Source organism: Amblyomma americanum, chromosome 6, assembly GCF_052857255.1.
Source record: "Amblyomma americanum isolate KBUSLIRL-KWMA chromosome 6, ASM5285725v1, whole genome shotgun sequence".
Classification (NCBI taxonomy): domain Eukaryota; kingdom Metazoa; phylum Arthropoda; class Arachnida; order Ixodida; family Ixodidae; genus Amblyomma; species Amblyomma americanum.
In genome coordinates, this window is record NC_135502.1 from 115,482,905 (window position 1) to 115,554,993 (window position 72,089).

At 48.1% G+C, this 72,089-nt stretch overlaps 1 protein-coding gene across 1 annotated transcript; it reads right to left on the minus strand.

The window, feature by feature from the left end:
- Positions 1 to 5,799: 5,799 nt before the first annotated feature.
- On the minus strand, positions 5,800 to 36,987 carry LOC144095474 (uncharacterized). The gene is made up of 3 exons (XM_077629203.1): positions 36,591 to 36,987; positions 22,064 to 23,508; positions 5,800 to 5,967 (listed from the first exon to the last, which is right to left on the minus strand). The coding sequence occupies exons 1-3, from the start codon at positions 36,868 to 36,870 to the stop codon at positions 5,800 to 5,802; spliced, it is 1,893 nt and encodes a 630-aa protein (XP_077485329.1). The 5' UTR covers positions 36,871 to 36,987.
- Between the last annotated feature and the right edge of the window lie 35,102 nt (positions 36,988 to 72,089).

Sequence of the window (72,089 nt, forward strand, 5' to 3'; positions counted from 1 at the left end):
GATTCCAGCTAAGTATCATAGCATGGCAAAACGCAAGCTGTTGTGTGTCTGTGTGTCCTGATCCAAAGCTAATTTCAGAATAATAATAATAATAATTGGTTTTGGGGGAAAGGAAATGGCGCAGTATCGGTCTCATATATCAGAGCACACCTTAACCGCCCAGCGCTGTAAGGGAAGGGATAAAGGAGGGAGTGAAAGAGGAAAGGAAGAAAGAGGTGCCGTAGTGGAGGGCTATGGAATAATTTCGACCACCTGGGGATCTTTAACGTGCACTGACATTGCACAGCACACCGGCGCCTTAGCGTTTTGCCTCCATAAAAACGCAGCCGCCGCGGTCGGGTTCGAACCCGGGAACTCCAGATCAGTAGCCTAGCGCCCTAACCACTGAGACACCGCGGTAGGTGGCTCAGAATAAAAATTTCAGAAAAATAACACTTTGCGTGTGCCTTGGCCACGGTTTTGTAAGTTCTAACATCAGCGCACACTTGCAAGAAATGCGACATCTTTTTTTTAAGGAGAAATACCATGATCAAAGGAATGAACAGAAGTGAGTGAGTGACCTTCTAGACCACCAAAATCATACCTGTCATTCACACCAAGAGCAAAGTCTGTGGCACTGAATGTGACAACTCGTGCAAACAGAGGAGAAAAGACATCCAAACACCATGGTGTGTGCTCCTGGGAAATTATACACGTTAATGAAAGCAGCAAAGAGCGAGTTACAAAATATGCGGGGTTGCATGTGCTAGTGACATAGTTTTTTTTCCTTCGCAAAGTCAAGGTGGCAATGACTGATGCACTGGCAGACAGAGCAGACTGATCATGATGAGAGTGAATGTTTATGGTGCAAGGGCATCTGCGGCCAAAGAGCGCCATGGCACAAGGTATTTTCGTTTGCTCAATGTGGAGTCAAAGACCCATTTCCCAAGCATTTCACCATGAATAAGCCGAGCACCAAGCAGGGGAACGCTTGTACCCATTGTATCACCGGTGGGTACCCGCCGACACTGGGGATCGAGCCCCGTTCCTCGCGCATGCGAGGTGGATGCTCAGCCACTAGGCCGCCGCTGCGGTCCAGAGCAGTATAGCTCGGACCAAAGGAAACAAAAATCTCTTAAGCAAGCAGCAAAGTGACATTCCAACCACATTGCTTATCAATTTGAAATTGGTTGCCTATACACTATTTACAGTGCCATGTCATGGAGGCTGCCACCTTTGATCACGTGGTCACGCTGCCATTGCATGCCTCCTGACCGCTGAGCTCCTGTCCCAACGGCTGCTGCTTCTGGGGCTTTGGATCAGATAGCCAGTGTTTCGGCTGATATGGTTATAAAGGAGTGGGAAGGTGACACTAGCATAAGGCTAAAGGTTCAAATAACATTTTAAAACCACAATTTGATCACTTCAGGCGTGAAAACGTGATCGGGCTGCATGTCGTGGAGATACACTCAGCTCTCAGCCTCCCCGAACCGATGAAGGCATCGCTTGAATGCTACACTGTTCAACACCGCAAGCTAGCAGGTCACTGCTCTTATGTTCTGAAGAGATATGCAAAAATCTCGGCATATTAGACTCGCTACCCGGCATTGCTCAAAGACGAGACGCACTTCCTGCATGGTACAATTTGCCAGCAATCTGCGATTTCACGCTAACTTCTGTAAGAAGCACACTCTACAACAGATTATAGAAGAATTTCTTGTACTCAAAGAAAAATACAGTGGTTCACGGACTTTTATATGGATGGCTGGAAAACTTGTTTATGTTGGAAGCGCAGTGGTGAAAGTGTACTGAGTGTACTTTCGGCTCTTTAATTTAAAAATGTAATCTCTCCGGTTCTTAGCGACATCATACACAACATAAAATAGCCACAGCTCAAGGCAGGGAAATGCTCGTGACAGGGAAATAAAAACGCACATATCCCCTTTAATGAAAATTGAAGCAAATAACAAACTTCACTTTGCTATGCCAATTTTAGATGAATGGAAGTCTTGCACCTGCCTGAAAGGTTTTGCGGAAGTGGCTATCTGCCGTCATTCGTATAAGACATGCACATCTCACACATAACTTCCTACTGCCGAGCGAAGAGAAACCTGTTTGCAGAAAATGCGGAGATGAGCTTACAGCAAACCACATTTTATTTTAGTTCACACAACTTTAATGACTGGGAAAAAATATTTTACCACATTTTATAAAGAACACATTCCTTTTCCTCCAGCCGTGATTTTAGGTGCAGATACACTGGTCGATATGCCAGATGTTTTTAGCTTTTTAAGGGAAGCAAACATGCTTCATAAACTCTAAATGTTGGCCCTATGCTTCGCTACATACACTGAAACCTCAGCCACTTTCGCAGTCCTGAGAAGATGGCGTAGGCCTTTATCTGAGTTGTGGGAACATCCAGAGCCTTGCCCACGTTGTGGAGGTTACCCGATTTTTTCTGATTTAAAAGCCGGGTCCTGCCTTAAGGTCCCTTACTGCGTAGAAGGTGCGGTGTGTTGTAAACCTTTCTTTTGCAGCAATTAGTGTGTTAGACAGGCTGGGTGGCGTCATAATGAAAGACTCGCGTGGCATGCTAGCAGGATAAAAACTGGCCATGTAGGACTTGGTTGCACATTGTAGCTCCAGTGGGTTCATGCCTTGGCTCAGACTCATTCGCAAAAACATAAGTAGGAAACTATAGAAGCTGAGAAGACTGCAGTAGGAGGCGATAAAGGTATCAATATATGTCAGTGTTTTGCCAGAAAGCACTCCTAGCACAGGGGGACATCCGGGTCTGTCCTTATCCTTGTGTGTGTGCCTGGTTACCTGCCATAGATTAATTACGGCATTGTATTTTGGTTCTCATTGAGCACTGCATTTGTGTGGATGCATTCTTTCTGCCTTCTTTATGTATTGTTTACAGGAAGGCTGTGCCAGAAAGCCGAAATACTTATTGTAGCTCTATGCTGTTAGGATGTCATGCTTGCTCAAGCTGCCTTATTTATCAACGTATCTCATTTTGTTTTCAGCATCGCTTCCTGGATGCAATGCAGGCACCCAAGAGGCACCTTTTCGCCGCTGATGGCTATCGTCTGTAAGCTGGCGAAGGTATCGAGGAGCTGGCGGAGGTCTTCGTCAGGGCCTCGCAAAATTCTATGGAGCGGGCATCCTGGCACCGTTCTCAGGTGCACCTGCCAGGTATATCATCCACCAGTGGCATCAGTGCGGATCCAAGGGCCACCGGCATGGGGACTGCTATGAGTACTGCAGGCCATAGGACCTGCACTACAGCCTGCAGTACTTACAGCAATGGGCAGTGCATGATTGCAAGGTTTTGATGAGTAACTTGGTGGCAGTGAGACCTGTTCCTGATGTGTTTCTGAGCTGCATCTGCTCTGTGGAGTTTGCAGCATCAAGTGGGTGCTCACTGACATTAGCCAGCACTGAGGCATTTTTCCATTTAGACTTCATTGAATTTGCCATTGGTGTGGCTTAAATTAATTGAAAGCTTTCCTCGTTGGCATCACTTATATCCAATGTGTACCTTCGTGACAAACCCCTCGTGGCAAGCATTATTCACATCCATTAAACTGTTGGCCTACTTCATTATGCCAGGCATTGGTGAGCCAGAACTATATGAAAGGAAAAAATAGTTGGTAATGATATGAAGAATCTGTGAAACCTCTATGCTGTGTCCCTGTAAAGGACAAACTGGCTTTTAAATGTGTAGTGCGGCCACATCGTTATCTAAAATAGCAGTGCCTCACAACCGTGTAATGCTGTGTGTTAGCACAAGGTGAATCTTTTCATGCAGCCATAGCATGCGCAGAACTTTGCAATACGCTTTCACAAATGTCGTTGCCACTATACCAGGTTCCGTATGTATTACAAATGCTTTTCAACACAATGTGCAATGGTTTGGTTTGCTGTGGGTTTGTCCCAAAGCGACTAAGGCTATGAGGGCTGTCATCGTGAAGGTGTCCGGAAATTTCTACCGCCTGGGCTTTATTAACGTGCACTGACATCGCACAGCACACGAACCTCTAGAATTTCGCCTCCATCGAAATTCGACCGTTGCGACCGGGGTCGAACCCACGCCTTTCGAGTCGGCAGCCGAGCACCATAACTGCTAGGCAACCGCAATGGACTACAGTGTGCAATGGTAGGAAAAGTTCACTTAGTAAAAGAATTGGCGCCAGATACGTGGATTCCTATGGCTGGTTCAAAGAGGGTTCAACGCCATGGCTATATTAAATCCATCATTTCATCATAAACCATTTTGTTCTAGCAAGGCTTGACTGCATTTCTTGCTATCTGAAGGATGAAGCAGACATCCAGTTCCTCTCTAGTGGTTGAATGAGTGTCCGGACGAATTTTTGGATGCAGTGACGCTGTGACTCAGCTTCATTGCTTTGCCTGCCCCCTGTGTGACTGGAGCACTTGTGTTTTCGCTCTTCTGCATCTTCTGATGTGACTGTAGGGGATGTGCTTCCACAAGCATGAACCACGCACCGTGCTGGTTAGCGGGGAAATGGCCCAAAGCTTTATTGCACATGGCATATGTAGCCGAGAAAGCAGTGAGGCCACCTAGTGCAACACACACTACATCCCCCTTGTTTAAGAAAGGAACAAAAATGCACTCTATGCTCAACACTACACAAGCAAAAGTTCAGTCTTATAGGCCTCCAAATCAGTTGTCTAAACCCTGACACTCAAAAGGGTGAACTTGAAGGTTGTGACGGGGGTGAAGCCATGAAGTTGGGCCAAGAACTACTTGCATCCCTGCTGTATTAGTCTCACTCCTTGATGGCTTCCTCTCGGGTTCATTCCAGTAACACGTTTGGCAGGACCCTCGGACATTGGGACATTGAACAGTGGGATGAGGAATAACCTGTAGCATTGAAGAACTTTATTCAGGTCCTCCACTACATACGGCTCTTGGATGTTGAACTAGTCCCAGAACCATCGCAGGGTTATCTGCCATGCACCCGAACTTGCCCACTCGTATGAAGTGGGCACTGTACCTGAGGTGAATTCCTTTTCCTATTAGCTTGATCGCTCAGATTAAAAGCCTTAGACAATGGCCAGCCTGGTTCAAGCTGCTTGATGTCTTAGGAACTCTGGTGTGCGTCTGCCTATGAGAAGTTGTGCTGTGCTTAGTTCACTGACGCCAGGAATTTTATGGTAGACAAGCAGTGCGAGGAAGGCATTGTCCGCCTTGACGGTCCACGCCATCCTGTCCACCTCAGCTTTTGACTGTGAGAATCTTGGGCTGCTGGTGATATGCCTAAAGCCTTAAAGGATGTGCAAAGGTAAAGACGACGTCGGATGAGGATTATGGACCATTGTCGCTGTGGGCCACCTCTGGGATCCCATGGCCGGCAAACGCTCTTGATGGCTGCGATAACTGCCGGTGTTGTAGTAGAGTGCTGACTAGTGACTTCAGGGAAGATTGGAAGAGGTCAACTCCCACCTCCAGCTGGGGAAGGCTTGGAGTCTAAGGCATTGTTGGTTCTATGCTCTTGCCACAGTTAGTCTTGGTGTGCCTCTTGACTATAGGTCACCACACTGAATCTTGAGCAATGGCTTTGCATTGGTTAATACCTTGATGCTCGTCATGAATGAGATCTGTATGGAATGATGAAGGGCCATTGACATTGCAATGAGGGCTCCTTTGAGAAGTGGCCGTCGAAAACACTGAGGTTTCCATAATGTGTCCAGTACTTCTTAAATGTGAAGCAGTATCGTCTGCTAGTCCAACCTTTGGTGCAATACTCGAGCAGAAGATTGCACGCTCGTCTTAGCGAGTGGAGGAAAAACCTACGAGTGTGCAAAGAGTCCGTTCATGAGCTCAACAAGATCAGCTTGCCTGGCCAGTGTGCCATCCGGTAGCGCACATCGGAGCATGTCCACAGTGGCTAACAGCTTGCTGGCTACATATGGCACCTGGCACTGGAAGTGCATCAGCTTCAGACAGAACCGCTGAATCTGGGGAGGTAACAAGCAGACATCCATGCTCCCATTATTGCCAGTTGTAGCTGGTGGTCCATCTCAAGGAAGAAATGTAGACCAGAGACATACTCATCAATGCGAAGCACTGGCTAGCCTGCTGCCGAAGCCTCCGTCTCTGTCTGATTGTGCCAACGTTTTGCTGTTGTGAGTGATGGAAAAACTGGTTGACACTCACGGGAAGGCTGCTTCAGTTACAGGATGGCACCAAGACCGAAGGAGCTGCCTTCGGCTGATACTTTCGTATTGATCCCAGTGTAGTACCAAGTACGAGCAGAGCAGTTTCTTAAGCTTGGCAACGGCAGATTGTTGAGCGTGGTTTTTAGTCCACTGCAAAGGCATTGTTGGTTCTATGCTCTTGCCACAGTTAGTCTTGGTGTGCCTCTTGACTTTAGTCCAGCAGCAAAGCGCCCGTCCTTGTCGCCTCGTCTCTGTCCTCGTCTGTTTAGCGCTGCTTTTCCAGAAAACTCGGATCTGTGCTTTTGATTTTGATATACGAGGTAGGAAGCATCCAGTGCTGTTAACGAGGCCCAGAAGTCGACGAATGCCTGCGGCACCTTGAGACACTGGCATGACTTTCATTGAGGCGACGTTGTCTGGGTCATGAACGCCTTCGTTTGTATGTCATCGCATGACATCTGGAGACCCTTCACACGCTCCTCTTCCACATAAAGCCTCAGCTCCTTTTCTTGATCTTCATACCTCCCGGTTGCTGGCCCGCGAAAAGCACAACGCCGCCCATTGCAAACAAACTGTCGGTCCCGCTGTTTCCGCCATCCTCTAATCAACTTTTCATTTATGTCGAATTCACGCTGAGTGGAACTGTTCGAGTTCTCTGCAAGAAAGAATCGCTTGTCACTTGAAGTTGGCAGTGTATCATTGTTGATGTGACATGTCGCTCAAGTGCACAACTGCGAATGCGGTGGCAAAACGGAGGTGCAGAGGGAAACAACAGACACAAAGACGGGCATTCCGAGTGACTGGTATACGAGCCCTGTACGAAGCCAGCAAAGTACACAACCTGAAAGCGGACGTCACCGCCACCTTTATGAATTAGTTAAACCAGTGATTCTTTTAATTGCACTAGTGCTTTTGCTGGATTTTAACTGTCGCAAATTTTCCATTTTTAATATTTGTGCTATGCCCGACTGCGGCTTCGACATGTCGGAGCGTTTGTTTTGATCACGACCTCTTCTATAAACTACAATACACTGGCTTTAGTACCTATTTAAACGCCAAAATAGACCGCTTTCTAAGCTGTATACCACAATAAGACCACAAAAATAAGTGAAAGAGCGATGCGGGTCCACACTGCAATTCGCTGTTATTTTCGACTGAGAGGCCACAGCTCCACAGCTCTATCGTTTGCTCGTCGGCATGGCCATCTCGAATACAGTCGACAGCATTCAAAGTAGTTCCAAACGTTTTCATTAGACTTGGCAACGCTGATTTTTTCTTCATTTTTTGTGTGTGTATTTACTGTGAACACAAGTATAGTCCCAGTGTAGCCGGCGCTGCTTGAACGGCAATAAGACTGCATTAGCGCGCTGCTTTTGCTCATTTTGGTCACGAATATAGGTCAAGCTTCTTTGGTCACGAGTATAGCTCGACAGCTAATTGTGGGTAACATTTCTGAAAAAAAGTCTACCTATATGAGAGTAGATACGGTACCTTTTTCACTCTGAACTATGCCTACGAATTCTACTTAGTGATGTCCAAAACAATGTTTGTTTTTGTTTAGCTTTACATTCTCTTTACACCCATGTTGCCCACATGATCCATAAGTTCAGCAACTTACGGTCATGCTCTTCTTTCTTTCCCCAAAAAACCTGAATGTCGTCAAATTGACGATTGGTTTTCGAATATTCTTGCCATTTCTTTTTGAAAGAGTACTGGGGCAGAGTTTATTTGAAACAGTAGTTAACAGTAGCTGCAATGAGCAGCAGGCACAATGAATTTAGTCAATTCGTGACAATTTTCACGAAAGACAGATTTCATGAAGTCCAGCCCTGGCATCCAGCTTTGAGAAAGCCTTGCCATCACCAAGATGGCCTAAAACCCGTCTAACTGTAGGTGAGACATTCCATTCCCTAAGAACTTCCTTGTAGAGCATCGCCAGATTCATATAGAGGTGGTATCTACCCAAAGCTTTTAGAGAACCACGTTTAGGCTAGCACATCATGGTGTAAGTTTATCGATATTTTTCACAACTCCTTGTTTTTCAAAGATGTCAAGCTCTTCCTTCACCGCATTGCGAGAGGCTAGGAAATGCTACAAGGTATGCTAATTGTGAAAGGCTTGGTATTTGGCTGGAGTCTGATAGTGTATTCTGCACCGAAAGTCCCTAGGCCATTAGATTTCTTGCATTTGCAACTGAGAGGGATAGGCACCCTGACTTCCTTGAGGAGAATGTTGAAGTGCATCTGCAAAATGAACAACTCCAATACCTGTTATGCTGAGTAACCAAGAAGTGGTGACAGCGAAGACAGCAGGACATAGATTCTCTGTTTCGAAGTGCAACCCTTCCATTTGAGAATAGTGAAAAATTGACCAGCAACCCTCAGCTGGCAGTTGTCTGGCCCGGTGATAGTCCCCTTCAGCATGCCCAGCAGCGACGGAAAGCCTGGAAAGGTGTCGGGAACTGCAGTCACTTCTGCACCTTGGTCCACTTCAAATTTGGGAGGAAGTCTGTTGACCTTCATGCGCACAAACTTCGTGTCAAGTCTTTTCCGCCTTGATGGGACAGACATTGCGTGCAAGTGTCTTGGAGATAAGCGTTGCTTGGCGAGACGGACAGTTTTGCGGAGACGCTCTCATAAGGTCCTTTCTTTTTGCAAAACCTACATACAGCATTGTGCACAGGGCAGCAGGCATGCACATGAGCTTTGGGTCCACAAAAGTTGCAAAGCTTCTGTTTTTTGACGTGTGTCTGCTGGAATGTATTTGTGATGCACGTGCCTGCGTGCACAGTCAGAGACCCATCTTGTGCCCTTTCCTTTCTTTCCTTCTGTGCGTCCTTGTGCAAGCAAGCATGCAAAAATGCTTTGTCAAGAGTCAGATCTGGCATGCGACACAGCTGTTCTGAAAGCTTGGCGTCGAGCAGGCCAACAACAAAGCCGTCAATTTCCAGCCTGTCCTCGACAGTTAAAGGCCCAAAGTTACAGCTTCTTTACCATCGAACGCAGGGCAAAGTAGAATGCGTCTACGCTCTCGTATCGTTGCCGTATGTGCTTATGAAAGCGAAAACTTCTGCAATAAGCTGTGAAGTGTTGCTTGACTTGTGTGTACTCACACATTCTACCTCTGAGGGCCGAAGTGAATTGAGGACACGGTGCACTTAAACTCCCGCACACTAGAGATGCATACGAACCTTGACTTCATTCATTGCCAAAGACGCTGCCGTAGCAAGAGAAAATCTTCAAATTGTTCCACCCGTGGTGACCAGGAAGCCAGCTGATCGAAGTTGGATGCTGGTGGTGGTGCTAGGCTTACCAAACCGGTGAACTGAGGTTACATGTCAGACCGACAGTGCAGTACAACGATGAAGCGTGAGCCTTCATTACGAAGAAGATGGTCTTGAATTAACGTAGCTTGAAGGAAATTTATCCTGGATTCCAAGCAATGGTGACGCCATGTGGAAATGACAGTGTTACAGAATTCAGTCGGCCGCTAAACCTAGCCTTGATTTAGGCTAGCAGATGGAGCCCCAGGAACCGAGACGCTCTCAACACCAGAACGCAAAAAGTATTTCAGCCAGCGTGAGTAAAAAGATTTTGCTTGGTGCACACGCAACTGGTGGAGATGAATTAAATGGGCTCCATACTTTGAGCAGGCACGACGTTTACAATGTAGAGAGCAAGTTTCATATTGGATATGAAGAGCAGAAAGACCGAGATGAGTTTGTCAGCATGAGGATTTGGATTGATGAGCTTCAAGAAACCTCAGCTTTGCTGTATGCTTATAAAGAGCTTCTTACAGAACAAGGCATAGGGAAGTTTAAAACAGCTCTTATGAATACCACACGGAGGGAATTCCTGCTCGATAATGGTAAGAAAAGTGTGTGCACAGGCTCTACTCATGGCAACTAATTCTCATTGCTGCAACTAACAACATTGCTGGTAATTAGCGACGACTGGTCAGGTATTCCATGTGCCTACCTGCTCTAAAAAAGTACTACGGAGGAAATTGTGGGTGGTTTTTTTCAGGCAATCAAAGACAGACTTGGTGAGGCACTTTGCACTGAGCTCTTCATGTCAGATGATGCGCCAGCATATTACAATGCTTGGGCAAGGGTAATGGGGAGCCCCCAGAAACGCGTGCTCTGTACTTGGCATGTGAAGCGTAAATGGAACTTGCATGCCAGTAAAGTGACCAAAATGACCTTCGTGCAAAAGGCCCAAAATTTCTTTCCTGTACGTGAGTGGGACAACAACACAGGCTGCGTAGAGTAGCAGATCGTCCTATACTGTGAGCTGTTGACGACGCTCGTAGAGGGATCTCACTTCAAGGGGTAAATCTTGTCGAGAAGGCCTTTCTTTTGTGCAGAGTTCTCGGAGATACAAGCCCACACAATCTGATTTTTGGGATTCTTTCAGCCACTCAAGGCAGTGCTGCTTGATGGGATGGGTTGTCCTCACCTTCCTTTTGACGAGGCTGACAAAGGTTAGCACCTGCAAGTCTTTGATGGCGGGCTTGCCAAGTCAAGGAGTGCGGACATCTTGCAGGCATTTCTATTAATCAGGTGTGGCCGCTGCGGCAGAATATGACGCTTTTTCTTGTGACAACAACTCTGAATACAGACCCTGGTAGTCTGTCTATACAAGCCACCTTCGATTTCTCCTCAATGTCCCTTTAAGAATTAGTAAACTAAATGTATAGAATGACCTATTAAAAAGGCTTGTTTTTGTGTGATCGCATGCCCTACAGCTAATAATAACATCTGTCATCATAACATCAGGTGTTCCTCAATGGCCTGTATTAGGACCTCTCTTCATAATCTATATTAATTATCGTGATGTCATAACATCATCTTAGTATGTCGCAACCATTGGCAAACAGCCTGAGACCTGTGCACCCCATCCGATACTATTTTTCTTAAGTGTGACATTAATAACATTTCTGCTTGGGGCAACACTTGGCTTATGAAGCTTATTGTATTCATATGTAAAGCACTTCGTGACATGAATGCCTCACGAAGCTAATATACATTTATCGTTTTTAAAGGGCTCTACAAGAGTGCTCTCAATAAAGGTGCAGTATGCCTTGGATGTTAAAGGTCGACACAATGAATATCCTGCAGTAAAAGTTTCGAAGTCCATGCTCCACTGCATGGGGCCGCATGCAAGAACAGTTCTTGCATTGGCATTGCAGGCTGAAGTAGACTTTATGGCCGCATCAGTTGTCGAGAAGGCATACACCGACCACTTCGTACATCCACTCAAGCTATATGAATCTGCCTGTTTCCACCGCCGGATGGAGCAGCTGGGCGAGACCGTTTTTTTTTCAGTGCTGTCCATACAGTGGTTAACCACTAAGAGTACGCACCATCTGCTACTGAAGATAGGCTTGTTCCGAGATTGCTTCATCATCGGTTTGCTTGACTACAATCTTTCAGACCAGCTCTGTTGGGGCCCGAAGTTGTGCTAGGCATTTGTACAGGGCGCTGCTCTGTCCCATTATTTTTTAAATTGGCTTGGTGTGTGATTTGAGAGGGAAAACACAGAGGTCGTTTTTAATTGCAGATACCTGTAGAGCTACACAGCTTACATCCTCTTTAGAGGCCAGTCTTGCAAGTGCAAGTGTCATGACGAAATATGCAAAAAGGAGTCGCGAATCACTGAGGCTGACAACCATGCATGAAGGTTACGTTTTTAAAAAATATCGAAGTTTTGTTCTGAAAAACTGCTAATGCACCTTTATCATGCGGGGAAGATGGCGAAAAAGACATCCTGAATGTTGTAAGCCAAAGAAAGCCTGTAATTGGTTGCACAACAGGTGGCCAGCTGAGTTTCGGTACTTTTTGAGGTCCCTCGCGGCTATGCGCTTTGTGTCCCCACGTGGTTTCGTTTCACATTCCTCAGTTTACAAGGGTGGGGCAGCAGCGGACCTCCAACTGCCTCTCTAAGTGCTCCTTGGACGAAGTTCATGCACCATCAGGCACCTGCGACAAGGAACACAGCTGCGGCTAGCTGATGTTGCAAACACCTCGATGTTTGCAAACACACCGCTCAGCACGTCTGCTTCGTCACCGTACCGAGATGCTGGATTGCATAACCAGCCCTACGAAGACCATTATAACATGTGCCAGTTTTTACACATTTGTCATGGTAGTCGTGGCTACCGACTCCTCTGCTTGGAAAGCTCGGAAAGCCACTGCTAAGCCACTTGGGATGGGACTGCCCGTTCGATGAGTCCCACCGTTTTTTTGCCATTTAATGTTTTATTGAAGGCCACGTAGATTTCTCTTGTGGACGCTTATCACATAGATTTTAGGGCATACCATGCAACTCTGCATTTCGACTGTACGGCTCCAACGGATGCAACGTCTTACTCTGGTAGCCATTGTTTTACTAGGGCTGTTAGGTGTGGGGCTCCGACCCCATAGCAGGCCACTGGTGTTGGGGGATTGCGCTTCGATCCCACCGCTGCCACCAGTTGTTAGGAGTGGGGCTCCAAGTTCATAGCAGGCCAACGTTGTTGGGGGATCGCGCTTCGATCCCACCGCTGCCACCAGTTGTTAGGTGCGGGCCCCTGGTTCGCCTGTGCCGTCTCTCGCAAATGTCGGTGTCCGCGGGTTCCGGATCGGGAGACTGCTGTTGTGGGAGTGACGCAGAGATGAAAGGGTCTTCGAGGTGAAGAACAGACTGAAAGGGTTTATTTACATTTTTACATAGTTCGAAAGAGTGAATCGGGAGCTTGCTGATCACACGCCAGATCGCTGCTTAAATAGGGTCCGCTGTCCCCAGGTCCTTAGTTGGGGAATTTAGTTCATTAAAAATGCGTCCAATCATTGTGACGTAGGACACGTGTCCAGTCTTTAGGGTCCACCTTCCAGGATGCCCCCAACAACACACTCTTGCCACTTCTGGCAGATTATTGTCCGCGCTGTCCAGGCAACAGTGATGAATAGCCCGAAGGGGGTCCCATGGCAGCGTCGAAGGTCAGTCACCTGCACTTCACAGCGGTAGCATGGGAACTAAAGGTTGCCACTGCAGTTTGCAGAAGCTTCCACGTGTAGCGTGGGAAGTAAAGGTTGCCACTGCAGTTTGCAGAAGGTTCCACGTATAAGGAAAGCACTTAGTCTAAGACGAGGTTGTTTTCGAAGCACGAGGATTCCGGCGTCGTTGGCTTAGTCAAACACGACCGCATTTGCCACGGCTCATTTGCAGCCTTGCGCCGCTCGCCGGTTCCCCCGCCGTCCCCTCCGGGAGAAAGACTTTGTCCCGGGTGGGTCCGGCGTTCACAACAAACGACAGGTTCACCAAAGCCATTCTCAGGCAGCGGACGGCCGTTTCACCCCGTAAACAGCATGGGGTGGGGGGGAAGGACCCTTGTAGACGCCACCACCTGCACTCGTGGCGCTGAAACCACGTCGACGGCCCTTTGAAGCCTCTGTTGATTGATGCTTCTCAGTGGCTTGAATATTCTTGGCATGTTGGCGTCTCCAAACGTAACAGAGCATAGCATGCAGAAACAGTGTCCCCAAAAGGGACGAACTGCAGTACTCCCTTCCTTGCTTGCGTGAAAAAAAAATGGGTGTGTTAAGATGTTTCATGACTTGTGTAAGCTTAGTAAAACCTGATCAGTTCGACATCCTTTAAAACGATTTTTAGCAGTAAACTGAAATGTATGCCTGGTGCTACTAATGTGAAATGGTTTAGAACTTGTCTGTATAGAAATGAGACTCTTACTTGGTATGAATTGTCGACCTCATATTGCTTTTCTGTCATATATGTGCACATATTTATGTTATGATTTCTGCTCCCAGTCACATTGTGTGATGTGCCAAAATTGACAGGAGCAGTACTTCTGTTTTCGCTTGTTTTCAAAGGGTGCAAGATGTTGGAAATGTTACACAAATAAATCAAGCAAATGTTCTGGGCCTTTGTCAGCATAGTCAAACTTTAAATGGCTTTACATGCTTTGAAATAGTTATACTTGGAGGCAAACTGGAATGTGTGCCTTGTGAGGACAGTGTGTGAATTTTAGCACTTGTATTGTATTGTATTTATGGGAGTGAAATTTCTTGTGGCATGAATTGCCGACAATGTTGGTGCCCCTTCATGAAGATGCTCATTTTTGTACTATGGTTTGTGTTTGTAGTCACTTTGTTTTATGACAAGAGTTAAAAATTCAATAACTTGAGTTTTTCCTATTCGGCTAGATTTTTTTGGAATGAATTGCTAATTCACTGTACCTCCTCATAATTTTCTCCAGCTCCTCAAAGGAAGAAGGGTGGTGCAATGTGCGATTGTAGTTTTTCAGTTTACTGTGAATTTGATGTATTTATCATATTATATGAGGTGTCGGGTTCGAATGCCTAGATCTGTAGGGTGACTATGCGAACTGAGATCATTATAAGGAGTATGTTGACCGTGGCAAATACAGGCGTGAAGCAACAGAGGTTGCCGCTTCATTGGTTTGGTTAAGTAATGAAGGATATTGGAAACAGGGTGTCAAAGATGAACAATAAAAAAAAACGATAAGCATGGGTATGACCAAACATATATAGATAGTTGGTGGAAGTAGACCTTTTGGAGAGGTAGTCAATGGATAGTTTTGAGGACAGAATAGTACGAACTGCACCTCAACCATGAGATTTTAGCTGCTAGTCTGCCATGGAGTCTTGGCTGTTCCTTTTACCTCCTTGAATTCAGTATTGCACAACGTTTACTGCCTTGTGTAGTGTGTGTGCCTGTGTGTCTCTCTTCGTCTTACCCTAAAAAGGTGAGGTGTGCATGCAGCCTTTCGGAAGTATGTATGGCTGCATACTAAACCTATCTCGCATTTTCTTCAAACATGTTGTGTACTCCCATTTGTGCTGTTTGTTTCTTCTGGCGTTAGTTACATCTAATAAAGTAAGTGGCATTGTGCAGGCTACGTCTCTTCCCTCCTTGTCGGCCACGTCGCGTTCATCGAGTTTTACGCAGCGACCTTGCGTGTCACGCAGGAACCAGCATTGGTTTTCTGGAAATCAGCTGTACGAACGGTACCATGCGTTTGCTACATAAATCAATGTGCTTTTCTTGGCAGTCGTTTTACCCAAATGACATGGAGGTCACAGGGCCAAAGTACTTGCAGAATTCGAGGTGCGCAAAAGAAGCTGTTCATTTAGACATGCAAAATTGTCATGCGACTGCCATGTAATCACACGGGGAGATGTTTCATTTTTCTCCGTCTCCCCGCAAGTATCACACTCATTCAAAGGCAACAGTAGTAACCAGCGTATTGTATCGGAGAAATGCAAAAAACCTTGCAGTGGGCCCGAAGTTGTGTTGCTAAAAGGTCGTTTTTTCATTAAAGAAAAAAATATGCACTATCTCGTTGCAAAGTTATATCCATCAAGGGCCGAGACTAGCCACAAGCCTAGCACAAATCCGGTAAACGAATACCAACATGGCGGAGTAATAGCGGCGCGAAGTTTTATCAATTCCACTGGTTAACAGCAGAAGCTATCGTGAACTTGTTGAGTATTGAGCGAGAGTGGCTACTGTTACCCAGCTGGTGATTCAGAATTGCAGCGCCGAGAGGATCGAATGCAAGAGTCCGTGATGACAGCTGTGGTAGCGTGAGTGCTGCAGAGCGGAAGAAATCTTTCTTGGGTTGCTTACTAGGGTTTAAGCATGCGTCTGGCCGGAAATGTTATACGAACTTGAATTTCTTACGTGTTATCATTCACCTTAACATTCGGCGCGAACACCAGTGCGGCCATAAAAAAAATACGAAACACGTCATAACACGGCCTAGCTGGCGCGAGTTCTGAAAGCAGCCTGCGGAACGCACGAAAAAAGTAACATGTTGAAGTGTGCTCTATATTTTGGTCGCGCCTGTACAGCTGTTTAACCGAGAGAACCATTTTAAGATGCGTGTTTAGGGTGGAAAGTAATCTGGTCCAACACCTTTCCAATGCTCAACTTATTCATTCTCTCCATAATAAATTGCAGCAAACAAGGAGACACCTTTCTCGTTCTTGACATCAGTCTTCCGTAGGGGTGTTTTCGCTTTGCATGCACAAATTGAGTATAATTTTGGCGCTTGTTTTTTTTTTACGTCTTTTGCCACCCGTCTTGCCCAGAGTTGCATGGAAAAATTTTTAATATTGCACTGCTGTTGTCACTGGCGTTTGCTACTTGCAAACAAGCATGTCTCTTGCAGTATGGGGCTCGGGGTGGATCCCAGAAGAACCTAGACGAGCCTTGAAGGTGAAGAGTGTACGTTGAGCAAACTGTTTTCGTAGGATGCCACGGTTTGTAGCCACGTGCACAGCACTACGATAGATCATGTCTATACTATCAACCAGCTTATAGAAAAATACACTGAAAATAACCCCTTTGTATAGCAGTCAAAATGTCAGTAGCCACAGAGATATTGTGGAACTAAGGTGCAGAAGACGCATATGCAAAAATACTGCAAGATATTTACAGCGGCTGCGCAGCAAATTAGGCCTCCATAGAGAAAGCAATAAAAGGTCAATAAAGAACGATGGTATATAATGAGAGTCTCTCCATTGCTATCCATTTGCGTGCATGAATTATTGCGACACCTGAAATAGGAACAGTTAGGGAAAAGTAATAATGGACAGTACTTTAGTATTCTGCGATTTGCTGATGACGTTGCCTTGCTAGGCCATTAATTGTCTGAATTGCTAAGCATCATCAATGTTGCAGGTAGACAAAGCAAAACATTGGGTCTAAAAATTAATATGCTGATAACTCAGCCAATGTTCAACAGTGTTCAAACAATGTTCAACAGGAAACAGCAGTTTACATTTTGCAGCGAGGTGCTGGAAGTGTTAGGGGATATGTCTACTGACGGGTAACAAGCACGTTGTGCAAGCGTGGATGTAATATTCAGTGTAGAAAAACTCGGGTTTTTTAAATTTAAGTGAGACTCGAACTTCTGCCAATTATTGTTATGCCAGGCTTTCTGCAAGTTTGGTACAGCAGTAAAGCACATAAAAAAATTTGTACTGTCGAAACTGGTCGAATTTGTATTCATTTTTAGTTAACTTCCCAATACTTGTGCCAACTGGCATCCCTTCATGACAGAAAAATAATTTCAGCTGTGAAAGCAAAGTCGCCCCGCACCCCTTTAAAAGGTGCAGTTATGGTTACTTACAAGACAATGGAGATAAATTTGTGATGCATTCCAGGTCTTCCCTTCATTCAAGGGATACGAGGCTTGACCCTGTCCTCTGAATGCTTTCCTGTACGTACAAAAAAATTCATCTCATTTAAAAGAGACAGGATTGCAAATGAACAAACTCTCTCACTTTATGGTGCACTGGCCGCCTTTAGTGTATCTGTACATTTACAGTACTTTACTTATTTACTCTCAATTCCTCAAGTGCTTGGTGAGGGCTAATCTCAACCAGGAAGGAATAGAGAAAAACGCAACGTCTGATTTGGTCTCGAGATGTTTCTCGTGCAACAGTGGGTGCACCTGCTCCTGTTCATGCCTGTGGAGTTCATTTGTAAATACCCAACTATTGTATCATTGCTCTTTCCGCAAGCAAGATTCTAAAGGAGGCAATTCGATTAAATAACATTAAAGCATTGTGCTTGCCAATTTGCTTGAGGGTAGTATATTGAAGAGTGGCCAGGTTTGCATGACTTCCAAAAGAAACTCTAACCTCCATGGTGGTTACAAGGGATAAGAACTTAGCCTCTGGCCACTTTGGGGAAAAAAACTTGATATTTTGATGTACATAGATGGGGCTCTTTCAAATTGGTGAATTGGTCCCCACAGGTATGCTATAGAACAGTACATCTGCAAATGTCCAAACATTCTACAATGGCTGTTTTCAACAAGCAAGTTTATAACGAAGACAACTGGATGAAATGCTATTCAAGCATTCGTCTTAGGAATCGGACACCATACTCTGGGACTGCACTGCCCGTTATCCAAATTTTGAAACAATGGGCCTTTTGGTCTAGAAAGCACAGGGACACTGCACAGTACGGGCCTTGAAGTATGCAATCCTTGTAGAATTGGAAGTAAAAAAATCCCGAGGGGCACTTTGCTTACCTGAAGTGCGGTGAGGCAAAACCCTTTAGCGCAGTGTTGCTGCTTGTGTCACTGATGTGTGCTTAAGAGGTTAAGTAAACAACTGTTTGTGAATTTTAAATGCTGGAGACACTGGAGGGCATTTGGGAGGCATCCGTCTGATTCCACGCCTTTCCACAAACACTCTCCAGCGTCTTGGACAAGTAGAATTACATATGCATTGGCAGGAGGTAGCGTAGTCGTTAGCACGCTCGGCTGCGGAATGGAAGGATGGTGGTTCGTATCGCACCGTGCACAAATTTTTTTTTTCTTATAGAGGTGCTGAATGTAACGGACGCCGGGCAGATCCATGGCTGCGAGTATGAGCCATTAAAGGTTTGCTCCTTAAAATTCAGGCTATAGAGACAGTGCCAAGCACCCAATTAGGCAAGCAAAACAAAGTTCAAGGCACACTGTTGTGTAATTCATCAAATCCTCTGCTTCTATCAATCAAACTGGACTCCAATTCAAGTACTCTCGGTAGTGACTCATCCTTGCCTTCAACTAAACACGTATAGCCGTCACAAAAGTGCACAACAAACCTTCCACTCGCAAGCCTGAGTGTGAGGCAGAATGAAGGCATTTGTGTATATGCTGACCTGTGTTCCTACCATGCATATGTTCTCTCGCAGCTCAGCAGAAATGCGAAGCACCTTGCCAAACCATGCCGGAAGGGGGTGGAGTTTGACGCGTTGTGAATGGGACACAGCCACAAATTCAGGTAAAAACAACACACATATTTCTATGAAGACACACACGCAGGCAAATCAAAAACCATACTACATTAATCAAAGACTGCCATGTGATAGATACTGTAAACACGTGTATATAGTGCTCTCTATCGTTCGTAATTTTAATCACTTGTATGTGTGTAATCTGCATACGTACAAGTGATTACAATTACGGATGACAGAGCATTATATACATTTACAGTCTGCCGCTGAACTAGATGCAAATTGAACACATACACTAGTGGTTAGGATTAAGAATGTCAGATAATAATTAGAATGAATCGAAATGTTCGCACTGAATACGAATTTAAAAACACAGAATGATCGCGGCGCAGCGGCAGTCCATGCACACAACACAGCGGTTCTCAAAGGCAGTGGCCCTTTCGGAAAACAAGTTGTGAAGGGTGATGCGGTGTCGTCACAATCTTATAGTCCCAGGAGTGCTTGGCAGCTAGTGGCACACTTTCGCACAAATTTGCCACTCCTTGGCCTTCCTGTTGCAGTGGGGTGCAGGTGAATATGGTTGGTGGTCGTGGCTGCGGTCAGTCTTGCCAGCTAAAAAAGTTAACTCTCATGGACGCTCTCTTTTCCCCCAGTCACCTCACCCGGAAACCTCACGCACTTTCACACACCACTCGGCCAATGCTTCTTTCTGCTGCAGCGGTGTGAAGGTCACTTTGGTTGGCAGCCGTGGTTGGTTGACTCTTCCCTCAATCACCTCACCCCTGATGCCTTGCTCACTTTCACACAGCACTTTGCCACTACTACTTCTTTCTGCTGTAGTGGGGTGAAGGTAACTCCGTTTGGGGGGCCATGGTTGGGTCAGCCTCGTCCAAACCAAAAAGTGCACGACAGTGACCTAAATTATAAAGCTTAGGGCACATATGTTGAAAGCGAATGATGCCTACATATGTTTAAATAAACATAGCTGGATAAATGCCACGTTTATGACATGTAATGATGACAAAGTGGTCGATCATTTCTGAAACACCTGTTGGTCCGCGGGTGCAAGCACCACTCCTACCAAACAAAAGCTTAGCAAAATCAGTTTGGCTTCGTACTTCAACTTGAAAAACCAGTCACAAGAGCCAAAGGAGTGTTCACGCCGCAATGACCAGTCGTGGCGTGAACACTCTTTCTCTTGTACCTTGTGACTGGTTTTTTTTTCAAGTTGCAATGTACCAACTGGCCCGCATTTCAAACCTTTTTGTACTTCAACCGCTTTTAAGCTCTTAAAGCGTTAACATTTCTTGTTTGTGTGATCACTGATGCACTGAATTTGAAGTTGCCTTGTTTAGTAGAAGCCTCCCTATCCGCCACCTGGGAGACGCGCTCTCTAGCAGCCAGGTTCTGCCGAGAGAAAAATGGGGGTCTGACACAGCCAGATGCAGCACAATGCTGCTGCCTGCTTAAACTGTGCCAAATGAGGGACTATGCTGCGGTACTTGTAGTGCCTGCTGAAATCGAAAGTACACCAGTATAGCACACAAGTATTTAGAGGCCTTACTGAACACAAACACTATAATGGCAGAGGTGCCTCACTCACGCACCATCTATGCTACCACCGTACCAGACTGCCTCGCTACTCGACACTGAGCCCCATTGCGAGCAACACTAGTCTATAAACCTGCAGACGACTAGCTTAGCAACACACACTACCAGCATCCAGAGCAGGCCACCACTATCCACAATCTACAACAACCCACTGTTTTATGCTACAGAACACTTGACTGCACGAGCGGGCCATACGAGTAGCAATGGAGGACTCTCACTCACGCACCATCCATGCTACCACCGTACCGGACTGCATCGCTACTCGACACTGAGCCCCATTCCAAGTAACACTACTCTATAAACCTGCAGACGACTAGTTTAGCAACACACACTACCAGCGTCCAGAGCAGACCACCACTATGCATAATCTGCAACGCACTGTATTACGCTCGAGAACACCTGATTACCACACTACTGGAAGAATACGCAGCATGAAGGATATGACTGTTCCTATTGTTTTATTCAGCACAACACGATTTCTACCCAGACGGCCTACATGAGCAATGTTGGCACCTTACGTGCGCACCATCCATGTTACTTCGTACCAGAGCAGAGTGCTCATTTACACTGTGCAATTACATGTTGCAATAATAGGCAGACTTGGTGGTTAGTGGAATAAACAAGAACTATTCCTATTAAAATTTACAGCCACACTGCATCATCATTATATGCTGCACAGGAACGCACAGGCAGTCCGTACCGAAAATCTGGAGGTTGGAGCAACACACGACTACATATATCATAAAAAACCTCAGTATACATTTCCCCCTATTTAATTCCCAGTAAAACGAGGCGCGATGTAAGCCGAAACTACTTCCTGCAGCATGTGTGATAATTAGAGAAAAATTATCATGACACTGAACTGCATGCCCGAACTGCGTACAGCACTAAAATTCATGGTCACTGTTGGTATGAATAACAGGAACCTCTACATCATTGAGAAGCATTTGTTATAAGTAGTCCTGCTGCAAAACCGTCGGTGCTGGAAAGCATGCAGACGAAGCAGATGCAGAGGTGCGGTTCTTTCTGGGCCAATAATCTGGCTGCTTCTCTAGTTTTTTGTTACTAGGAGTGGACTTCGGTAGTGATGGCTGCTTGTTTGGGAATTGTTTAACAGCTTGCCTAACTTCGTGAAGTTTCTTCATCACAAATTCTACCCTTGACGGATCAACTGGGGCCTCTTTGTTCATGAGGTCTTGTAGAATAGCTGCAGTCAGGGTGCAAACGCCTTCCAGGCTAGAATTTTGTGGCTGAGGGATAGAATCAGCCTGAATGCTTACAAGAAGTGCCTGAGGCTCGTCCAACAGAAATGAACTAGTCTGCACAGAAGTTGAAGGAGGGGCTCCATCTTCATCATGTGGGCCCTGAAACCCAAAATTTTGTTCCAGTTCCCATTGTGCAACAGCATGAATGTGCTTGCACAAACTCAAGCTGTTCCCGAAGTCACTGCATGTACAATGGAAACTGTGGATACAAATGTTGCATTCCTGGCAGCAACCTGTGCATTCCGTGCACCCCTTTACTACTGTGTACTGATGTTGTCTTAAGGATTGAGACTCCACAAGCGAGGCACCGTCAAGTGTTTTGCAAAAGGTAGATTTCGATATAGTTACACCTGCACAATGCCTCTTGAAGTTGTCAGCTGTGCGGTGGTCTGCCTTGGGCCTCACCTCAGAAATAAGCTGCTTCAGGAGCCGTTCATTAGTGAATTGCCGCAAAGTAATCAACAGCTTGTCTAACAGCTTGCACTGCAGCCTCTGCAAGTAAACAGTCTTCAGTTCATTATGCATACTCTCCAAATGGTTGTTAGTAGTGAGGTTGCTACCCTCCCTATAGCAGAGTGCCCACTGCTCTGGACGGTTTGCATAATACTTTTCAAAGTACTCAATAAAGGGACTGAGCTCAACCAGAGATTTTGACGCCAGAAATTTTGCAAGAATAGCCTCAAATTCTGGCACGCTTGGGCAAAGCATCAATGTGTGCAGAGTTTCCTTGACCACTTTCTGGTTTTCTTTGCCACTCACTTTACTGACATGAGAGTTCCAATTATGCTTCACATGCCAAGTACAGAGCACGCGTTTCTGGGGGCTCCCCATTACCCTTGCCCAAGGATTGTAATAGGCTGGCGCATCATCTGACATGAAGAGCTCAGTGCAGAGTGCCTCACCAAGTCTGTCTTTGATTGCCTGAAAAAAAGCAACCATAGTTTCCTCCGTAGTACTTTTTGAGAGCAGGTAGGCACATGGAATCCCTGACCAGTCTTTGCCAATTACAAGCAATGTTGTTAGTTGGAGGCCATGAGAATTAGTGCCATGAGTCGAGTCTATGGACACACTTTTCTTACCATATTCAAGCAGGAACTCCCGAGTGCGATTCATAAGAGCCATTTTAAACTTCCCTATGCCTTGTTCTGTAAGCAGCTCTTTATCAGCATATAGCAAAGCTGAGGTTTCTTGAAGCTCATCAATCCACATCCTCATGCTGACAAACTCATCTGGGTCTTTCTGCTCCTCATATCCAATATGAAACTTGCGCTTTACATTGTAAACATCGTGCCTGTTCAAAGTATGGAGCACATTCAATTCATCTCCACCAGTTGCGTGCGCATCCAGCAAAATCCTTTTACTAGGGACTCCTAGGCTTAGTTTTGCTGCTATGGCACTCTTCTGGGTGGATGTCAAGCGCTGATGCTTCACACTTTTGTCATTACCATAATGCTCAGCCTGGTACTCAACAGTTACGTTCTCACCTTCTTGTGTGACAGCCATAGTTGCAAAGCAGTGCTTGTTGCACTTCACACTGCCCACTAACTTTGGCTGCCGCTTCCCTTCTCCAGTTTTCACATGCATTCCTGACCTATTGCACAACAGGTACATCTGCATTACTCCTGAGGATGAACGCTTAGGCCCACTAGATGCTATAAATTTCACTTTCTCCTTCATTTCTTCCATTTCCTTCCAGGCTGCAAAATCTGCAAACAAAAATACAAATGCACATATTTAATGAAGACATATTATACACTGAGCAAGCTTGATTTGCTAACCCTTTAGCTGAAGTTCAAGATGTAAGGAAGCCATCAGAACATGGGCTAGAAGTGATCGCTCAAGGCTCACTCAAAGTGCTTAAGGCCCACCTACCCCATCACCTGCTTGACTTCATATGTGACATATTTTAACTGTTCTGATGTTACTAACTATAACCTACCTTGCCTTTTAAAAGCGGTGCAGTACAGTTGTGTGAGTTATGGCTGCCATACGTTTCAAAAGTCTAGCAACCTAATGCAAGCTATGAGAAATCAAAAGCTGAAAACACAGGCATACAGCACGATATACTAAAGGCAACCACCATATAACTGTTAAGTACACCAGAAATCCTTGCATCAACTACAGGTACTATTGCACTGAATGCATAGTGCTTGAAAAAAAAAATTCCGTTACACACACGTGCGGGCAAAATTTCTCTTAATCTATAGGTAGTGGATATGGCACTTGGATGTGCCGCTGGAAATGCTTATCTTTAAATAATGGTGTTTGGCTGAAAAACATGTCGAGTCCTGCCGTGATGGTTCAGTGCTTAGGGCACTGGGCAAGGCTGACTCGATGCCAGCCATAGTGGCCACATTTTAGTAGATGTGAAAGGCGAGATACCATGACAGCAGAAATTATCAGTATTCCACTGTGTCGTCCCTCATTGCTAGAGTTGCCTTGGGACAATAAGCCCCACTTAAAAAAAGGGGGACGCTTCACGTCTACCTTGAAAGGATCCCTGACAGTGTTTAACAAGGTGGCTATGAAATGCGTGCAATTATGTAGGGGATATACTTGGGTGTGCAGGGTGCACTCAAGTCCCCAAAAAGAAGCTGACTGTTTACAACACATCATTAAAAATCCCAGCTTTTGCACAGCACAGCAGTCAGGGAACGCCGTCACTAGTTCACCAGAGATGCAGCGAAGAAGGCGAGGTGCTTGCCTGGCCCTGGCAGAATGCATTGTGTGCCCTTCCCACTCTCGTTTGCTTTCTAACCGCAGTGGGGCAGCAGGCCGCAAAGAGAAAAACTAAAGAATGATTTACCAATGCGAAATCAAATGAAGAGCATTAGCTAAGTTGCTTTCACCTATGCTTTCGACAAATTTGGATGCCAATGTGTACACCAAGCAACGATGATTCGTTCGGTGCCGCTCGCATCCTTCTGCAACCACTGGTTCACCCACCACGGCCCTCTAAAAGCTGCCTCCATTACGGTTTCGAAGACCAAAGGTTATGGGTACGAATGCCCCACACACACCGGGTTTAAACTCAACTAGCAACTATGTGTGCCAACTCATGCCATTCTGTTTGCCACACTCTGAACCCTCTGTGCCAAACAGGCGGGCCACGATTTTATAACCAATGGTGATCCCAAGTGGCACCAGTCTTGGCGCCCGCTCAGACTGTACACATATAGCAGAACGCCAGTATAGGATATAATCCAGCCGCTGTGCCGGCTCGGCAACTGCACGCGCGCGTGATCACGTAGTGGGGTGTCACATTTTGCTGAATTGAGGTGTTGCAGCTATGATCACGCTATTTAGCCCCGCATCTTGAAATCTGAGAGCAGACACGAAACAAGCAATTGGAAGTAGTAAGAGCTAACACTTAAAAAATAACCAAGTGTGCAGAATTACCTGGTAATGCATTGTGGGTGGAGTGCAGCACATGTCTATAATGTGATTATTTCTGAACTTTACTCTGGAAGGATGATACGTGATTCAGTATACATCATTACCATCACCTATTTTTACCCCTTTTCAGTTACCGTTTAAGGGTATGATGCAAGAGCATTAATGGCCACTGTCTTCACCTCACCTTGCCAAACCATGTTCGCATACACGCATTTTGATACTAATTTAATCACTAATCTCTTAATTTGTGCCTCTATTATCTCACACATACTCGTAGTATACGCTCGTAACCTACATGATATGAAAAACCGCTCGAACAGAAATAATAATAATAATAATTGATTTTGGGGGAAGGAAATGGCGGACTATCTGTCTCGTATATCGTTGGACATCGGAAACGCACAGTAAGGGAAGGGATAAATGAGAGAGTGAAAGAAAAAAGGAAGAAAGAGGTGCTGCAGTGGAGATCTCCGGAATCATTTCGACCACCTGGGGATCTTTAACGTGCACAGACATCACACAGCACACGGGCGCCTTAGAGTTTTCCCTACATGAAAACGCAGCCGCCGCAGTCGGGTTCGAACCTGGGAACTCCGCATCAGGAGTTGAGCGCCCTAACCGCTGAGCCACCGTGACGGGTACCGAACAGATATGGAACCCTGTTTTTCACCAGGGATGCATACCAACGTGCCTATATGGCCACACTGTTGTGTTAAAAAAGTATGCCTCTTAGGAATATGAGGCAAAATCATTCCCACTGCTAGGAAAAATTTGATCGCCTCCACCTGAGACTGCTTGCACATTGATAACAACTTGTGGCGTAGCGAGCATTGTGATCTTGTACTGCTTTCAAGCTACACCCCCTCCGAGGACTTGGAGCTACGCGAGGACTTGGACAAGCCAGGTTCGTAGCAGGCCGACAGCCATTTATGCTTCATGACTATACTGTTTCATACATCAAGTGCAACGAATCAAAACTACCGCTCTTGTTTGCACTGCCTACACCCACGACCAAAAAGTAGTAGACACTATAACATAGGCAATGCTTTGCCTGCAGGCTTACTACATCCAAGAAGAGCTTCAAATGGGTCTAGTTGGTTTGTACTCTTCGACATTGCTATTGCGCTACTCATGGTTTACACAAACAAGAACGACACATACAGACAGGGCGCAAACTATCAACTGATTTTATTGCGTGGGAAATTCGTTTTATATGAACTGTTAAGATGAGAAAAGAAGGGACACAAAAACAGGTAGCTTCATAGAGATGAGTTGTCTAATCTTCTGCTGACAAGCATGTGTGGAGGATGCAGTCTTTTCACTTCCTTAAAAAGTTAATCTCTCGCTTCGTCAGCGCTCCCAAAGGGTCGCTTACGCAAGTGCCTTCCTTCTCGGACGTCATGCGAAATGCTTCATAAAGCTCCCTTTGCATTTTACCTTGGGATCGAAGAATGACAGTTGGTGCTATCAAGCAATGCCTTACAGTTTTTGCACTTGGAGCAATGCGCCGCCAGATTACCCGATGCCGTCTGTATGTGTCGTTCTTGATTGTGTAAATTATGAGTAGCGCAATAACAATATCGAAGATTACTACATCCCACATTCGTCATGAACCCAATTAAATGCACTATTACTGCTGACAACACAGTGTCAATTTCTCATGCCTTAGACCACTCGGTTACAGAACAAGTGCGGAGTAACACACCTCCCTTAATTTTTACGCATGGACTACTTCTGTACCTTTCACAACGTTGCACCTGATGTATGAAACGGAATATAATTCACCTCGTCGTATGCTTTGTGGCCCTCCTTTCTGTGTCCGATTTGCACCTAGTACAGCTTGTCGAATACGCGACATACGGTTCAGCCAGACTATTTTGGCTGAACTTTCAAAAGGCAAAAAGATGTCCCAGAAACTAAACGAGAACCTAGGTGTTGGGGTCCCGCACAATGCAGGACTGCTGGAATTCAAGCCGCACATAACCTATGTACAGAAAGGATTCTGGTGCAATGTTTAACATTGTGTTCAGCTGGCTTAAAATTTCTTTTAACAAAGAACAATTCATATCCTGCCTTGAGATCATGGTGCAAGAACTATTTAGATCTTGATACCACGGCCAAAAGCGCGACCAGAGCTTGTTTGCCAATCATGTATTTTAGTGCAGAATAACTGTGCCACAAGAAGCAGTCCCATCAAGCCACAGTGGCCGTCACCACTCGGTGCAACAGCGTGCACATATGTGTGCAGCACGGACATTAGTCAGTACCTTGTCATTTTTCTTTACTTTGTGTTCTACTTGCTGGGACTACATGAATGGGCAGGAAAACAGCAAGAAGATTTCTCGTATTTCGGTGCTTACCGTCGAAATGCATTTATTGCAAATTTTTGTTTCATCCTCATATGGCTGCTAAGAACATGATTAACTATGCTGCCAAAAAAAGATTTACCGCAATGCATGCACTACTACATTCAATCAATCAGTCAGTCTATATTTTGCCCAAGCAAAAGGCAGATGACAGAAGAAAAGTCTGTGATGAGCATGACTAAAAAGGCTAGATTAGCCAAAGAGCCTTTACGTACATTCAAACAATGCTTGAGCAGTAAATGCACCAAAGCCATGAGGTGCTAAGGCCTGCCATGCACAGAACATTGTTATCTTTGGCCACCTGGGGTCATTTTCATTTCTTCTCACATAAAAGCAGCCCGTGCATGCTGCTGCAGTAACCGCATCGTTTGCCACCACCATGAGCCGCCGTAACAATTTGCGCAATCTGATTCGCACCATTGTGCGTGAAGAGCTTCGCAAGTTTTGCAGCTTACGCTGGGTTTGATCTCCGCTCGTTTGCAAAAAGGAGCAACAGGCGTCCCGGGCTCTATTGTGGAAACACCACGTCCACCGGGAGACTACCACCTATGGTAAGGTTGTGCAGCATTTGGTTCCCACTTCATCAACACCGATTCATGCAACCCATCCTGTTATGCTGCCCTCAGTGCCAACAATGATCGCGAAGCGTCCGTGTGGAAGGCCGACATCTGGTGCACACCTGGCAGCTGGCCACATTGCTTTCAATGCGGAGAACCAGGCCACCTGCACCGCTATTGCTCTTACTGACGCCTCAGCCTGCAGGGTTGTCGCGCCAATTCTCCGAGACCCCAGTTTGGCCACCAACCCCCTGCCATTGAAGACTACCTTGTGGAACAGCGACTGACCCTTTATATCAATTCACTGTAGCATACTTCTATCCCATGTACCACGTTAGTTATGCTCATCTTCACTGACCCCGCACAGCTCTCTGGGAGCGGCACAGGGTCCATCGTCCAGACCTCGCCGAGAAAACTGAGACCATCGACCTTCAGGGGGCGAAGTTGCTAGGAGTTGCTGCGCTGAAGACCTACCGCCGTCGCTGCTACACTCCGAACACGAACTGATGGCACCCTCGTCCAAGCCAGACAAGCGTGTTTCTTTAGGCATAGGTTATTCTCGACGGTCACAGAGACTGTGCATTAGTGGACACTGGGGCTGACTATTCGATTCGATAGTGGTCATCTCGTTACCGTAAAGGGTATTTGCACAGCTGGCAATAAAATTAATGGATCTACGTTTTCAGTTGCGTCGTTCTGTGCGATTGCTCCTGGGATCTGATTATCGGCATTGACTGTGCAGAAGTATGGTGCAATCATCTACAACAAATTATTACCTTTTCGAGCGGCATGACCACCCAACCGACCAGCTCTTGCTGTCATAGTGCCACGCTTCGCATCTCTGGAGACATCGTCACGTTGCCACCACGGAGCAGTATTTTATTGGAAGTCACCTACGACAACTTGCATGATGCTGAAGCAGTAAGAGGCTAACCATTCACTCCTGCTGACTCAGGGCATCTGCGCTGCTCCCAGCCTACTCACGCTTCATGGTGGCCAGTCTGCGATCCTTTTCACTAATCTTTATAATGAGCACCGGCACGCTTTTCCTGGAAATGGTATCGCTTCTGCTTTGCATCCGCTGCAGCAGGCACTGATGAGCCCTACCATGAAAACGTCTACATCAACTGCCACCTGTCCGGGGAGCAACGGCTGGCCTTGGAGCAACCACTGCTCGAATTCAAGCTGTGCTTTGGTTCTTCGCAGGTTCGCCAAACACCCATCACTTCATGTTTCCGCTAAGGATCGCAAGTTCAGGAGACGCTCGAGAATGGAGTAGCTAAACCTTCCCAAAGCCCGTGATCTTCGCCTGTCATCCTGGCTAAAAAGGACGACGCTGCTCTGCAGTTTTGTGTCAACCATGCAAAACTGAACAGTGTGACCGAAAAGGACGTCTACCCGTTGCCGCGCAATGACGACACGCTGGACAAATTGTGTTGCACAAAGTGTTTCTCAGTCGACTTGGAAAAGCGGCTATTGGAAAACTGAACTAGATGAAAGGGACCACAAGAACACCGCTTTTGTGACATCACATGGCCTCTATGAAATCAAAGTGCTTTCTTTCAGCTTGTGCAACACCCCTTCCATGTTTCAACGGATGATAGACACTGTCCTCACAGGTGACAAGCAGCAAATCTGTCTTGTGTACTTGGGTGTCATCGTTTTCTGAAAACACTTGATGAGCATCCCCAGCGACTACAGGCTGTCCTCGAAGGCCTCCGGTCGGCAGACCTGAAGCTGCAGAAGTGCACTTTCAGTTAGAAAGACCTCAAACCTCTTGGTCACGTTGTGAGAGCTGAAGGAATGCGGCCGGACCCCCGAGAAGACTGCCGCCGTCGCACATTTTCCCGTTCCTACTGACAAGAAAGCCCTCAAGCACTTTTGAGTCTCTGTGCGGATTACTGGCACTTTATTGCTGACTTCACAACTGCAGAGCCGTTGACGTGCATCACTAGTAATATCTCCTTTGTGTGGGGCACCAAGCAACACACTGCTTTCACCATGCTACGCCAGCACCTTCAAGCATCTCCCGTTTCTGCACACTTCAAAGAAGATGCCAACACCGAGGTTCACACCGATGCGAGCAACATCGGTTTTCATGCTGTCCTTGTCCAACACCAAGATGGCCTTGAGAGGGTTCCAACATATGCTAGCCACACTCTTTCTTACGCCGAACGCAATTACTCTAAGTCTGAGAAAGAATGTCTTGTGGTCAGGCGGGCCATCATAAAATTGCCCTTTCGTAACTGATCATCACTATCTACGGTGGCTGGCAAATTTGCGAGAACCATCTGGGCGCCGGCCACGATGGAGCTTACGGCTCCAGGAATTTGACATCACTACTGTATAAAAGTCAGGCCGTAAACACGAACACGTGGAAACACTGGCTCGCACACCACCTGATGACCCAGCAGCAGGCGGATGCGGACATTCACCCTGTCATTGACCACCTTGAAGGCAACAATACGAATCTATCTTGACACTTCTCTCTACCTCAGCTCCTTCTGTTTGCGGCATGGTCTCCTGTACAACTCGAGGCCACAATAGAGCTTACCATCTCGTAATTCCAGATGATATTCATGCTTACGCACTTTTCACTTGCCACAATAGCCCACATGTCGCCACTTGCGTTTTATCACGAACGCTCGTCACAGTGCGGAGCATGTACTACTGGCCGGCGCTCACCGGCGCTGTCAAACGTTACATTAAAAGCTCCAGAGAGTGCGAGCACCGGAAGACGCCATCATTTAAGTCCATTACAGCCCCTCGCGCTCCTTTCGACCAAACAGGTATGGACCTCCTCAGCCCTTTCCCTTTGTTGCTGACCAGAAACAATGGGATTATAGCTGGCACAAACTATTTCATTCGCTGTGCCAAAGCCACGGCAATCCCTCGTAGTACAGCTTCTGATATCACGGAGTTTTTCATGCACAATGTCTTGCGGCATGGCGCCTTTCATACACGATTACTGACAGATGATCAGCGTTTACGCCGCAGTTAATTGATTTCTCAGTTCACCTATCATTCATTGAACACAACCATCGCGGACATGCTGTCAATGTATGTAGATGCACAGCACAAAGCTTGGGATGAAGTCCTGCCTTTGTCACCTTCGCCAACAACACCCCCTGACGGAAATTATGCGCTTCACGTCGTTTGACCTCGTGTACAGATGTGAGGTACATAGTATGCCTGATCATGTGCCCAGATGATGCCCAACTCATCCCAGGCACCCAACAATTTGCCCAACAAGCTGAAGAAGGCAGTCGCCTGGCCCACGTGCAGATCCGGCAACATCACAGCACAGGTGCACGCCACTACAACCTTTGCTATCGCCGGGTTGACTACAAACCCGGCGACCAAATCTGCATATGGACTCCTGTTCATTGCCACCGCTTGTCTGAGAAACTACTGTGGCGCTAGTTTGGCCCTTGGAGAGTGCTACGGTGCGTCAGTGATGCCGACTATCAAGTGCTTCCGGACAGTGCCGTGCAACCATGACGCCAAAAGCTCAGCTCTTGGCATTGTGCACTTTGTGCGGCTTAAGCCGTTATATACACGGTAACGGCAAGCAAACATGTTGAAGTCGTAACACGCTTCAGCTGGAATCCTTTGCTCACTCCCCCCCTCCCCCCGGTTATTTTCAATTTTAACGTTATGTCGACCGCAATGCTGTCAGCATCACGACAATGCTTCTCTTTCTCGGAAGGGGCAATAGTGTCACCTATAGTCGGACACAACCTAAAAAAGAAAAGAAAGCGGTTGCTAACAGTGGGCCCCGCCGCGTTGGCTCAGTGGTTAGGGCGCTCGACTACTGATCCGGAGTTCCCGGGTTCGAGCCCGACCGCGGCGGCTGCGTTTTTATGGAGGAAAAACGCTAAGGCGCCCGTGTGCAGTGCGATGTCAGTGCACGTTAAAGATCCCCAGGTGGTCGAAATTATTCCGGAGCCCTCCACTACGGCACCTATCTCTTCCTTTCTTCTTTCACTCCGTGCTTTACCCTTCCCTTACGGCGCGGTTCAGGTGTCCAAAGATATATGAGACAGATACTGCGCCATTTCCTTTCCCCCCAAAACCAATTATTATTATTATTATTATTAACAGTGGGTCATGATCCGCGGTGTATTGTATTACTCCGCTGGCCAATCAAAATAGTAAACTAAATCAGCTTTTCACTGAGTACAGCAAACAAGCCACGTTTTCAAAACTTTACAGCTTACAATTATTTTCCTTGTAAGCAGCTTTTTCTTTTTTTCTTTAGGTAACAAGAAAACATTTAACGACAGATTACTTTTTGTTGTGGAAGAATTGTGTGGAGAGGTCCTGAATGTGGGCCGGAGCTTCGCGCCAGACTTGAGTTGTATCCGACTATAGTATTGCCAGGTGGCATGTGGCTGACCTGGAAGACGGTGATTTAACGCTCATGCTGTGCCGTCTTGACCAGCACCATGTATTAAAACACCCTCCATCAACAAGTACGTTACAATATAGAGAGAATTGAGCATGCTCTAAAGAATGGACGTAGTCTAAAAGCAGTGACGAGGAAACTAGCCATAGACAAAAAATTGGAAGTGGCTTAGCTCATCTATGCCAGAATATATGTATCGAGAGGTATACGTTTGCCTGGCTGAGCTTGCTGTGGTCATTGTATGTTTAGCAATGAGACACTGGGCTCCATGTCTGCGGCTTTACGCCGTCTATTACGCTCGGCAGTCTGGCATCTCAGTTTGGCAAGCCGTTGCTCTCTATTCGGGCGTCTCCGCTGCTTTCTCCGCCTTCTTACACTCATTCTCTCTTTGCTGAGTAGTCAAGTGCCAGGCGACAACCTCAGGATCGGAAGAGTTAATTTCCTCTTGTCTATACCGCCATTGAAAAGCAGCTGGACTCGCATTCTCTGCATCCATGTCAAACGTTGGGATAGAGACACCCATTACATCTCCGCCTTTTATAAGCAATGCTGCACTTGCGACGCACGGTTCGGGTGATAGAGGGGCGTGTGGCAAGGCGGCGACTAAGAACGCGGCGCACCTGCTGCTCCTCTCCGGTTGCCATGGTAACGGCACATGCGCACAACTGGCCTCTTCCAGCTACCACGAAATGCTCGACTGGTAGCCCAGTGTAGCTCTCACTAGAAAACCAGATGTATTCGTTAAGAGACAGTGTCATTCTATACAGTAACCAATCTATAGAGTAGCCAATGCAATCAGGACGTTAATAATGAGAGGCAGTAGCGGACAGCCCTGTGACATACCACCAGTAAAAAAAGAGCAAGTGAAGAAAGCCTTAAGAGTAATGCAAAGGGGGAAATCAGATGGTGAGGATCAGGTAAGAGCATATCTTTAGGGAAGGACAGAGGGGTCATGGTACTTAAACTAGATTGAAAACTAAACATTTTGACAGGTTTGCCTGTCTGGTTGGGTTTGAAGACTTATAATAAACTGCAAAACTACAACCAAAAATTTTAACTTTAACCCAACATTTCGAAGCCGACTCGGCTCCTTCATCAGGGGTGACTGAGGGCAGTAGCTAAGTGTCTTTAAGTATGGAGGCACTAGGCACCCTGAGCACATAGGGGTTTTTTGTTTTTAGGTAAAACCTGACTTTACCCTATTTAAAATTTTTACACCTCAAAGATGTTCTTAAAAGATCGGATGAAATGCAATTTACCTGATTTTTGAACTACAATGCCCTTAAGTTGGCGCGACAAAGAGGGGCGGCCGACAGAAGAAGGAAACCATTTAACATTATGGAAGTTGGCAGCCATACTGGATCCACTTCAGAAGCGCTTGCTGAGTCAGTCATCTGATCAATACCGAGCTCTTTTGATTTCCATGACCGATGCACACTCTTTTTGCAAGCAGTTTAACGAGTAAAGAGTCGATCACACTTGTCTACAGCGCTCAAGCGGTGCAGCCCGGTGGAAATAAAGTGAAATTATAAAGTAGGTATTGACATTCACTGATAATACTTGTGCTTAAGATCAGCCTAATATTCATGTGAAACGCACACGCACCAGCGCCCTACCCTCAGCAGAGCAGCTGCGATAAGATTTAACTTTATTTGCTTCGCAGCACACCGCTCGAGCGCTCTAGCCAAGCGTGATCTACTCTGCACTTACTGGAAGTGAAGCAAGCCCCCACAAGTAAAGGTGTTGAAGTCATGGACTATTGGTACGACGCAACTGTGCGCTACCCCCGGCTAGCAAATGCTGTATTGACAGATACAATACTGTACACAATAAATAAGTTTCACAAAGGCTGCAGTTTCAAATTACAGTGACAAAAATCGGAGGGGAAAAAACTCCAGCTTAAGGGTATGACACGATAGCATAGTGGATTAATTTCCATGCATGCAAAAGGTCATTTTCTACTTTACATTCATGGATTCCTTAGAGTCCTCATACCCCAACTAGTGTAGTGGTGCAGCGGATAAGCAATTCACCAATGTCCTGCAATGGCAGCTGCTCCCAGCTGCAGGTCTTAAATGACACAGGCCTCTTCTCAAATACCAATCGTTCATTTAGCTGCCACCTGCAAAGGTGAGCAGTTTGCAATGGGCAGGCAGGCTTTGAGGATGCCACAAAGTCACGTGACGTAGGCTGGCCACCTGCCTCCTAGCTTGCTCCCTGGGGACTACTTTCCAGAGTCGTACTCGTGATTTTTCGCTTACAATGCCAACAACACCGACACCGCACTTTATTGACAATGGGACCTTCAACGCTACAACATTAAAAAGACGCACACACTTAAGACTGTTAGTGAACAGCGTGATGTAATCAGATGCCATGCAGCTGGAAATTGTACATCTGCATGGCTCTACATAGCCACCACCAAAACACTGCTGCACCCCTTGTGACCTGCACGCTAACCTCTTGAAGACAGTCGCCGCCGTACCACAGCCCATGCTCGGCGCCATTATAAGGGTATGATGCGATAGCTAGTGGGTTAACGCCCATATATGCAGAATTAGTCTACTTTCCTGGGAGTACTCATGTCACGGCTAGCACAGTAGTACAGCAGTTAAGTGTGCCCTAGTGCCCTGGGATAGCAGGTGCTGCCAAAGGAAGAATTTGTGCAATCCAGGTAGCGCTTCACAACCCACTACCATGGGATGGCAGATATTGCCACCGGTGGAATTTGTGCGATACAGGTGTTGTAGGCAGTAGTGTAGCCACTGCATAGGGCTAGAGTGAGAATGCGCCTGGCTGCGCGATCACGTGATGCACGCTATGCGAGCCGCGCGAGCTCGTTCTGGGCAATGTTCGCCTGCCCGGGAAATAAACCGGTCGCTGGTCCGGCTTTCCTCAACTCAACAGCAGGTTGTCCCTCTCGAGCAACCTCCCGCAGCCAATCATTAATTTAACGGCTACATGCCAGGTTGCATGAGTTCTCCAACTTTTATGGTTACCATTGAACTTTAACACACACAAGTTTTCGCTCCATAGAGCAAGCAAGGCTTCTGCCTCAAAATAAGTTTCGTATTTGTGTTAGTAACCTGCACATACAATATACATATCATGCAGAAAGTAGCCATACTCCTTTATTAAGAGTACAGAGTGAGCACTGATGGCTTTTCAGTGGACAATACGTTTTCGTCAGCTGTTCACAAAAAGAAAAGACCATCATTTCGCCAGTTGCGGGATATATTTCCTAGCAAGAGGAATATATGCGCAAGCTTGTAGCGCCATTGTGTCCGAGTTCTCACCCTCGAAAATAACGCATGTTTGCCAAAGCGGAAAGAAGAGGTGCACTGTTGCTCCAAGTTGTGCATTAAAAATTACAGAGGAGAGAGCAATACACAGCAGATAAGCACAAGCATTGAGGTACATAATGTTTCCCCTTCATTTGCATTTGTCAGCCTATTTTTTTTCTAATACACCCTGCGCTTCTGCTGCTGTTCTGGTGGCAGACGCAATGGTTGTGCATGCGAACAGCGTCGTTTGAATAAAGCAGGAAGTCCTGCATTTGTTGTGCTTGTTCCTTACTTTTCCCAGCGATATTATTTGCAATGCACTGGTATGTACGGACGTGGGCCGACTTGTCAAGAACGCTACGCTGCGGGAGGAAAGGTGAAGCTTCAAATCTGCTATGTTGGTGACTCCACCGTCATACCTCTGTCGTTTATGTAGGTACGTGGAAGCGATTTAATCTGTTGCTGTGAAACCACTGCCTGCTTTAAAATTTCGCTCCCTTTTCCTCCGCAGAACATTACGCGAGCGCTCTAACGCAAGCCTACGCGCGTTTGTACAGAAGCTTACATTTCTTTCATGCATGCAGTAAACGCTACGCGAGCGCTCTAACGCAAGCCTACTCGCGTTTGTACACAAGCTTACATTTGTTTCGTGCATGCAGTAAACCCTACGCGAGCGCTCTAACGCAAGCCTACTCGCGTTTGTACACAAGCTCGCACTTTTTTCGTGCATGCACAGACAGAAAAAAATGGCGCCAAGAACACGTGCATCTTCCTCACCTGAATAGGAAGAGAACTGATGCGTACTGAGCCTCGACACGAACCCGTGATTCTGCTCGTGGTGCTGCAACAATTGGCCACGGCGGGCAAACACATTAGTACACTGATCACAACTGTAGGAGGCTTTCGCACTACCACTAAGAGAGCTTGCAGCTTCGGGATGCTGCTTTCGCACATGCCTCCTTCGAGATTGCACCAAAACAAACTCAGCTTGGCACACAGGACACTGATACTTATCTCGTACAGGTGACTCTGTGGGTGGTGCGCTTGGTCCCTCCATTCCTAGAAGGGCACCTCGGCGACAGACACAAACACAATTCACACTGGCAAACAAGGAACGCGCAATGGAGCCAACAAGGACAAACTCTTAATAGTAGAACAGTGCGCGCCCAGCGCAACACAGAATATGGCAACGGCCAAAAAGAAAGCTCAACGGAGCTGCGGCTGGACAATTCAGTAATAAAACAGTGCAATTACTGCAAAGTATACAGCAATTAGCGCAACAGCAAGATCGCAGACCGAGGGATCAGCGACGACGCTTGCACGATGCAACGGGGGACAAATCTGCGGAACAAAGGAGTTCACGTGATCATGTATAATACAAAAACAAAATTCAAATCACATAAAAACAAAAAATTAAAAAGTTTCTGTAAAATTTATAAGCATTGTTTTCAAATATGATACTAAAAATTATTTCAGCTGGACAAACAACACAAACAAATTTAGCCAGGGGAAGGGAATTACCCCTAGGGACGGGGAAATCTAAGGGCGGAGTCAGACCTAGGGAGGGCTGGCACGGGTTCAACCACACAAACAAAAAAGAAGACTGGGCCGCCGCGGGGTTTACGCGCTTCGGGGCGGGACTCCGTCGCCGCCGCTCGACAGAAACATAGAGCAGGGCCCAGCGGCAGCGGCCGCCCGATTTGGGGGGAAACCGGTCCAAAAACATCCCCCCCCCCCCGTTGACTCTGGCGGCGACGGAGGAAGCGAAAAACCGGCTGTGAGAATGTGGCCTAACCCGCCTTGCCTGCTTCTTGCCTTCACACCGACGGGGATAAGCGAGCAACAAAAGGACGGATGTTACAATTAATCGGGCCAACCTGCCCACCACTGCGCTCTCCTTAAGCTCGGAGGGGGAGGAGCGACAAACTTCACCTCGCGCTGTTTCGCGCGCTCATCTTTGAGGAATTCCTGGAGGGCGAACGCCTCGAAGCCTAGCTGCTTCCCGAGAGCAATTATTTTTTCTAACTCTGCCATTGCACCAACGGTTCTTTGTTCTCAGTTCTGGCAGTACGTGAGATATTACTTGAACGCTATGCCTCGCGGTCACGGCCAATCGTGGTCAGCAAGTCCTGTCGCGGACGCCAGTTTGTCAAGATATCGTGGGCGGCTGTGGTGTTGGTTGGCGCCGAAGTTACAATTAATCGGGCCAACCTGCCCACCACCGCACTCTCCGTAAGCTCAGAGGGGGAGGAGCGACAAACTTCACCCCGCGTGCGAAAGATTGTGATTCGACTGCTGACCGGCAATAGGGGCCACGCCTGATTAGTCGTTGACCGGAGGCATGAGGCGTAGGCAAGTTCCGTAGCGAATTAATTTAATTGGGCAAACAACAACCAAGAATTACAATATGCCCGACAAGGTATCGCCGTACACTGACGTGACGCAAATAACACAAGCACCAATTGAACATGTTAACACAACAATTAACACAAAGAAAGAAACATCAGGGCGATTGCTGTACAAGAATGTTACGAGACGGAAGTACAGTACAAAGGATTACAACGAGAAACACAGAAAGCAAAAATACAAAAATAAAAGAGTCGAAGTGAGTGGTGAGAAGCGATGGCTTAGCTGCGGAGTGGCAAGGTCCGGTCACAGGTAACGTCGGGCTGCGGTTGCTTGTCGCGGGGCTGATGGGGGCTTGCGTATACGGGCGAACTTGGGCCTCGCGTCTTCGGGACCACCGTCACCGCGCTCTACGCGTCAGATCTCCGCCTAGGCTCCTTTCCGACCACTTCCCTGGCTGACCTCACTCACGACCGCACGCCCCGAAATCTCCAGACCAACTCCCAGCGCGCGGCGTTCCCGTCGCCACCTTCGCATGGCAAAGAATGAAAAAAAAAAACAACGCAGGAAAAAAAAAACTCTTCAGGAGCCATGCACAGAAGAATGCAGCTCCCAAAAAGAAAAAAAGAACACATGAAGGAATGTCGAAATAATTCGGCACAATGCCTTAATCCCACGAGGAGTCATTGGGGGCCGCGAACAGTGCCGGGGCATTCAATCCGCTTCTGCTGTTCCCAACACGTGCAAGCGCTTGCCACCTGTATGGCAACAATGCTAGGAGGGGGGGGGGTGAGTAGTTTTGAGTGACCCCTCCAGCGCTATGGTGAGAATGCCGTTCCCCCGCGGGGAGGGGGAAAAAGTCGTCGACGCCGCTCCGCGACATGTTTCTGGGAAACAAAGGTCAAAGCTGGACAGGGCCGGCGTGAACTTTGTGACATAACCCCCACGAAAAGAATGATATTCTCAATAACATTCACAAACAAAACACAAATTTCGTGCATGCACACACGGTCCTGGCGGACAAGCCACCTCAGATGAAAGACGCGCACATCACTGTCACCAGCGCGTACCACCTCATCGTATCACCAGTTTTCCACGAAGGCTCGCAGGATAGCGCACCGACACACGCCTCATGCACTGCCACATCTCACGCAGTCACGTCCTAGTTAGTCAAAACAGTTCGACACTGCACATTCGGTCGTAACAGTCCAACACTGAAACACGACCACACGCAAACATCTTGCGCTGCATAACATTTCAAAACACTACCAACAATGCACAAAATAACAATAAAAATAAATTTCTAGCTAAGGGTGAAACTGGACCGTCGCAACGCGTTTAGTTCACCCCATGGCTATTCACACCCGGCTGAGGTAGTCTGCGTCGACGTTATCTTTTCCCTTAATGCTCTCGACCCCGAAGTCGTACTCCTGTAGGAGCAGCGCCCAGCGAAGCAGCCGTGAATTCATAAACTGAGCCTCGTTTAGATATTTCAGTGGCTGATGATTTGTCTGGACGCTGAATCGTTTGCCGTGGAGGTAGAAATTGAAGCGCTTGATAGCCCATACAATGGCCAAGCATTCCTTCTCAGCTGCTGCGTACGCCTTTCCTCTGGGAAGTAGCTTGCGACTCGCGTACGCGACGGGATGCAGAAGTCCGTCCTTTTCCTGCAACAGTACTGCCCCAAACCCTTGATCTGAGGCCTCGGTGCGGAGTACAAATGGCTTGCTGAAATCCGCAACCTGTAGGATGGGGGCCTCTGAGAGCAGTTTTTTCAGGCTGTTAAAGGCGTGTTCTTCGTTATCCCCCCTAACGCTGTTTGGTGCGAGTTTTTTGGTCAGGTCTGTCAGAGGTGCGGCAACTGTTGCGTAACTCGGGATGAACTCACGATAGTATCCCGCTAGGCCCAAAAAGGCTCGTACTTGGTGTTTGGTTATCAGTCGTGGGGCTTGGCGGATCCTGTTCAGTGTTGATTCCATCGGGCCAAGGGTCCCCTTTCCAATCGTGCGACCGAGAAAACACATTTGATCGACGCCGAGTTCGCATTTCTTCGGGTGTATGGTCATCCCGGCTTCCTGGATTCGCGTGAGAACCTGCTCCAGTGCCTTGACATGGTCCTCCCACGACTCGGTCGCTACGAGCAGGTCGTCGTAGTAATGATAGACGTTGCCTATCCCGTCTAGGAGCTTCCTCATCAGTTTAGCAAAGACGGCTGGGGCGGTCTTGATGCCGAAAGGCATGTTCCTGAATTGGTAAAGGCCACTGGGAGCCGAAAACGCAGTCTTTTCCCTTGAGTGATCGTCCAGGGGGACCTGCCAATAGCCCTTCGCGAGGTCCATCTTAGAGAAGAACTTTTTGCCTAACACCTCCGCGATGAGGCAGTCGGCGCGGGGGATCGGTTCGGCGTCGGCGACCAGTACCTCATTTAATCTCCTGAAATCTACGCAAAAGCGGCTCGAACCGTCGGGCTTCTTTATCAGGACTGTTGGGGCATTATACGGTGAGCGTGACTTCTCGATCACGCCCATCCGCAGCATCGCGGCTACCTCCCTCTCAACTTCCTGACGCACTGCGAAGGGAAGCAGGTACTGCTTGAATTGGATGGGCTTGTTGGTGGTAGTGGTCAAGTTGCACACGGCCAACGTGGTGTATCCGGGCCGATCGGAAAACAGCTCCTTATGCCGAGAAATGAGGGACCGCAGCTCCTGTGCCTGTGGTGGGGTCAGTTTCTCGGACGCCGCGACATCGCGGTGTCGGCTTGTTCCCGGAGAGGCCACACCAGCGCCCCATCGTCTATATTGGAGGCTACTGCCGCAACCACCGGCACGTGAGAGTCGGTTTCAGGGACTCGGCTGAAGTTTTTCTTCAGCATATTGACATGGAATGTTTTTGGGTTGCCCTCAACATCTATCACGTAGTCGACTTCTCCCTTTTTCCCTTTAACCACATAGGGGCCCTTCCATTTCATCGTGAGCTTATTGTGTTCGGTGGGGAGCAGTAAGAGCACCTGGTCTCCAACCTGTAATTCCCTCGATTTAGACCCGCGGTCGTAATACCGCTTGTATCGCTCACCTGCCTCCTCTAGAGCCTCATGTGCCATCTGACAGGTCGTTTCGAGCCTCTCTCCCAGTGCAATCACATGCTGGTAGGCCGTCTTGGTCTCCTCTTACAGTTTGTCCCCCGTCCACAATTCCTTCAGTATAGTGAGCCATAACTACAGCGCAAACGACAGGACAGAGATGAAGAAGGGACACCTCTCTGTCCTGTCGTTTGCGCTGTAGTTATGGATCATCGTAAACACCAACTCGCCCAACAAATGCTTTTGTCGAACTTCAGTATAGTGAGGGGGCCTCTCACGTTCCGCCCGTACAAAAGCTCAAACGGGGAGAACCCAGTGCTTGCCTGGATACCTCTCTGTAGGCGAACAAAAGCGGCTCGATAAACCGATCTCACTCCTTGGGCTGTTCTGCGCACATGCGGCGGAGCATCTTCTTGAGCGTCCCGTTGAGCCTTTCCAAGAGGCCGTTGGCTATCGGGTGGTAGGTCGAGGTGGTCTGCAGGCGAAGAGACAGCAGACGGCCCACTTCTGCCATGAGTTCCGAGGTGAAATTCGACCCTCGGTCGCTCAACATCTCCTCCGGAACACCCACTCGGGCGAAAATTTGTAAGAGAGCCTCGGCCACCCGCTCGGTCTCGACGCTGGGCAGGGCAACGGCCTCTGGGAACCGGGTCGCATAGTCGACTAGCGTCATGATGTAGCGATTCCCTTTCCGAGTTGTGGGCTTGAGCGGCCCAATAATATCGATAGCCACCTGGCGAAGCAGCGTGTCAACCAGAGGCAGTTTCTCAAGGGGCACCTTTTTGACTGATCCCCGTGGGGCTGTCTTCTGACGACGCCACGAACCGACTAGCGTCACCATGCACGCCGGGCCAGAAGAAATCAGCCAGAATGTGGTCACAAGTCTTTTTGTGCCCCAAATGACCTGCCATCAGTCCGCAGTGCGCGAGGAGGAGAACCTTGTTTCGGTGCTGAAAGGGGACAACCAGCTGTAAAGTACCCGAGCCTGACTCTGGTAGGAACTGGCGATAGAGCATGTCATCTCTTAGCAGAAAGGTGTACGAGCCTCCTCCCTTGCACCGGACCTTTCCCTCTTCCCTCTGCATCTGAAAACAACGCCGGAGGGTCTCGTCCGCTTGTTGGTCTCGGCTAATCTGCGTCGGGGTGACTTCTGCCATCGCGGTTGGTACTCGTAACTTGCTGAACGTCTCCGACGATTGCTGCCTGGACTGTTGACGGGTGGTCACGGCCGCCGCGGGTGCGGGCTCGTCCGGGGTACTTGGCTGTCCCTGTACGGGATCCGATGCACCCGCTCCGGCCCCTTCGATACTCAGGGCTATTCCCCTCCAAGTCGCGTCGGGCTCGGACGGATGCCTGGCGCCGTCGATATTCCCGAGAATTAGGTCGAACAGTGGCGATTTTATACATCCGGCCAGCACCTCTCCCTTATTGTAAGGTGTGTCAACTTGAATTCGCGCCTCGGGTAGCGTTTTGACCGAGCGGTCCACCAGGTAAACGGCTCGGTGTGGGCCAGTAAGTTGGGACTTTGTTACAAGGTCTCGGTTGACAATAACAATGTTACACCCCGTGTCTCTCAACACCTTTATCCTCTGCCCAGCAATGAGGCCTTCAACGAAGGAAGGACCCCGGACTCTTGGGCCCTGCCGAGGTTCACCACTGGCAGGAACAGGCCATCTTTCAGCTCTAGATAGCCGTTTTGAATGCAGGCCGACACGTCCTTTGCTTCAGGGCGTGCCCGGTTGCCCTGCTCATGATTTCTCCGGCTCTCCTTGCAATGCGCCGCGACGTGCCCCGGTCGCGCGCAAATGTAGCAGCGTGGTGTGGATGATACTGCCGCGGGTAGCGGTTTTCCCTGGTGGCCCCTGCGGCCAGCGTCGGAGGACTTGTCTACGGGCCGGTCCTCACGTTTCAGTTCACGCCTGCCAAAGTATGTGGACCCCCTAGCAGTGACATAGTTGTCTGCCCTTTGTAGCAGCTCATTCTGATCGCCCGCCGTTTTCTCCTTCAGGAAGGTAGCCATCGACGGCGTGCAGTTCTCTAGAAACTGCTCCCTCAAAAGGAGGCTCTTGATACCCTCGTAGGTCTGCTGGCACGAAGAGAGCTGTACCCACCGCTCCCAGTAATTCTCTTATCGGGAGAAGAACTGGGACGGGGTTTCGTGCTCGTGGGGGGCTTCTGTCCGGAACTTCTGTCGAAATCCCTCCTCCGTCAAGCGGAAACGAAGCAGAAGAGCTCGCTTGACCTTGTCATAGTCTACCGCATCCGCTCCCGGCATGCGGCCAAAAACGCTCAATGCCTCTCCCGCAAGGCACGTGCTAAGGGCAGTAGCCCACTGGTTTCGCGGCCACTTCTGCGCTTCTGCGACTCTTTCGAACCGTGTCAGGTAGGCGTCCAAGTCGTCCGTTTTATCGTTAAACGGCGCCATGAGCTTATGTGGACTGACGACCGTGAAACGCGATGTAGATTCGCTGTGAACCGAAGCGGAATCTGAACCAGCGCTCCCGCCACTCTCGCCTCTCGCGTGGAGAATTTGTAGTTCAGCGTACAGTTCGAACATTCGACGAGCGGCGCGCCTTGTCCCTTTCTTCCTCCTCGAGCAGCCGCTGCTCTTCTTCTTTCATGTGCTCGCGCTGTTTCGCGCGCTCATCTTTGAGGAATTCCTGGAGGGCGAACGCCTCGAAGCCTAGCTGCTTCCCGAGAGCAATTATTTTTTCTAACTCTGCCATTGCACCAACGGTTCTTTGTTCTCAGTTCTGGCAGTACGTGAGATATTACTTGAACGCTATGCCTCGCGGTCACGGCCAATCGTGGTCAGCAAGTCCTGTCGCGGACGCCAGTTTGTCAAGATATCGTGGGCGGCTGTGGTGTTGGTTGGCGCCGAAGTTACAATTAATCGGGCCAACCTGCCCACCACCGCACTCTCCGTAAGCTCAGAGGGGGAGGAGCGACAAACTTCACCCCGCGTGCGAAAGATTGTGATTCGACTGCTGACCGGCGATAGGGCCCACGCCTGATTAGTCGTTGACCGGAGGCATGAGGCGTAGGCAAGTTCCATAGCGAATTAATTTACTTAGGCAAACAACAACCAAGTATTGCAATATGCCCGACAAGGTAGCGCCGTACACTGACGTGACGCAAATAACACAAGCACCAATTGAACACGTTAACACAACAATTAACACAAAGAAAGAAACATCAGGGCGATTGCTGTACAAAAATGTTACGAGACGGAAATACAGTACAAAGGATTACAACGACAAACACAGAAAGCAAAAATACAGAGATAAAAGAGTCGAAGTGAGTGGTGAGAAACGATGGCTTAACTGCGGAGTGGCAAGGTCCGGTCACAGGGAGCGTCGGGCTGCGGTTGCTCGTCGCGGGGCTGATGGGGGCTTGCGTGTACGGGCGAACTTGGGCTTCGCGTCTTCGGGACCACCGTCACCGCGCTCTACGCGTCAGATCTCCGCCTAGGCTCCTTGCCGACCATTTCCCTGGCTGACCTCACTCACAACCGCACGCACCGAAATCTCCAGACCAACTCCCAGCGCGCGGCGTTCCCGTCGCCCCCTTCGCATGGTCAAAGAATGAAAAAAAACACAGGGAAAAAAAAGACTCTCCAGGAGCCATGCAAAGAGGAATGCAGCTCCCAAAAAGAAAAAAAAAGAACACATGAAGGAATGTCGAAATAATTCGGCACAATGCCTTAATCCCACGAGGAGTCATTGGGGGCCGCGAACAGTGCCGGGGCATTCAATCCGCTTCTGGTGTTCCCAACACGTGCAAGCACTTGCCACTTGTATGGCAACAATGCTAGGAGGGGGTGGAGTAGTTTTGAGTGACCCCTCCAGCAATATGGTGAGAATGGCGTTCCGCCGCGGGGGAGGGGGAAAAAGTCGTCGATGCCGCTCCGCGACATGTTTCTGGGAAACAAAGGTCAAAGCTGGACAGGGAAGGCATGAACTGTGTGACACACTACTCTTGTTACCACTAATACTACGTAGACAGCGTCGTAACCGTTGAAAACCATAAATTCAGTTCTATAGTGAGTACCAAAGGTTTTGTAGTTTACAGTAGGCTAGAATACGGCTTGTTAGTAGGTATGATTTCCTGAGGCTATCTAATATATATCCGTTGAGAACCCAACAAGCGCTTCTTTCTTCAGCAGGTAGCTGTTTGCGCGCTTGCCAAGGAGTTTAACTTCGTACTCGGCTTCTGTTCTAAGCAGCAAGAAAAAGAAATGGCACTTGAACTGCCGGGGAGTGGTAATTTGTACCCAAGTAAAGGGCTTAATGTATAATCAGAGTTAAAACTTATTTTCATAACTGGGCTAGTCTAATTTTAATCACATCGGCATTGCTCGAAGCGTCGGCCCAGGTGGGCTGCAGTATGGAAAAATCAGCAGTTTTCTGGTGGTGGACGGTATCTGTTTCGTACAAATAATTCAAACTAACCGCATTAGGCGGCCTTGCACATAACATAACACGTAATAAGTGTGAGAATTTGATCTTTACGGTTCTTAGATCACTTACTGAGCGCGAATATTCCAACTCTATGCTAATTGTGGAGCCCACAGGTTCAGTGCTAGCTGTGTACAGTGTTTAATGTTGATGATGATTATGGATTTTTATGGCGCAAGGGCAGCTATGGCCAAAGAGCGCCATGTCACAAGGTATTTTTTCTTCTTCTCAAGGTGGGGTCAGAGACCCATTTCCCAAGCATTTCACCCTAAATAAGCCGAGCACCAGACCAGGGGAAAGCTTGTACCCATTGTATCACCGGTGGGTACCCGGCGGCACTGGGGATCGAACCCCGCACCTCCCGCATACGAGGCGGATGCTCAACCACTTGGAGTGTTTAATGTCTACAACTCTGACACTGCAAACAATTTTTAACTCCTTTCCAGAAACCTCACAAATTTACCCTTGCGTTTCGCGCATGTTAGCCTTCGTCGCTGAGGCGGCATAAAACTCAGCACAACGCAGATCTACAAATCTAAGTATATATAGAAGCTTTTCCAGAAGCACCGAAATAGTTTCAGTGTTCCATGGCGTACTGATACTGCTGAAATATTCATGAGAAAGGTGACTTGTGTGTGTTTTAAAGACGATCATTTAAGCTAGCGTTTGAATAGCAGCTAATGAATACCGTCAAATTAAGAATTATAACAGAACTTAGGGATAATGATACTTTTGAAATATTTATGAAAGGTAAGACTTGTCTAGGTTATAAACAGTATCGTTTCAGCAGCCGTTTGAATATAGTAGCTAACGAATGCCGTCAAATTAAGAATACCGGCAAAACGTAGGGATACTGATACTAATGAAATATTCATGAAAGGGATGACTTGTCTAGGTTTTAAATACGATTGTCTAAGCAGGCATTTGGATAGTAGCTAATGAATATCGTCAAATTAGGAATTATGACAAAACGTAGGCGTGTAGCGATGGGAAACAGCTCCGTTATCTCACGGAACGGCAGTATATTTTAAGTGTTTTGGGGAAGCAGCATCATCCTAAGATTTATATAGCTGGGGGTCCATGTGAAAAGGTGAAGAAATATATACTGACTTTTTCATTGCTCTCTTAGCTGCAAGTTTTGCTACGAGAATGGAATACTCACTCATAAAACTGGCCGCTATATAACTCATGCTTTTCTTACACAAGGTGTTCCAGGGAAACCGTGCACTAATTTTTAAAAATAAGATTCTTGAGATAAAGGGAAGCTTTTTGCGGCATAGTAATACCAGCGTAGGCGGACGTCAAAAAGCAGACAAATTATATTCACTAGTAAAGTAATTAAGCGAATTATAACAAACATTTTAATAGTACAGATGGGCAGCTGGTAGCAATTACAGATTTGTAGCCCACGGTTAGTAATAGCTGCATATATTTTTAGAATTTTGAAAACGCGGTTATCCTCGCCTCTGTGGCTCAACCGATTTGAGGCAGTGCACTAGCAATCCGAGAACAGCCCAGGAACCGCGCCGCGGTGGCTCAGTGGTTAGTGTGCTAGGCTACTGAGCCGGAGTACTTGGATTCGAACCCGACCACGGCGGCCGCGTTTCGATGGAGGCGAAACGCAAAGGCGTCCTTCTGCGGTGCAATGTCAGTGCACGTTAATAATCCCTAGGTTGTCAGAATTATTACGGAGCCCGCCACTACGGCACCTCTTTCTTCCTCTCTTCCTCAGTCCCTCCTTTATTCCTTCCATTTATTGCGCGGTTCAGGCGTCCGCCGCCGAGATGTGCGACATATAATGCGCAGTTTCCTTTCCCCAGAAACAAATTTTCAAGTTTCCAGGAGGGCGCAAAGCGACGTCAGTCAAACTCAGCACTCCGTGACGCGCGCACTATGCAACAACTATAGCCCCCCACCCCGTGCTGCAGTTTCCCCCCGCTTCTCATCACTCCGCTGCTTCAATGCGGACGGGGCAGTGAATGTCACGTGTACGTGCGTCACGGAGTGTCGAAATTTGACGTCGCTCTGCGCTCTGGTCTGCGCTCTGGTCTGCGCTCTGGTCTGCGCTCTGCATGCGCTCTGCTTCCTTAAGCACTTTGTTTTCGAATGGCGCGATATATGGCCCAAATTATTTCAGCAACAGTAGCGATTTAGAAATGCTGAAAACTGATATAGCTATTACTGATGGCCGGCTGCAGATCCCAGCAGGGTGTATATCGGTAACAGTTAAAAAGCTAACTATGAGAATCTGTTAATCAATTTACTAGTTAACATGACTCGTCTGTTTTTTTAATTCCGCCCGCCAGCGCTGGTGAAGCGCTCACTGACGCCGCTACACGGTGATGCTCAGTTCGGCATTCCCATCTCGTGCTTTAGTGCCAGCTAAGCTATTCGGCAGAAGAAAATAAAGCGGAGTGACGCGCGCCCCGGGCGAAAGCAGTTAGGTCGTAAAATCCTGCTATTATGCACCTCTAGTTTTGGCGCTCTGCTAAAAGGGACTGAGGAATGAGCGAGTTTATTAGCGCCACCATGAGCTCCATATCTATGATTTCCCGGTGATCCGCGGTTCAATCCTATTGCGGCTGCCAAGCAAGCTGTTGCTGATTTGGTTGTTCTTATTTACCCCATAAGCCGTGAAGTAGTTATTGAAATCTATCCGAAGCGACTCAATGGTAATATCGCAGTATCAGAGCCTCTTTGAGTTATCTTGTGAACAATATCGAAGAAAACTTGGAACTCTGTGAGCCGATGAGAATCTCTTCGACATCTACGTATTTGAGCAGATAGCGAGCGGGCTAGATAAGTAGCTGAGTGTACTACTTGATAACCGTTTTCGTCACTGTCGCGTGTCTTGCACAGTTTTATACGTCAAGGTATAGAAGCCAATTCAGTACATGGCGTTCATAGCGTTCCTCTTCTAGGAATGAGCTACGGAGGCACCGGAGCTGCGCTGTCTGCATGTATAGTGGCGTAGACAAGAGGGGGCGACCGCAACAGTTCCGACGACGTCCAGGACTGCAGGCTACTGAGCATAAATGACGCCCCTGCGGGGATGCCCCTGCGGAGGTGGATTACATGCCAAGAGCAGCGGTGACGATGTGCGTCGCAGCGACTTGAAACGCGAATGCCATGCAATAGCCTCATAGGCGCATGGCGTGCAGCAGGAGGGGCTTTGGTGTCGCGCTGTCTGTGAGGAAGCGTAGCTGCGGCCGGGATGACCGGAGCAGCTCGGACAATGGTCATGGCTGGAGACAGAAGGGTTGACGTTGCCGACCGGCGGAGCTTCCCCTGCAGCAGCGGAACCAGGGTGAAAGGTAGCGGTGACGAGCAGGATGCTGGACGTAGCGGCAGCAAGCACGAGAGCTCGATCACCCATGGCGCCACTCGAGGAGCTGGTGCGGAACGAGGAGCGCGTGCAGCGGCGAGAATCAGTGCACACTTCTTCCACGTCTTCTAAGAGAGCACATTGCTTGTATTAAAGAGAAAGTTAATACTGAGATGTGATAGCACAGTACTATTGCTAAAACAGTTGAACTGATAGAGAGTGCATAGGGTGTACGAAATCAACGTTATCGAGCGAAATAATGGCTGCTTGTGTGGTCTCCTACTCGTAGAGGAGTCCACGGCCATGAATTTCACCTAGAATCCGGTCCACGAGTCAATTTGTGGCTGGCGAGCTGAGCAGTCCGCAAAGTAGCCCCCAGTAGGAATGAGTGGATGGGATGCCTTTGGGAAAGGCATTCTTATAGGATTTTGAACAGTGAGTTTGGGCACGCCACAACTGTTTCGCAGTACTATTGCTGAACCAGTTGAACTTAGAGAAGTATGCACTTCGGACACTTGACGAATGTCTCGCTGCAACATAGTGATAGAAGGAGTGCTGCTAGTCTCGTATGTTGCAATGCATCAGCATTGAAAATTTTTTGTCAGTGACTAAATTGATTGCTGCGTGCTGCTCGCGTAGCAGCTTTTGATTCCTCTTCAGCAGCGCCGCCCACTGTCTGTTGCAAAAAAGAAAGGTTGTATTCTAAATCCTCCCCAGAAATCACTTTCGGCTAGGCCTTTGCTGCGTACTCTTCATGTTAGGCTCCGAGTGGACACCTTGCCCTTGCCTGTTCAACCGCGCAACAGCAAAGTCCTCACCGATGCCAAAGTACTCAGCTTTGCCCATGAATACCATCGCATTCAATCAGCCAGTCTATTGCACCCGAAACATCACATCATTCTAGAGCAACATTGCTGTTTTCATCCTTTTGTGAGGACAGTGAAATGCGCCGTTCGGTGAAGCAGGCGCCGAGTTTCGGCACGCAAGCGTAGGGGGTCCTTAGAGTTCTGTACGAATGTAGCGTATAGCCTTGAAGGGCTTCGATCTCTTTAGTAACAGACCGAACACCCGCCAGAACTTCCGTGAGCTTGAACCCATTTCAAGTGTCAGAGACTTAACAATGTTAAAACTATTTCTATGTAACAAGCCTCGTGGCTTATCATGTGTACTATACAATGTGGGATATTTATTACGTTTTCAGACTCGCAAACTTACTGCACAACCCCTAATTTTGGTATCCTCATATGAAGTCACTGTGCTTTATAACTGCTAAAAAAATTGGCAAATTAAACTAAATGCAATAATAAGGAATATTCTTCGATCCATGGCATACAACATGTACGTTTCACCTGACTGCAATTTATTTTCGTTTTACTGCCGCCATCTTGTTGGTTCCCTCTTTCATCATGTGTTTATTCGTGCTCACGTTTGGAAAGTGAATTTTTGGTTCCTTCTATTCATGTTCATTTTCTCCAACATCACCCTCGCTTTATGGTACCTTGATGCTACACTTACTATGGCCACTTCAATTTTAATTATTATTCGACCAAAATTCCTAATTCTCTGTTTGATTCTGTCTTTTCAGTTTCTTCGCTGTAACGATTAAGGAATTCCTTAAACACTTGTGTCGGTAACTTAATCTGTTTCTTTGTTCTTGTTTACCTTTGGTATTAACATTATTCTTTGCTTGTTATGTCAGGCCTGTTTTGCAATATCTTCGTCATTGACCGACTGCCAGGTACTGCCCTACGAGCGTTTATGGTTTGGGCAGACCTGCGTTAAAAATGTAAGCATGATATTTTGGAAATAAAGGCGTTGACTTTCTTTATTATTATCATCACTGAGCAATAAAAATGTTTTATTGCGTCTCCCAGGTCCGGGCCGCCGTCTTGAATCGGTGGCGCGAGTCCGCAGCACAACCCAGTACGCTTGATTCCAAACACTTTGGCGATGTGGGCATCACGCAGAGGCCGCAGTGTTGGGTGTATTAAGGCAGGAGGGGCGGCACAGCTGTTCCAGGCATACCTTATAAGAGGGAAGGGGGTGCAGGAATTTCTGTTCGAGGTAGCGCAGGTATACAAGAGCAGTATAGCGCAGGGACTGAGTGGAGCGTGGAGAGGTTCAATATGTGTGCGTTCTGACAGGGAAGGCGCCACGTATCTGACATCAGGTTTGGCCAGGGCAGTTGAGGATGTGGTGGTTGAAGGGGTCTCAAAGCGGGTTAGCTTGCGCTCATCTAATGCAAGTAGATTCGCGGCGAGTAAGTTTGGGGAATGGGGAGGAAGGGGGCGACGTGAGCGTGGTAGTTTTTTCTGTCGGTCACTTTTGTGTTTGCGCCACATTAACGGCTCGTCGTTTGGACTCTAATCATCCGGCTAAGATGAATTTTGCTCAGAAGCGTGGCAAGCGAGGGCGCTTGCTTGTTCCTTCTGCTTTACCCCCTGCTGACCGGAGAATTGTTTCCACATGAATGTAAGGGTGGAGGTGTTCATGTGGATATAGGTGTTTAACTGGGCGTGCCACCTAGGCTACGTTTTACGCTAGAAACTCTAGTTCGTTCTTCTATGGTAGTGTGGTCCTCGTCTTAGCACTCCTGAACCCTCAATTCTCTTTCCACTTGTTTGCCAGACCATAAATTTATTATATTACCTGCATTGCCGATCGGCGTCGCACTGAACCACAATTTATGCACCCAAAAACAACCAGTCCCGGAGAAACCTGCGTACGCTGGACAGAGGAGCAGCAATGACGACGAAACGGGCCTCACACAGTGTATTGCCCACCGCCTTGTCTTAAATCTAGCTTTCCTGCACCAGAAGCTGCAGACAGCCCTACAGCCCTCACCTCTTCCCAGAGGCATTCCTGAAGTTTACCTGTTGCGCGGGCTCCCCCCCCCCCCCCCTTACCACATGGCTTGAAAAGGCTAAAATAGAAAAAGCATTGTTACCGCTTGGCTGATATCTTGCGAGATGACGCAGGCCTACAAAGCCTCGCGCCAGCTCTAGCCCCGCCCCACTCCTACCTAGATAACAAGCACGCAACACTATGGCGCAAACTACAGATACACACAGTCCCCTCACCCCAGAACCTAGCCCAATACCATCCTTCCTTCCCCATTCCTGCCTAAAACCTGTGCCAAGGACCCCTCGCCTCTTGCCTCCACATCCTCTCCCTGTGCCCGGCGGACCGTCCTCCGCGCTGCCTAGAGGACCTCAAGACCTGGGAGAATTGGGAGATGATGCTGCTCTCGGAAGACCCGGCAGTGGATAGCATTGCCACCGGCCCGGTTGCCAGCGTTGTGGATCTTAGGGACATAAACACTTGAATGCAGTGGCGTCGTGGGGTAACCCATCAATTCCTTTGCACCAAAAATTGTAGGACGGTTAAGCTTCGTCTTTAAGAGTGAGACGCTACAGCGTGTCGTAGCGTTGCCGAGGAGAACACTGAACGCCATCGCCCGTTCGGCGCGACGCGTCGCTCGTTGGACAATTTATGGAAAGGACGCCTGTCTCATATATCTCGCTGGACACCAGTATCGTGCCGTAAAGCAAGGAAAAATCGATCACCCAATCAATCAATCAACCAATAAATCCTTCAATTATGCAATCGCTCAATAAAATAATAATTCAATCAATCGATCAATCAATCGACGATGAATCAATTCATCAATCCACCAATCAATCAATCAATCAATCAATCAATCAATCAATCAATCAATCAATCAATCAATCAATCAATCCTTAGCGCTGTCTCGTTAAAATCCCTTCCTTACGGCGCTGTTCTGGTGTCCACCGAGATGTGCCATTTTTCGCTCACGGCCCAAGACGCCGATGCGAACGACACCGGCTTTTCTGCGACACGAGGTCCTTAACGCTGTCGCGTTAATGAAGGTTTTTCAAGCGAAAGCTTTACATGCCGCGAACCTGTGATTTCGCCGTGGCGGTGCTCCGAGGAGGCACATGACGGCACAACGCGCGCCTCGCCGCGGATATTTCTCTCGCTTCCTCGCTTACTAGTCACTACTGAGCATGCGCCACTAGTAGCACCGAGCCACAGGCGTTCCGCCGCTGCTCAGCGCCGCGCCTTTCCTCAAAATCCAACTTTCAATTTACAGTTTTCTCTTTCTTCTTCCCGTCTCTTAATCCCTTCTTTTACGGCGCGGTACGGGTGTCCACCGAGACATGTGAGACGGTTACTGTGCCATTTCCCTTCCTCAAAACCCAAACAAAACAAATGAGCCGACGGCGTTCATTGAGTACATTGGAGTTGATAACTTTGCAAAGGCCGACCATTTTCATGAAAGAAAAGGCGCACAACTGGCTCCGTGGGTCAGTGGAGACCTAAATCTCGCTTTTGTATACGTAGCGTTTGTGTCCAACTGCAAAACCTGCTTGAAGGAGCGCGCCCTCTCGGTCACCCTGGGAGGTGGCATGCAGTTAATGGTTGATCGCGAAAGACTGATCACCAAATAAACGCTGCGGCCTAGCTATTGCTGCAGTGCCGCATGTCAGCCACATCAGTGTCAGCGCTGATGCATTCAGGCCATATTTCTCACCACCACCAAATTTATCAAAGCACGAATGAGACATCCGCATATCCAGGGAGCCCGTTACGCGCCCTGATGGTGGTGGTGGAAACTTTTATTGCCAACGATGAAGTAAATGGTGGGGGCGAAGTCCCCTACATGGCACTTGGATGCTCTCTCACTGTGAGGAGGCACCTCTACAAAGCGAAGGATAGCCCTTTGAAAGCAATCCTTCTCGGAGCGCGTGATACGAGCGAGAAAAAGAGAACTTTATCGACCGCGGCGGCTGCGTTTTTATGGAGGAAAAACGCTAAGGCGCCCGTGTGCTGTGCGATGTCAGTGCACGTTAAAGATCCCCAGGTGGTCGAAATTATTCCGGAGCCCTGCACTACGGCACCTCTCTCTTCCTTTTTTCTTTCACTCCCTCCTTTATCCCTTCCCTTACGGCGCGGTTCAGGTGTCCAACGATATATGAGACAGATACTGCGCCATTTCCTTTTCCCAAAAAAACCAATTATTATTATTATTGCCACTTAAGGGCTGGGAGTTAAGGCAGGTGGGCTGAGCGTGGCCCCTATGTGAGGGCGACGTCTTGAGCCCATGAGACGAGTGCTAGTTGTGTCTCCTTGTCTGGTGTTGGAAGAAGTTGGATCCAATTCTCCAGGGAGGGAGCTATCAGTAATGTATGTGGAGGAGGGTTACCCTCGCATCATCAGAGGATGTTTACCTGAGTGGCAAACACTCCGTGGTCGCAATTAGGACAGACGGGGTCATATTCCCAGTCAGAAATGAGGAATAGACTAGAATGACTGAGAATGGAATTGGTCTGCAGAATGCGAAGTATGGTGGCTTGTGTTGGGTCGAGGTCGGTGTGGGGAGGCGGGTACACGCGCCTTGTCTCCTTGTAGAAATAGGCGATTTCAGCATAGGATAGGCGGGCCTCGGCGAGAGCATCCGGGTTCGAGGGGTCGGCTGCCCGGTTGGTTAGGCCCCGGCTTAAACGGTCGACCTCTTCATTCCAAGATGAGCCGGCGCGGGTCTTGAGAAGAAGTTGCGGTCATAAGAGTCTCCCAGTAAAACTCCGCCACGATCGGTGATGGGGGATGAGGGAAGGTGGGGCATGTGAGCAGGGAGTGTATAAAGTCTCCTGGTTGACCGAAAAGTTTGCATGACGAGGGTACTTGGTCTGGGTATGGGGCATGAGCCCTTGCTTTTCTCAAAGCCATCGCCGTCTAGAACTGCCGCTGCTAATGCTGTTGCTGATAGGAAGAAAGGAAAGGAAAGTGCACGGGCCTGCCTACTGGCACAAATCGAGCAACGCTCGCTGCCGCGTGCTGAATGTATGAGAGTTAAGCATAGGAGAGCAGATATAGAATGAAAAGGTGGGCGCTAATATGTCCGGGGCGAATCCCGGAGGAAGTGCAATACCGGGCCGACCCGCGCCATAGTCCTTCAGGCCAAGCAGTCCGCAATAATCCAAAGATAAGTTTAAATTCTTGGGTCCAAGGACTCGCAGCAGTACTAAATCAGGTATCAGATATCAGCGTATAGAACACTGTCAATGCCAACGCCAATGAAAACAGTGAACGCTGACGTCTTCCGCTTTTTATGTCCTGGATTAGCTGAGGTAATCCACATTTATTTTTTCCCTCTCTCGCTCGACGGACACCCAAACCGTATTGTAAGGGAAGCGATAAAGGAGGGTTTGGAAGACGAAAGGAAGGAATGATAATAATAATTGGCTTTTGGGGGAAGGAAATGCCACAATGTCTGTCTCATATATCGTTGGACACCTGAACCACCCCGTAAGGGAAGGGACAAAGGAGGTATTTGCAGAAGAAAGATGTGCCGTAGTGGAGGGCTCCGGAATAATTTCGACTACCTGGGGATCTTTAATGTGCACTGGCATCGCAGAGCACACGGGCACTTAAGCGTTTTTCTTCCATAAAAACGCAGCCGCCGCGGTCGGGTACGAACCGAAAGAGGGGAAGAGATTCAAAATCGGAGGGCTCCCGGACAAGGAAGCGCTGATTTCGATTCAGAGTAATAGTGTGCCTTTCCTCCAACATAATTTTCACTTTCACGGCGCGGTTCCATGGTATTGCAAATTTTCTTCATTAAGGAACAATTTTTTCCCCCTTTTTTAGCATTGGTTCTTGTCAAACAAAGCTGGGTTCAGCTGTTTGCCAACAGCATTTCAGGAAGGCCTGTGCGCTTCCTTTTCCAAGTGTTTCATTGCCGCGTTGCACCCTCATTTTGTTCTTGTGCACATCGTCCTCACAAACAAAACCGTGCTATATCACAAATGGCATGTTGTGAATGAGGCAAAAGTGAAGGCATTTGAATGCTTTCGAAAAAATGGGCAAGTAAATTGCAGTAAACTGCACACTTAGCATGTTTGCGAAAGTGGCATTCTTCGCCTGAGTGAAACGGACTCGGCACTAACGGCGGCAGTTCACTCCATTCTCAAGCATAGGCGGCTGAAAACCGGACGTAACTCACAGGACACGTGTGCCCGCAATTTGGCTTTTGGCCCCGCCGCGGTGGCTCAGTGGTTAGGGCGCTCGACTACTGATCCGGAGTACCTGGGTTCGAACCCGACCGCGGCGGCTGCGTTTTTATGGAGGAAAAACGCCAAGGCGCCCGTGTGCTGTGCGATGTCAGTGCACGTTAAAGATCCCCAGGTGGTCGAAATTATTCCGGAGCCCTCCACTACGGCACCTCTTCCTTCCTTTCTTCTTTCACTCCCTCCTTTACCCTTCCCTTACGGCGCGGTTCAGGTGTCCAATGATATATGAGACAGATACTGCGCCATTTCCTTTCCCCTAAAACCAATTATTATTATTATTATCTTAACATATTCTTAAGAAACGAGTCGATGCCAACCCTAAGTGTTTTGTGAAAACATGGCTTTCTGCAGGCAGACACCACCGCCACGCATCTGAAGGCGCGATTGAGGTGTGTACTGGCGCATGGAGCCAGTTATGCTCATTAACGTTTTAAAAATCACCGCCGTGTAATCCTCTGGCTTATTAATGCGAAACCATTACTAGGCTATGTCGGCGAAAAGGTGACCGCAAAATGTGGAACCGAATGTCAAAGATATGGTGACCTGACAGCTGCTGCGCCCTTTTCTTTCCTCAAAACCGTTTCCACCCGCCGCGGTGGCTCAGTGGTTAGGGCGCTCGGCTACTGATCCGGAGTTCCCGGGTTCGAACCCGACCGCGGCGGCTGCGTTTTTATGGAGGAAAAACGCTAAGGCGCCCGTGTGCTGTGCGATGTCAGTGCACGTTAAAGATCCCCAGGTGGTCGAAATTATTCCGGAGCCCTGCACTATGGCACCTCTTCTTCCTTTCTTCTTTCACTCCCTCCTTTATCCCTTCCCTTAAAGCGCGGTTCAGGTGTCCAACGATATATGAGACAGATACTGCGCCATTTCCTTTCCCCAAAAAACCAATTATTATTATTATTATTATTATTATTCTCCCAAAACTCCTACTCCAAGACGCATACTTTCGCGGGATTGACTGCACCACTAGGGAAGTAGAAGAGATTGTCATCGCGCTTCCCATGGTCATTGGCACACACAGTGCCAACTTTCTATTAATTTATACCGACTCCCAAGAGACCGCCCTCAACTATGTTTAGGGCTGGCGGCACAAACGTACCCTCCGGACCCTAGGCACCATCACTGAAGAGCTGGACCCCAGAAACATTGGTATTTGGAATCCGGGACGTGATGTACTGGTCGGCAGCATCGCTATTGATGCCGAAGCTCGAAATCTTACCAACCGAGCGGCTACCAGTGACATGTCCACAGTGCCAGTCTCCTCAACCTACAATGATGGCGTCCTGGAATATCTACGAGGCACGTGAGTGCGTCTCCCTGAATCGCACCCGCGGCATGCTCGAGCGCAGTCCGTTGAAAGGCACCAACTACAAACCATTTCTAAAGTCTACTTGGACCAAAAGATATACCCCACTATATATCCCTCCACTTGTCCGTGGTGCCACGACGCCCCCATCCTTTACCTACTATTGGACTCTCAATACACCTGGTGGTTGTCAACATACACAGCCACCCTGGAGCAGTAAGAGCAAGTGCTGTCCAGCGCACGACTGGAAGACCAACTGCCGCTGATACACCGGGACTGCACGGTGGCCAAGGCGGCTGGCCTCCTGCAACGGGGAGACTTCTCCCATCATGTTCGATACCTATTAGATCAGTAAATGTTTTTAATCTTCCTCCTCACGCAAGGCTGCTGCGCAGCTTCGTATACACATTACCGAACAACGAAAGGTTTCTTTCACATGACGCAGCCTAGGGGAATATTCACAGCAGCAAACTTGCTGCTAACGGCAGTGGATTGTTGGTACAAAGACTTGCTGCTGTGTCGATAGCTACGAATGCATAGCCCACAACAAACAGCTCGTTTTGACCACATTTACAGCGAGTATCGGGAATACAGCAACAAGCTCCATTTGCGAATTTTGGCGTTTTAGCGCCTTAGCGTTAAGGAGGTCGTTTCGCAGAAAATCCGGCGCCGCCGTCAGCGTCGTTGACCGTGAACGAAAGATGCACGAAAAATCCCCAGAGTTGAGTTGAGTTGAGTGGTTGTAAACTACCGGTGGGATTAGCCTTGCAGTTGCTGCCGGCAATTGCTCCACCGTAGCGTCACTTAAATAGAAATCACAGAAACACTGTCCGCAAAAACCCAAATAGACACTCCTGAGGTCACCATGTGGAGGCCAAATCCGTGTCCTGCAGGAAAAGTAGAAGGCGAGAAGCATCCCTTCTACTCGACTGGCTCCCGCGCGGGAAAACAATGTCCTGAAGAGAACTGTGAGGAACTCCTGCCTTATTGAAGGGTCCGAATAACACAGCCCGTTCCGCGTTGTACAAAGTACAGCACAAGAGGTAATGTTCTATGTCACCACACACACCACACGTTGAACACAATGGTGACAACGCTAGGCCAGTCTTATACATCCACGCCGGCGTACGATCAGAATACGTGCGAACGCGGTGCAGCAAAGTGGCTTGGTACCTTTTGAGACCCTTGGTCACACATGGCTGATGAGGAGAGCTCCACAAAGAACTGAAGTAGCACAACACCATATCTCTGAACATTTGCTTGACTTGATGAGGGACTCCATGTACTGGAATCCCGGAGAGAGCTGTATGGGCGAGGTTGTCTGCTATCTCGTTGCCTAAGACACCTATGTGCGAGGGCACCCATTAAAAACGTATAGAGAAGCATTTGTTATGTAGGTTCTGCATCAAACGTAGGGATCTAAGACTCAAGGCATCAGTGGGGAACCCGTACTCTAACCTTTGAAGGGCAGATTTTGAATCCGTAATTATGACAGTAGGTTGAGGCGTACAACACCGTAGCTTCTTTAGAGCTGCCTCAATGGCAACGCTTTCGGCCATTGTGGAGGACACGACTTTAGTAAAACGAACAGACCAATCATACTTCAAAGACGGAATATGAAAAGCAGCTGCACTAGATCCTCTGACCTTGTCCACAGAGCCGTCTGTAAAAATTTGAAGATGACTGGCATATTCGGTCTCAAGATGTTCCAGTACGAGCGAACGCATTGCCGCTAAAGGAGAATTCCGCTTAGCGCGAACGTGGGGAATTGTCAAGGAACAATCGAGGCTCGGAAAGGACCAAGGTGGCTTCAACGTCTTAGGTCGATCTCGAAGGTCGAGACCCAGAGAACGAATAGTATTTAAAGCCAAGTGCGCCCGGGACTCAGATCTCTTTCGAAGGCGCTGTAGAAGCGCTCTCCCGGCAACAGTTTCTCTGAGGCGGCCAATTTGCAGCAAAAGTCTTTGTGAAGCGGCTAGCCGAAGAGGTTTCGATTGAGACTCATACAGTACTGCATTGTTTGGAGCAGCCTGCGGAACACCGAGAGCCCTCCTTAGTCCCATTCTGTGCAAAACCTCAAGGCGTTCCAGCTGCGATACGGAGGGGGAAATTAAAGGGAGCTGGTACATTATGCGACTTGTCACCAGGGCATCGTGAAGCCTTATCATTGAAGCAGGATGGTTTCCCCATTGCTCACTAGCAACTCTACGAAGCACATTGAGACGCGAAGATAGTGAAGCCACAATCGAGTCCACAGCTCGTCGCCACTGTAGACGTGAGTCAATAGTGACGCCCAAAAAACGTATGTGGTTAACCTGACGAAGGCAAGACTGATCAAGGTCTATGCTCAGCCGCGCATACCGTCGTCCCCTACCTGGAAACAGGACGAAGCCAGATTTTTCCACCGAGAGAGTCAACCCAACACCTTGAAGGTAACTTTTAACTGAAAGCACGGCCTGTCGCGCTAATAGAGCTAAGCGTTTGTGTTGATATCCGGTTAACCAAAGACAAATGTCGTCTGCATATATCGACATATGGACACGCCTGCAATGTTTTTGCAATTTTGCGGGAAGACCAGCCATGACAAAATTATAGAGCGTTGGGGACAGGACACTACCCTGAGGTACCCCTCGCGATACCGCCCTTTCGGAGCTCATTGTACTGCCTAACCGCCCTCGAAATTTACGATCACTGAGAAATGACTAAATGAATCGCAGAATATAGCCCTGTACGCCTATGACCTGCAGACTATTCAGTATTGAGCTCTGGAGGACGCTATCATAAGCCTTTGATACGTCTAGGAAAATAGCTAGTGTTGAAAGTCCAAAAGCACTCTGATGTTCAATGTGGCTTATCAAGTCCAGGACGCTATCTTGCGCGCTTAAACCTGTGCCGAATCCAGTCATGCATGTTGGTGGTGCCCTTCTATCCTCAAGCCACCAAGACAAACGCTTACTTGCCATCTTCTCCATGAGCTTAGCCACACACGACGTCAGCGATACAGGACGATACGAGGCCGCGTCTGTCATCTCTTTGCTGGCCTTCAGCAGTGGGACTACACAATCCACCTTCCATGAAGGGGGAACGTTACCAGACTCCCACACTCGATTGAGATAGGTTAGGAGCATCTTCCGGTGTTCCAGAGGCAGGTTCTGTAACATTTGATTGGTAATGCCGTCAGGACCTGGTGCACAGCGACGCCGCAGGCTGCGGAGCGCTGTCTGTAGTTCTCGAAGTGTGAACGGGGCGTCCATAACAGACGGAGACGTAGCAGGCAGAGCGCAGGGATGAATGCCTGGTCTGGAATTTACAAATGCATCCGCAAATTCCTCTGCCAAGCACACGAGATGTTTCTGCGTGCGCAATGCAAGCGCCTGGAAAGGTTTACTCGGACGAGAGCCACCAGCAAGATTGCCAACGACACGCCAAATTCTCGTTATCGGTGAGAAAACAGTCAAACTAGCGCAAAAGGATGCCCACTGGGACCTACAGAGCTTGTTCGCATGACGTCTAATGGCAGAGTTGAGCCTGTTGAAAGTTGTCTTCAAGGCTCTGTCGTCCTTCTTCCGCAACAGTTGTCGCTCCGCCGTTCTCCGCGCTGCGCAGAGGTTCCTGAGTTTTAAATCCGGAGTCGGAAAATGATCAGGTAGCTTGAGCGCCGTGGTAGCAGCCATCTTAGCCTAAATAATTTTGTCTGTCAACACACCGGAAACACAGGCTAAGTGCTCCCTGTATTTGTCCCAATTAACAACATGGCAAAATTTAGGACCACGCAGATGGAAGTCGGCAGTAAACACAAATATCGGGTAGCGATCACTTCCCATTCGGTCAGCTCTAGTTGACCACTGCACACGGACGTGAGGTGTATGTAAGGTTAGGTCTATAGATGTGGGTGAGGTTGGAGGCCGAAAGAAAGTGGGACTTCCGTCATTGGCCACGCACAGGTCCAAACTGTCGATGACTTCTACAAGTTGGCGTCCACGAGGATCTGTGTTCCTGTCACCCCAGGCAGGGTGGTGGGCGTTGAAGTCACCGCAGATGATTCTGGGTGCTGGGCAGCGGTCACAAAGTTGTTGGAGGAACAAAGCCATATCGACCTTCTTCCGCGGGGACACGTATACTGATGCAATGGACAGAGTTCGGAAGGCGTGCCGAATCCTCACAGCCACTACCTCAATACTGTCGGTGCAAAGATCGGTGATGTTCAAAGCCACATGAGGAATCTCCCTTCGTATGTAAAGGGCGGCACTTCCTGCGGGAAAAGACTTTATGCTGCAATTTTTGTGGGCGACGTATCCCGGCAAAGACCTCCCGCTTGGCAAGCCAGCCTCCGAGAGGGCCAGTACTGGAACACAGGTCTCTTTCAAGAACAATTTTAGTTCTGCTAATCGACTTATAATCTCAGCGCAGTTCCATTGCATGATAAACGGCACTTTTCTAGGGTCTTTTGTTGCAACAGGTTGAAGAAAACTAGCCATCTAGGAGTTGAAGTTCTCTGCGAAGGCGGTGATCAAGGTCTCAAAGGAAAGCACCAGCTGTATAAAGTTCTTCAAAGTGCCAGGCTGCATCGCTTGGCTATATGAACGCAGGACATCAAACAAAACGGGTAGAAGGTCGGAGAGATTCCGGCTTTCGAGCTCCTGATTTTGCTGCACGCACTGGCGCACCACTTCGACAAAAGACGGAGACTGGGACCCACTCTTAGCCACGGTAGCTGGTGTCTGCATCTCTTTTAAGGCAAGGCGATGTCCTCCATGTTGTCGAGTCTTGCTGTGATCTGGTCGCTGAGGAACATGGACACTTTTTGCAGAAGCAGATCGAACAGCCAGCTCACCCTCGGAGGCCGTTGCCGACTTGCTCGGATCAGATCGTGCAGCGACGTCGCATGCTACCACGTCCCGAGCTTCCGACTCGAGCGCAGGGAACTCTTCACTTCCATGTATCGGCTTCTCAGTAGGTTGTGGTTTGGGGCCACTAATGAAGGACTTGCGACGATGTAAGGCGCTTACACGGAATGTGCAGCCACTGAAACTCGCTGGATGGTCACCTCCACAATTAGCGCAAGGAAAATTTGCCTTGCACTCTTTGTAATCATGGCCACCACCACACCGCTTGCAACGTTGATCTTTGTTGCAAACTCTCGCTACATGTCCAAAGCGTTGGCACCTGAAGCAACGGGGAGGAGTTTCAACGAACTCGTGGACTGCATGTTTTGTGAAACTAAGGTCAATTATTCCAGGGCGCTCGGTGTTGGGAGCAAACGTTAGCACAATAGAGTTTGTAGGCTTCGCTGCCCATTGTTGTTCTCCAGGCTCCACCCGGCGCATTAACCGTCGCACGTGCAGAACTCCTTGAGGTTTGAAGTAGTCAAGAAGGGCACTTTCCGAATACCACACTGGTACTCCCCTTATAACACATGTGTTTGTCATGTAGGAGTGTGGCAACCGGGCTTGAACGCGTATGCCACCGATCTGAGAGCACCGCAGAAGAATGTCTACTTGCTCTTCCGTTGAGATATCTAGATGAAGAGCCCCTTGCGGTGTGAAGCGACTGCGAATCGGAGCAGATCTCAGTAGTACTTTAATATCATCGAACAGCCTGATAGGGTTCCACTCTCTGAAGTCAACACCTTTCTCTTTTGGCTGAACTATCCCTGAGATGCCGACTGTCCGGTGCTTCCGATGACTCACCACTTTGAAGCCATCGTTGTCCACTTCCGCCATGTCAGCCACTTCCTCGTCAGAGGCGACGATAGTTGAGTCGTCCCCACTGAGCGATGATGACGCACTGCACTGCTGGACGTCCCTGATGACTGGCAGATCACCGCCATGTGATGCCATGGCCGCCTCCGCCCCACTGGGCTGCTTCGGATGGCGCTGTCCGTTTAAGGATACCGGCGCCGGAGCTGCCGTACCCTTCCCGTAGGGACAGTACCGCCTTAAAGACGCGGCCGTCTTCCAAGGATGGAAATAACCTAGTTAATAACTAGAAAACAAGGCAAAATTACTGAGCTGAGGTTATGTTGTTGTTGTTGTTAGCCTATCAAAAGATGGCATATACCCACACTGGGGGATCGGCCAAGAATCGGGTGGCTATTCAGCTGAACTCAGTTAACAAAAAGGAAAAGCACGTGGGAGCGCAACACCGGTGAATTTTTCGTCATGAACAGAAAAGGGATGAGTGTTTTGATTTTAAAATTTTAAGAAAAGTAATAAAGAGAGGGATTAAATATCAATGATTTAGTCAAAATGTAATAATTGATAGAAAAGAAAAGGTTGGAACACTTAGCAAGGCAGTCGGTGAGATTCTATCAGGAAATTTAGGACAGTGGTACAAAGAGATCTGTGGCTGAACCCAAATGTGGTGGCGCCAAATGATAGCAAGAGCGGGCTGCTCAAACTAAGGCCAAAATGCTGCAAGGGCTCCTCCAGCAACCTTTTTCTCAGAGAGTTGAATCGGCGACAATACAGCCAAAAATGTTCAATAGATTCAGGCTCACGGAAAAATGCGCAAAGGGGAGAGAGCGCCAAACCCAACTTGTGTAAATAGAAATTTAGAGGGGGGATGCGGCTGCGCAGCCTCGTCAGTGATACTTCAAGCTGCCGAGAGCAACAAATTTTCCTGTTCCAATAATATTTAAGGTGCTCATAATCCGCCGATGTTAAAAGTGATGTGTCTTGCGTGCTTAAAAACGCACGTCGCCGAAATCTAGATGCTGTAATATAGGCTGTAGCCGGGATGATTGGCAACACGGGGCCGCTGAGGGAAGCCTTTGCGAGATTATCAGCAATCTCATTTACTGTCACACTGCTGTGACCGGGAACCCATGCTAAATGAACAAGGCTCAAATGCGGAGGAAGTAGGGATAAGAAAGTTGATAAAATGGGACCGTCAACATGTGCAGCGAGGGACGAACACAAAGATAAAGAATCAGTAATTACTGCAACTGCTGTAATAGAGGGGTCTAGCTTGCGTAGAGCAAGTACAACTGCTAGAAACTCTGCTTCAAAAATAGGGGTGAAATCTGGAAGGCGAAGAGAAAAGGGCCAGTCTAAATGGGAGCAAAATATTCCCACACCTGCTTTTTCATTGCATTGCGATGCATCAGTGGCTATTGCTATATCTGTAGGTAGGGTCCTCAGATGATCTTCTGAAAGACCATTTAGAATACTCGGTGGCAAAAGTTTTGCATTTTTTGGGAATATGTCGTCGAAAACGATGTCGATAGCGGGCCCATTGCGAAGCGCAGGAAGGATATCATAAATGTTTACATCTAAAGGCTGAAGTAATCTTTGCACAAACACTACCTGAGGGGAATTGAAACGAGACCAGGGGACACCAAAAAAGGAGGTCGGCTGAGAACAGAAAATGCTTTGGGAACGGTGGAAATGGGATTCATAGATCCTGAGGTAAGGTTGCACAGTTAAAAATTGAAGTCGTGATAAGAGAGACGGAATGCGGGCTTCAAGGTACAGCCCATTGATAGCCACAAATTTTGGAAGGCCGAGACACATGCGAAGTGCTTCCCTCTCTAAAAGGACGAGAGGGCGAAGTTTATATGTAGCCGAGCCTGAAAACAACACTGATCCAAATTCTAAAATTGGCCTGACATACATTATGTAGATCATTAATAGCGCATCTCTGCGCATGCCGTACCGGTGATGACATAATCTCCGTAACATGCCCAGGGCACGAGCCCCTTTCGCCGCGACATGGTCAATGTGAGGTCGCCAGGTAAGTTTGTTGTCATAAATGACCCCTAGGTATTTTAGGAATTGAACCTGCGGTATTATTTTTAACTGGAAAGTGAGAGAGACCACAACAGGAGTGATTAGAGGGAAAACAAGAGTGGCGCACTTGCCAACATTTAACTTCAGGTGTAATGCGCTCAACCAGTGCTCAAGTGTATTCAAATATGACTGCAACAGACCATACAGAGAATGTATATCCGGCGCAGCAGCAAAAAACGCAATGTCGTCCGCATAGACGTAAGTGCGTACATGGCGGTGGAGAGGAATTGAGCTTAACAGAATATTAAAGAGCACAGGAGAAAGAACACCTCCTTGCGGTACACCTCGCGTTTGTCTATACATCTCTGAGTGAACACCATTATGGACGCAAAAGAATTCCCTGTTATGAAGAAATGCAGATATCCATGCAACTATATAATCTGGAAATTGAAGAGACTGTAGCCTATGTATCAGGATGGAGTGTTCAACACTGTCGCAAGCTTTGGCGACATCTAACGTAACCAAAGCCGCGACCAGGCGTTGACGACGAGCAAGGAGAATTCTGCTCTCAATATCAGCATGTACATTCCATATCGAACACCATGGCCGGAAACCGAGTTGGCACGGACTGAGTATACTTTTGCGGTCCACAATGGCTGACACCCGAATTAGTAACACCCTTTCTATGAACTTTACCACGTTTGATGTTAAAGAAATTGGCCTAATATTATCCAATTCATAGCCTCCACCCTGATTTTTAAGTAAGGGGATCACCTTGGACAGCTTCCACTCAGAAGGTATCCAAGCGTGTTTGAGAGAGTAGTTTATCAGGTGCAATAAGGAGTTGGGAGACTCTTCAAATAGAATCTTGAGCATCTTTGTGGTAACACCATCAGGACCAGGAGCAGCAGCTGGCAATCTCTGGACAACTTGTGAAAGCTCCGATAGATTTACTTGTGAGGCATTATCATTTGGCACGACTGGTGCAAACAACAATGGTCGCATAGGTAGTAAAGACGAGAACCGCTTTTGCAGGCCTGAGGCTATTAATTCAACCGCCTGCATAGCTTCTACAGGTGACATAACTAATGACTGAAAATTATGAGAGGACATGAGCTGTTTCCTAGACCGTAGAAAACCGAATAGTGCACGTCGGTTGCCCGCCTTTGAAAGATAATCGAAGTATTCTGAGTCATATTTTTCCTTTGCGCGAGAAACTGTGCGTTTAAAGGTGGCTGCAATAAATTTATAATCGCTCCAGTTATTCGGACATTGGTTATGAAGAAGATTTTTCCATGCTGCCTTCCTCCGCCTGTAATCTCTTGTACAGTCCGCATTCCACCAGCTAGAAGAATTCCCTTTTGTTGGCCTCACCAGGAACTCCGACTTTTTACGGCTTTCCTCAATAGCCAGACATATGCTTGCTGACTGGTGGACCTCGGCGATGTTAGACACTGGAGCAAGGGCAGAGCGCAACACCGTCTGAAATCTGTCATAATTTACATGTGACCGCAACTGAGAAGACGCCGGAGTAACACGACATATATCAAAATGAATAGGTATATGATCACTTGAGGTGCCGCTATCAACTGTCGACCAATTCGTTACGCCAATTCCAGGACTAATGAACGTGAGATCTGAAACAGATTGAGTGTGTGAGCGAAGATAAGTGGCCGATCCTGAATTTAAGCACATCAGGTTGTGATCAGAAACCCAGTCCCAAAGGCGCTTGCCGCATGTATTAGTCCTAAAACCCCAAGGCACATGATGAGAATTGAAGTCCCCAGCCACGAGAACTGGGTTTTTACAGTTTACGAATAAAAAGTCCAGAGATCTAACATCCTGGACTCCATTGGGGAAATAACAATTTGCTATTGAAAATGGAGAGCACCCAGGAAGTACAAAGTCTATCGCCAAAATCTCACAGTCAGGAGACATTTGTTGAAAAGATACCACAGCCCTGTGGCAAAATTTTGAAGAGACTAAAGTTAGTAGACCCCCGCCTCTTGACTGGCGGTCTAGGCGAAATGAACGGTAATTTTTGATATGAAAATGTTTGTCGGTTGAAAGCCACGTTTCTTGCAGAATTATGGCATCCGGATTAAGCTGAGTAGAAAGGCAGTGTAAATCTGTGGAAGCGGAAAGAATAGAGCGACAGTTCCACTGCAGAACTCGCAACGACGCTATGGTTGCGAAAGTCTAGCAGCAGCAACTGCCTGCTCCAAAATGGTATACTTGGGTTTAGTGCCAAGCTGCTGCTTCTTTGATTTGGGCTGGGTGCCCAGAGAAGACAACGAATGAGACATGGGGGACCGACTGCGCTTAAGAAGCCGCGCATCAGGCTCCACCATCTCGGAATCATACATTATATCAACATCCCTCGAAGTACCCGAGGTAGGTACAGCGGAAGGGACAGAAGTTTGTTCCTGGGGTTGTGATGCTACTGGAATTGGAGACCGGATAAGAGGAGAGGGAATTGCTGTCGAAGGAGGCGCCAAACTAGCCTGCACGGCATGTGTAATCTGAGTCGCTAGAACATTTGTAAAGCACTCCGACACACTTGCGACAATCTTTTCTACCATTTTAGACATCGAAGCCTCCACAGCAGCCGAAATTGCCTGGGACAGCGTTGAGTCTAATATGACACCTTGCCGAGCGGTCACACCGGCATAACCGTGGGCACGTTCTTTGACCTCTGAAATAGCGTCACGGCGCGAACAGCGTTTCCTGTCAATTATTTCCAGAATTTGAATTTTCTGAGCTCGAGAGGGACAATTTGAGTAGTTTGCAGAGTGAGCACCACCGCAAAGGCAACACTTCCCAATCTTCTCAGTGCAGGTGCTCGTTGAATGATTATCCCCACAGTTGCAACACCTCAAGTTGGATTTGCAACCGCCGGCGCTATGTCCATAGCGCCAGCAGTTGTTACACTGCAGAGGCCGAGATGATAATGGGTCTACCCGAAAAATTAGAGGCCATGCCTTGATTTCAGAGGGGCAGGAAGTGCCGGCAAAGGTAGCAATCACTGATTCAGTGGGCATCCGCAAGTTGTTTACATCCCGGCTACAGCGGTGCACAGCAACAACACCTGCAGCCGACAGAAGCTCAAGAGTCTCTGCCGGAGACAGGGAAGAGTCTACGCCTCGTACAATACCTTTCGTGCACGCCAGATGAGAAGGGATGAAGGAACTTACCCGAAGGGAGGCAAAGGATGAGGAGTTTAGTAAATCTCTTACACAGGCGAGGTCTGGCGATCTGCACAGAATCCCGCCGCGTCCAAACTGGCGAACCTCTGAGATTGACTCATAATGAGAAGTCGCCGACTGGAGAGCAGCCCGAACAGCACCAGGGTTGTTCATCTTGATAGCACCACCATCCTTAGGCACCAGAGCGACAGGGATACTGCCGACACCACAGCGCAAAAAGCTTCCAACGGTAGGAGATCAGTGGACAGAGAAGCCGACCAGAGGGAACTCCCCTGGCCGGGAGACTGGGTGGACATAGCCCGGGCTTACTGCCTTACCGCGCAAAGACGCAGAGAGAAAATTCCACAATCAGCCACCTTAAACTTAGCCGATCGTTCCCAGCAGAGCAGAGCCGTCGGGGCAGCGATGAACAGGACGAACGCCACTGGGTCGAACGATGACCTCCTAGCAGAGCAAGAACAGAGCGTCCCAGACTGTCGTTGTTGTTGCTAGCCTATCAAAAGATGGCACATACCCACACTGGGGGATCGGCCAAGAATCGGGTGGCTGTTCACCTGAACGCAGTTAACAAAAAGGAAAAGCACGTGGGACAGCAGGAACGCCTCCTTAGGGCAGCGTCGTCTTCCTCTCTTTCAAATATAAAAAAATCCTAGGTTGCTTCTCTGGGGAAAAATCCCCAGAGAAGCAACCTAGGAGGCAGATGTTCCACCTTGTTCTCGTGACCTTCCGGTTTGAGACACTTGCCCACCGCATTTTGAGGAAAGTTGCCACCCTTGCAGGTGGCAGACAAATAATAATGATTTTTCGCTCGGCAAAAAAAAAGATCTCGGTAGAACGAGGCATATTGGTGGCAGCGCCACGATCCCAGGGATGTGTCGCATCGCGTAACTCCTCCACCATTGTGCTAGGAGTGGTGGGAGGAGTTCCAGGGATCCCGAACCTTCCCTAACGCCTCCCCTTACGCTCTTAGCCCCAATTAGTCCCCTTCGGAGCAATAGCAGCCGTTAATCCGGCAAGCAGCACGAAAGGAGCTACTGCGACCGTGTGCTTGCCGTGTGCAGACTTCACCGACCAAATGCCTAGTCCTTGGCCTGAAAAGAACTTACTGAAGGGCGAACGACAGAATTCGCTCCCTCTCCTTTGCCTTTACTCCCCAAACATGGCGGCGCCCCTCAAAGCAGGCCCCCTCGCTTCACACTGACTTTGTCGTTGTTACTGCATTTTCAGTGCATTCACTGGGGGCAAATGGAGCACAGGTTTTCTGCTGCTTCTCATTTGGCCAATCACAAAACGTATGATCGATAAATTTCCTTGATTTTTCAATTATGCTGACGATTCTTCCGCTGTAAGGCTTAAGAGGTGCGTCAGTTTATTGACAAAAATGTTTGACACACTAACAACTATAGATGCCGCTTCTAGTCTGCAGTTATCGTTCCTTCTCCGTGTGCAAACTAAAAGAGGGGTTGTGAGATATGGCGTTAAGTCCCGCAGCATACCTCCGTTTAGCGTATGGAAGCTTGCATTCGCAAATGGTACGTCGACTGCGTCGCAGTATACACTTTTCTAACCATATATGTGTACGCCAAGAGTGGCGAGGTTATGGCTGGGAAGTGTGAACGTGGCGGCATTTCGGCGGCGGCGGCGGATGTTCGCTCGCTCTCGCCGCCGAATACCCAAGTGTACTGAGCCATAAGGCCAGTGACAGCACCGCCGCTTTCCGTGCCGAATAGGATGGACTGTTTTGCGTTAGAAAAATGCTTCGTAGAATAGAGACGACTGGCAGCTGGGAAAGTGCATAAACAAGTACTACGAGCACAATACATACCGAATGTGAGTTGAAAGGCTGAGCGTTAAGCGAGCATAAGTAGTTTCATTTCGTAGCCGTTTGTTTACGAGCTCAGCTGATGCTGCGTAAGTGCTGGCGACTTTAAGCCAAAAAACGAGCGGCAAATATTCTATTCCCCACGCCGCTGCCCGCCAGCCAAAAAAAACGAAGTGAAATACGGCCTCCTGTATTAGTTTTCAACAGACCGCAATCAGCAGCTTGTTGCTACAAATAAGAGCACTTTATCTGCAATAATGGAGGACAGGGATTTGCGGTTTTCAAGTAACGGCTAGTATGTATGCGCAGTTTGAGTCTTCTTTTTTGGCCAAAAACGCAATTTAAACCACTCTGCGCATACCTTAAGCCCTACCTTAGCTTGTTCGCAAATTCATATCACAGCAAAATCACCGTACCTTGCTCTGAACAGCAATACGTTCCATTAAATTGTGAGCGTCATACCCAAACAATGTGTGTGATCCGTACATAATTCAATTAAACTCAGCACTGTCTGCTGAGGTGGCCTGGTTATATTCCTGCTTGGTTCCCAATCCAAAGGGGGTGAGTGCGAATCCTGGCATTTTCTTGTGGGTTGATTTCAGTTTCATCTCTTGTTCTAATAAGTGGTAGTGGTTTGTGTAAATGTTATATGTATTAAGTGCTTCCGCCCGGACAATCCCGCTCTAATTTGCACTGCAAATCGCGCTTCGTTTGCGTTTTTTCTTGAAAAGGCTGCTCCCGGGGACTAACTGTTTCACCCTTTTCCTAGGCGACCAACACTTGCACCATTTGTAGTTGATCCCGAAAAGCTCTAATGGTTGTGTCAAATCAGTTCGTTCTCAAAGAGACTAACCTCTCACCCCCTTTTGGCTTAGAGTGTACTTGGTTCATCGATAATGTTTTACCTGCCTACCTACCCAGGGATCCATGAATGTAAAGTTGAGAATGACCGATTCTGCATATATGGAAATGAAACAATACGCTATCGCGTTGTAGTAGTTGTTGTTGTTGTTGACCTCACACAACTATAAAGGCGGAGCTCCAGTGTCCGCTTCAATTTTTTCTTCTTCAGACGCAAGGCGAGAGGGAAGAGGACACAGTCTTGCGACCCTCCGATTGATTGACTCGGAAATAAAGTTTTTCCATCCAGCTAAGGACGTCAGGAGAATGATTGGATCTGAGGAAAGGAAAAGTACAGAGGACAATGACCGCGATTTGCAACGCGATTGAACTACCTGCCTAACCTTTCTGTACCATTTATTCCAAACGGAAAGCTGGATGGAATCAGAAAACTTTATTAGGCGAAAAACACAAAGAAATCCTCCAGGGTGGTGTCCTACTACTCCAGAGGTCCTCGTGTTTGAGCTTCACATAAAGAACGATATACCAGCGATTCCTGGCCAGCGGGCTGAGCGGTCCGCAGAGCAGCCTCCCAGGAAGAATGGGTGAGATAGAGGATCGGGGGTACTGCCTGTGGGGAAGGACATTCCCACAGGTAGTGAAAAAGTGTGGACTTATTGGGCACGCCACCGGTGTTACAACGAGGAGGAAAGGTGGGGTGAAAGCATGAGAGACAGTAAGGTGAAAAAGAAACCCGTCGGTAATTGTCGCCATGTGGCGCTGGATATGGGTGACAAGGCGGTGGGGTGGTGGCAATGTCATGCGGCTGACTTTGTAGAAAGTGGTGATTTGATGATATGTAGAAAGGACCGATGTGGCCGTTTGCGTGGGGTTGGGTACCTGATCGTCCGGAGTCTGAGAAGAGAGTTCTCGGGCCAGCGCATGAAGTGCGCTCATTATCGGGGATTGAGGCATGCCTAGGGATCAACAACAGAATAACCGTTCAGTGGAGAGAGGTGGCGGTGGACAGAATATGGTGGGTGGCAGGCATCGCCACGCCCTTTAGGTAGT

Coding starts and splice junctions, on each gene's coding strand:
- LOC144095474 (XM_077629203.1), bottom strand. CDS start 36,870: ATGGAGGGACCAAGCGCACCACCCACAGAGTCACCTGTACGAGATAAG. Junction 23,509..36,590: donor TCAGTTCTCTTCCTATTCAG/GTGAGGAAGATG, acceptor TTTTGTTTGCAG/ATTTTGCAGCCTGGAAGGAA. Junction 5,968..22,063: donor TAAGACAACATCAGTACACA/GTAGTAAAGGGG, acceptor TTACCTCCCCAG/ATTCAGCGGTTCTGTCTGAA.